We start from the raw sequence: 71,340 nt of genomic DNA on the forward strand, positions 1-71,340 counted from the left end.
AAGCAATGGATAATGGCACCAAGAACCCATAGAGCTGAACTAATGGCCAAAATATTTGTGTAAGTTCATTCCTATGCTGGTGGATTCTCCCATCGCTTTGCACATTCATTTTCAAATTTGGCAATATTTTGTAGGCCTATATGTTGTATTTGTATGTTTGTATGTTTTGTTGGATGTTGTATATGGCTGCATTTGTTACAGCAAATGTTATTTAATTGTTTTATAATAGGTGATGTGTCCTAACTCTGAGAGACTGTTTGTAGCCTTCTCTTCATGATTTTAGTGCCACCTAGAGCTATAGTGTTGAATCACCTGAATAATAAACACTAATGTTGGACTATTCAGGGATGGGCAAACTGACAAAATACAACATAAAATACAATTACAAAATACCATAAAGATCAATGTATGAAAATAAACAACAAAAAACAGAACAGCAACAACATTCTCAGGAACGGGGAGTCTTATTGCTTTATAAACTGGTTACCAATGTAATTAAAGCAGTAAAAATAAATGTTTTGTCATACCCGTGGTATATGGTGTGATATACCACAGCTGTCAGCCAATCAGCATCCATAGTTTATAATGTTGTTTATCTACCTTAGTTGAAGTAAGTCACTCTGGGTAAGAGTGTCTGCTAAATGACCAAAATGTTACTGTATATGTGAAAATTAACATACCAAAATGAACTGCAAAGCATACTGGGTATTATTATTGGCCTTGCTTCAGGGCAGAGCTCATTAGAATAATACTCCGATTGCAATTGCAATTGTTCATTTTTGCATATAGATCAAGGGAGGCTGGTGGGAAGAGATATAGGAGACATGCTCATTGTAATGGCTGGAATGGAATAAATGGAATAGAGTCAAACATGTGGTTTCCATATGTTTGATACGTTTAATGTATTTAATTCCAGCCATTACAATGAGCCCGTCCTTCTATGGCTCCCCCACCAGCCTCCTCTGATATACATGTATATTACGTTCATTTAGCAGACAGTCTTATCACACCATAGTGCCATCAGACTTCTGATACCAATGCAGGGTGACAAAATGGTGAAAATGTCAAAAAAAGACAAATGACAGCTCTCGAAAGTATCTTGTTACAAAATACATTGGAGTTCAGCCCATTGTAATATAAATGACAAACTACTCAGAAGTAATTGAAATACCTATTTCAAATACATGTAACAGACATACTGCCCATCGCTGACTATGTGACCAGTACTCCTCATAACAGTATCCAATGATTAAATAACTTTGTGCAGACATTTTGCTCACCTTTTCTCGTGGTGGCAGTAAGTTAGCACACATAGCAAGTTACAGTATACATGGGAAATATCACTTTATAGTCCATTTTTACGTGCTCTATAACTTAATCTTCGACGGTGTACAGTAATTAGAAAAAAAAGTAGCTAATTTGACCATCGATTGAAGATTAACGCTTAGAATTTTGTACAGGCGTTAACGAGGCAACTATGTTGGGTCCTCACAACGTCAACGTTTACGTGAGTAAAGCACAGCGAGGAAGTGAAAGTGTGAGTATGCACATAATAAACCTATTTCCCTTCCACATTAGTCCTGAATTTCTATATTTGTTTGTCTGAAAGTGAATGCGAACACATTTAGCACGTTTTCAGTTTGCTAGCTTGTCAGGAAGCTAAGCAAACGGTTCCATAAATAGACTTAGCTTGGGATTGCTAGACTTTTAGCTAACGGCTAATTTAGCCAAGTCAACTTCACCTGAAAGGAATAGGACTTATCATGTTGCAATAAAGGGTTCTGGCCTAGTCTTATGTTACTGACATCTAAACTGCTCTGGCCTAACTAACCTAATGTGACTGAAATCTGTTTTGTTGTGCAGGTGAAGATGGGCCGCTCCTCCAAAGACAAACGGGATATCTACTACCGTCTTGCCAAGGAGGAGGGCTGGAGGGCCAGGAGCGCCTTCAAACTACTGCAACTGGATGAGGAGTTTGGCCTGTTCAAAGGCAAGAAGGCCCCTTGGGTTAACATTTCTGGCCATGGTTGTTTTACCCTAGGTCAACATCAGACATCAATGGCTTATGTTATTGGGTATGGCCATTGTAAAATATAACATTATGCCAAAGGAAAAAGGGAGATGAATTTGATCATCCATTTCTGATGTCACTTGAATATGACATTGACATCCATTTCTCCCTCCCCAGGTGTAAAAAGGGCAGTCGACCTCTGTGCTGCCCCAGGCAGCTGGAGCCAGGTCCTGAGCCGTAAACTCAGGTTGGTTTCAATCTCTTTACTTTCCTTGGCTCCCTAGTGGCGCAGTGGTCTAAGGCACTGCATCTCAGTGCAAGAGGTCCCTGGTTCAAATCTGTCTGTGATTGGGAGTCGCATAGGACGGCGCACAATTGGCCCAGTGTCGTCTGGGTTTGGCCAGGGTAGGCCGTCATTGTGAATAAGAATTTGTTCTTAGCTGACTTGCCTAGTTAATTAAAGGTTAAATAAATTCTACTTGAAGCATAGTTGGCGTCTATTAGTATGGGGTGTTAAGAAATAGTGTGCATAACACTAATATTGTACATTTATCTGACGGTTTGACAGAGGAAAGGAGGAGAAGAGTGAGGAGGTAAAGATAGTGGCGGTGGACCTACAGGCCATGGCTCCTCTCCCTGGGGTGACACAGATCCAGGGGGACATCACCAAGGTAACTGTAGCATGGAGTTATAGAGAAACTATAATACCAACACACTATTCTGGAACACTGAATTCGTTGCAGTATTGGCCTGATTCCTTTCAGAGAATGAAGTACAAGTCATCAAGGGCAGAGTAAATAAATGTTTGGTTTGGAATGCAGACATTGTATAACAGATTTGGATCAGATTCTCAAACTCTATTTCAACAAAGCTGGCGGGTCAAATATATTTATTGCTTTTAGATCTCCACTGCCCTGGAGATAATCAGGCATTTTGAAGGACAGCCTGCAGACCTGGTAGTGTGTGATGGAGCCCCAGACGGTGAGTGTGAGAGTGTTTTCTTCCCTCTGGTTTCAGTTTGGTTTGTGTCCTCTTGCATTTAGTTGCATACTCTTCTCTTAGTTGGCACTGTGGGATTTGTTGTGTTTTCTTCATTGCACTATATGCGTATGGCTTTTCCTTATTGGTCATTTTCTGGCTTGTCTACATAGTGACAGGACTCCATGATGTGGATGAGTACATCCAAGCTCAGCTCCTATTGGCTGTGAGTATCACACTGCAATACTGTGTAATATTGAGTTGAATCCCAAATGGCTGATCAGTTATCTTTGTTTATCCTTTATAATCAATTTCTAAATATCCCGTCTCAGGCCCTAAACATTACAACACACGTCCTGAAACCTGGAGGAACGTTTGTTGCAAAGGTGGGCTGTATGTTGGATGAGGACTTGTTTGTATTTGTATTTATTAGGGATCCCCATTAGTTACTGCCAAGGCAGCAGTTACTCTTCCTGGGGTCCAAACAGATTCAGGCACTTACATCAGACATAAAACAAACGATAAAACAGTACATCATATAACATTATTACACCACTACATATTAGAGGTCGACCGATTAATCGCCATCGTTGATTAATTAGGGCCGATTTCAAGTTTTCATAACAATCGGTAATCAGCATTTTTGAATGCCGGTTATGGCCGATTACATTGCATTCCACGAGGAGACTGCGTGGCAGGCTGACCACCTGTTACTCGAGTGCAGCAAGGAGCCAAGGTAAGTTGCTAACTAGCATTAAACGTATCTTATAAAAAACAATCAATCTTCACATCACTAGTTAACTACACATGGTTGATTATATTACTAGGTTAACTAGCTTGTCCTGCGTTGCATATAATCAATGCGGTGCCTGTTCATTTATTATCGAATCACAGCCTACTTCGCCAAACGGGTGATGATTTAACAAAGCGCAGTCGAGAAAAAAAGCACAATCGTTGCACGAATGTACCCAACCATAAACATCAATGCCTTTCTTAAAATCAATACACAGAAGTATATATTTTTAAACCTGCATATTTAGTTTAAAAAAAAAATGTTAGTAGGCAATATTAACTAGGGAAATTGTGTCACTTCTCTTGCATTCATTGCACGCAGAGTCAGGGTATATGCAACAGTTTGGGCCGCCTGGCTCGTTGCGACCTAATTTGCCAGAATTGTACATAATTATGACATTGAAGGTTGTGCAATGTAACAGCAATATTTAGACTTGGGGTTGCCACCCGTTAGATAAAATATGTAACGGTTCCGTATTTCACTGAAAGTATAAATGTTTTGTTTTCGAAATTATAGTTTCTGATTTGACCATATTAATGACCAAAAGCCTGTATTTCTGTGTTTGTTATATTATAATTAAGTCTCTGATTTGATATTTGATAGAGCAGTCTGACTGAGCGGTGGTAGGCAGCAGCAGGTTCGTAAGCATTCATTCAAACTTTACTGCATTTGCCAGCAGCTCTTAGCAATGCTTGAATCACAGCGCTGTTTATGACTTCAAGCCTATCATCTCCTGAGATTAGGCTGGCAATTCTAAAGTGCCTATTAGAACATCCAATAGTCAAAGGTATATGAAATACAAATGGTATAGAGAGAAATAGTCGACACGTCATAATTCCTATAATAACTACAACCTAAAACTTCTTAACTGGGAATATTGAAGAACTGGGAATATTGAACCACCAGCTTTCATATGTTCTGAGCAAGGAACTTAAACGTTAGCTTTTTTACACGGAACATATTGCACTTTTACTTTCTTCTCAAACTCTTTTTGCATTATTTAAACCAAATTGAGCATGTTTCATTATTTATTTGAGACTAAATATTTTATGTTTTATATTAAGTTAAAATAAGTGTTAATTGTTCATTCAGTATTGTTGCAATTGTCATTATTACAAATATATTAATACAGTGGGGCAAAGAAGTATTTAGTCAGCCACCAATTGTTCAAGTTCTCCCACTTAAAAAGATGAGAGGCCTGTAATTTTCATCATAGGTACACTTCAACTATGACAGACAAAATTAGAAAATAAATGTGATTCACAATGTGATTTTCTGGATTTTTTTTCTCATTTTGTCTGCCATAGTTGAAGTGTACCTATGATGAAAATTACAGGCCTCATCTTTTTAAGTGGGAGAACTTGCACAATTGGTGGCTGACTAAATACTTTTTTGCCCCACTGTATATATAAAAATCGGTTGATTAATCGGTAACGGCTTTTTTTGGTCCTCCAATAATCAGTATCGGCGTTGAAAAATCATAATCGGTCGACCTCTACTACATATCTACAATACAAAATGAATAATACCAACACTATTACAATGTATGTGTGTGTTGATGTAACAAGTTCTGCACTTTGTTTGTTTTTTTAAAATTGTGTAGAGAAATGAGCTAAGAAGCCTATGTCATGTAGAAGTTATCTTATGCTGTGGTTACTGTGTAGATATTCCGGGGGAAGGACGTGACCCTCCTGTACTCCCAGCTTAAGATATTCTTCAGTAGTGTGACCTGTGCTAAGCCCCGGAGCAGCAGGAACTCCAGCATAGGTGAGCTGGAGACCACAGCTGACACTGGTCACACACCGGATCATAGATGGTTTCCATTCAAATGCCTGGTTTTGTCAGAAGGTTTGAAGGATTAAGTAGGCGTTGTGCTGCTTGAGTCTAATATTTGTTTGTTTCATTCTCTCATTTCTACAGAGGCATTTGTGATGTGTCAGAATTACTCTCCTCCAGTAGGATATGTGCCCAACATGTCCAATCCTCTACTGGATCACTCATATGGTAACAACACAGTGATGTTTCCCATCTTCCTCATGTTTCAACTCCATATACACTGGTACTCAAGTTGGTTTCTGTCTGTTTCAGATGTAGATTTTAACCAGCTGGAGGGACCAAATAGAATCATAGTTCCTTTCTTGGCCTGTGGAGACCTGAGTGCCTTTGACTCGGACCGGACCTACCCTCTCCAGGTATTGATATTCAGATACATGTCTCTGTTGATACATGTATTGTAGACCAATGCTTTTCTTTACTAGTCTCAAAGCTGTTACTCCATAGATGTTTCATATTAGGTCTGATCCCAATTAGTCGACTGATCAATTGTTTGGTCGTTAGGCTGTTGGTCGACAGAGATTGTTTTAGTCGAGCAGTAACAAATATATACACACACTACCGTTCAAATGTTTGGGGTCACCTAGATTTAATTTTTTTTGTCCTTTAAAATAACATCACATTTATGTTATTTTTATTTTAACCCGCAAAACACCAGTCTCAACGTCAACAGTGAAGAGGCAACTCTGGGATGCTGGCCTTCTAGGCAGAGTTGCAAAGAAAAAGCCATATCTCAGACTGGCCAGTAATAAGAAAAGATTAGGATGGGCAAAAGAACACACACTGGACAGAGGAACTCTGCCTAGAAGGCCAGCATCCCGGAGTCGCCTCTTCTCTGTTCCCTCTAATGTACTTGTCCTCTTGCTCAGTTGTGCACCGGGGCCTCCCACTCCTCTTTCTTTTCTGGTTAGAGCCAGTGTGCTCTGTTCTGTGAAGGGAATAGTACACAGCGTTGTACGAGATCTTCAGGTTCTTGGCAATTTCTCCCATGGAATAGCCTTCATTACTCAGAACAAGAATAGACTGACAAGTTTCAGAAGAAAGTAATTTTTTTCTGGCCATTTTTTTCTGGCCATTTTTTTCTGGCCTTCATTGTTTCATAACTTCATTGTGTGAATTGTTTGCATTTGATTGTTAGTGTATATCAATTCCTCATTACATGTATCACCAGAAGTACATTTTCTGTTAATTCCTATAATTTCTAATCTACAATGTTTGGTTACGTTAATTTCTTTTAAGATGGACGAGCACGCATAGAAGTAGGCCTATAGCCTACCTGTGTCCAATTGGTGATCGGATAGTATTTCTGCTTATTGCACCACCCCTAATGTCCTGCGAAGTTTCTCAAAGTAATGTTTTATTCACCTGAAACAGCAAGTAAACAAACTCTGTTTTTACATCCATTGAGAATTACAATAGTTCCTCGATCTATTTGAAAAAATCTTTCTCGCTCTCTCCCTTTCGATAACCACTCAGCGTGGAATTGAATAATGTCATGCTCTGATCCAGTGGAAACGTCATAAAATAGGCTTATCATTGTTGGACTTGGACTGAAATAGGTTCCGGTACTCATTTTGGGTGCTGGTACAGTTTATATTTAGGTGCAAGAGCGCCACAATACTTTTGAGCTAATATTATTTTAAGAGGAACAGGAGCTCAAGCAGTATACAATTTGAGGTGCTGTACTCAGCTCTGGTGAGTTCCTGCCCAAGTCAAGCACTGCTTCTAATCCCTTGTGCAAATCGCCTACAGCTGTGTCTGTCCAGAGCTCACTGACGCGGGAAACTGAGGGCCCAGAATATTTTCGGGCCGGACCCAAGTAAATAGTTGATACAATGTTTCAAGTTCGTTGCAGACAGGCCATGTGTAGCCAATGTGATTTATAGGATATTAATTTTTTTCTGGATATTTTCTATCTACAGGCTGCTATGTTTTTATTTGTTGGCTTTATGTAGGCTATTTTTAGAAAGTTTGCAAAGGAAGTACATTTTATAGGGTATTTCACAAAAATGTGCATATGAAAACCATAACTCGCACGCGCAGATCGGTAGAAATTGTAAGATAAATTAGCATTCCACATGAGAAAGGTTGCAGACTCCCCATGTAGCCTATTACCGGCAACTTCAGGAGAGTTATAGCAGAATCTGCGAAAGCCAGCAGGAGTGGGAGGAGAATAGATGGGTCAGGTTAAGGTTTTTATCTTCTGGTTATCTAAATCTCTGGCGCCCTCTTGAGGCATCAAACTAATCTTAAAGCATCAGACAAGCTCAATGTAGCTAGTTGATTTTATTACAACACGTAGGGTGTGTCTATGAAATAATACAGGTTTAAAAATGTTTAGCGATCGATTGGTCGAAAGAACAGGTGACTTTCAGTCAACCAACATTTGTGTTTGTCGGAGACAGACTTACTTCATATTAAACTTTTGTGCTGTGCACATTAAACTTAATATTATTTTTCTTCGTAGTTGGATGCCAGTAAGGAATACAAGTACACGCCCCCCACCCAGCCCCCCATTCGCCCACCCTACCAGCAGGCCTGTCAACTACGCAAGAACAACCTATTGGCCAAAGAGGACTCCCCCTCTCTTCCATTGGATGAAGCCCTTTCAAATATGGACATTTCAACCAGTCAGGAAGAGTCATAGTGTGTTCAGTTTATTAAACGTTTTGCTGCGTTGTGTGGCGGTTTGTACTGAATGACACATTTACCCACAACGGAGCACACAGTGCTTCAACGGTCTTTGTGTTATGTTTGCTCCCATTTGGTGGGAGGGTTGTGGCCTGATTTAATATGGTTATGACCATTTGTAATCTCAACTTGTGTAGCACACCATACACAATCACCCTCTGGGCCACCATATTCACAACATTCTACATCTGGACGTTCAGAACAGCACCATGTCCATGGAACACTGAGTCCTGCTGAATGTGGCAATAGTTGTCTTCCATAACAGAGAGAACTGGCATTTCATAGAGCAGAAACAGAGAAAGAAACAGAGGATATTTGGTTCAGAAAAGCCTTGAATGCGTAAAGACTGTGTATAGATAATTTTTGCCACGTTTTACCAATCAATTTCAATTGTCATGTTGTACCTTTATCGTGTTTTTATTTTGTATTTTCTGTTTTTACTTCTAAAATAAATAACATTTGCTCCAGCACTCCCATGTTTTTCTGTTCTGTGATCTGCTTTCCAATGACGTGTCACATATCCTGGTTCAAAAAGCACTTTTTGCTCCCTAGTCTTTGGCTGGACATTGAGATATGAATGAAGAAATAGGGACAACACATGGGTTCATGGTATTGCAGAGTAGCAAAGTAAATCTCATTAATCTGTGATTGGTAGTCCTACTGTACCAGTAATGTTTCCTCTAAACTGCGCCCCTCCTCCAGAAATGCCATGCAGCGCAGAGACGCAAGAGATTGAACTTCACTGAGTTCGCCGCATTAGTTTGCAATGTAGGCCTGCATTGAACACCACATACAGTGCCTTGCGAAAGTATTCGGCCCCCTTGAACTTTGCGACCTTTTGCCACATTTCAGGCTTCAAACATAAAGATATAAAACTGTATTTTTTTGTGAAGAATCAACAACAAGTGGGACACAATCATGAAGTGGAACGACATTTATTGGATATTTCAAACTTTTTTAACAAATCAAAAACGGAAAAATTGGGCGTGCAAAATTATTCAGCCCCTTTACTTTCAGTGCAACAAACTCCCTCCAGAAGTTCGGTGAGGATCTCTGAATGATCCAATGTTGACCTAAATGACTAATGATGATAAATACAATCCACCTGTGTGTAATCAAGTCTCCGTATAAATGCACCTGCACTGTGATAGTCTCAGAGGTCCGTTAAAAGCGCAGAGAGCATCATGAAGAACAAGGAACACACCAGGCAGGGCCGAGATACTGTTGTGAAGAAGTTTAAAGCCGGATTTGGATACAAAAAGATTTCCCAAGCTTTAAACATCCCAAGGAGCACTGTGCAAGCGATAATATTGAAATGGAAGGAGTATCAGACCACTGCAAATCTACCAAGACCTGGCCGTCCCTCTAAACTTTCAGCTCATACAAGGAGAAGACTGATCAGAGATGCAGCCAAGAGGCCCATGATCACTCTGGATGAACTGCAGAGATCTACATCTGAGGTGGGAGACTCTGTCAATAGGACAACAATCAGTCGTATATTGCACAAATCTGGCCTTTATGGAAGAGTGGCAAGAAGAAAGCCATTTCTTAAAGATATCCATAAAAAGTGTCGTTTAAAGTTTGCCACAAGCCACCTGGGAGACACACCAAACGTGGAAGAAGGTGCTCTGGTCAGATGAAACCAAAATTGAACTTTTTGGCAACAATGCAAAACCTTATGTTTGGTGTAAAAGCAACACAGCTGAACACACCATCCCCACTGTCAAACATGGTGGTGGCAGCATCATGGTTTGGGCCTGCTTTTCTTCAGCAGGGACAGGGAAGATGGTTAAAATTGATGGGAAGATGGATGGAGCCAAATACAGGACCATTCTGGAAGAAAACCTGATGGAGTCTGCAAAAGACCTGAGACTGGGACGGAGATTTGTCTTCCAACAAGACAATGATCCAAAACATAAAGCAAAATCTACAATGGAATGGTTCAAAAATAAACATATCCAGGTGTTAGAATGGCCAAGTCAAAGTCCAGACCTGAATCCAATCGAGAATCTGTGGAAAGAACTGAAAACTGCTGTTCACAAATGCTCTCCATCCAACCTCACTGAGCTCGAGCTGTTTTGCAAGGAGGAATGGGAAAATAATTCAGTCTCTCGATGTGCAAAACTGATAGAGACATACCCCAAGCGACTTACAGCTGTAATCGCAGCAAAAGGTGGCGCTACAAAGTATTAACTTAAGGGGGCTGAATAATTTTGCACGCCCAATTTTTCCGTTTTTGATTTGTTAAAAAAGTTTGAAATATCCAATAAATGTCGTTCCACTTCATGATTGTGTCCCACTTGTTGTTGATTCTTCACAAAAAAATACAGTTTTATATCTTTATGTTTGAAGCCTGAAATGTGGCAAAAGGTTGCAAAGTTCAAGGGGGCCGAATACTTTCGCAAGGCACTGTATATTCTACTGTAGTCTATATCATAGACATCACAAGCTATTTCCATGTGAAAATGTTATGGGATTTGCTCCATTGGTTTTGTTGGTAGGCCTACATTATGCTCAAATAGCCACAATAGCCTATTGGTTCCTGTCTAAAACTGTAACGGCACTGCCTCGGTGTTCAATGTAAATGTGCTGGAAGTTGCACAAAATTCTCACTGTGTTCAAGTTTCTGCTCACAAAACAAACATTTGCTCAGTGCCTGAAAAAATTCAAGGGAACATTGCCTAACAGTGGACCTGTTAGATGGGGCAAAACACGTGGTTTGGAGAGACAAACAAGTAAGAGGATGGTAAAATCTGTAACCATTTAGTTGGCAATTACTATTCTTTCTGCGTTTGCAATACATTAACATTATTTAGCAGACACTTATCCAGAGTGGCATAGAGTAGTGAGTGCATACGTTTCATATTTTCTTTGTCCATACTGGTCCCCGTGGGAATTCAAATCTTCACCCCTGGTGTTGCAAGCGCCATGCTTTACCAACTGAGCCACACAGGACACTTGTAGCTGAGCATCAACCAGCTTGTATTTCCTGTTGCTATTCAGGGCGGCAGGGTAGCCTAGTGGTTAGAGCGTTGGACTAGTAACTGGAAGGTTGCAAGTTCAAACCCCCCGAGCACACTGTTCCTAGGCCGTCATTGTAAATAGGAATTTGTTCTTGAATGACTTGCCTGGTTAAAAAAAGATTTAAAAAAAAAGGTCAGCACATAAGGGACCACACTAGGGTTACTGATCATTCACACAGATGCCTAATTCCAGAGACGAGAACACAAGTCAAGACCAACTACAACCGAAGGGCTCTGCTCAAAAAAATAAAGGGAACAACACAATGTAACTCCAAGTCAATCACACTTCTGTGAAATCAAACTGTCCACAGAGGAAGCAACACTGATTGACAATAAATGTCACATGCTGTTGTGCAGGTGAGGACAACAGACCACTTCTCATGTTTCCTGGCTGATGTTTTGGTCACTTTTGAATGCTGGCGGTGCTTTCACTCTAGTGGTAGCATGTGGTAGCATGAGACGGAGTCTACAACCCCTCAAGCCTATAGAGACATATCCCAAGAGACTTGTAGGTGTAGTTGGCACCAGTGGGGGACCTTTCCTCTTTTGTCCTCTATTGTTTTTCAACAGGAACAGTTAAAAAATAGTTGGAGTGTGTCTTTAAACTGTCCAATGAGTTAAAGGGATATTAGCCAATGGCAATTGTTGTATCTTCACAGAAACTGTTAACAGCTCTCTGGTTTGTCATAATTGGCTATATTGGCTATATTTCCGTATTTTCTAAAGCGTAATTTGTAACTTGGCCAGTTTCCATATCTGCCTCGCTAGGTTGTTCTGCCTCCTAAACATAGGCTGCCAATTTCCATATTTAATTAAAAAAATGTACATTTTATATAACTAGGCAAGTCAGTTAAGAACAAATTGTTATTTACAATGACGGCCTACCCTGACCAAACCCAGGCGACGCTGGGCCAATTGTACGCCGCCCTATGGGACTCCCAATCTCGGCCAGATGTGACACAGCCTGGATTTGAACCAGGGACTGTAATGATGCCTCTTGCACTGACATGCAGTGCCTTAGACCGCTGCGTCACTCAGGAGCCCTTTTGTAAATGATCGGCGCCTCTAGATTGTTCTGCCTCCTAAACATAGGCTGTCAGTTTTTTTCACTTCATTATCTAAGTGTGTTCACTCCTTCATGAACAAGTTGAAAGGATGTCTCCATCTTATTTAATCTTCATTTGTGAGTATTCAATTATCTCTTATATTTATATTATGAATGAATTGTAACAAAGTAATTCATTTAGATGATGTAGGTTTAATATGTAGGACTTCACATAAAAGCATTTTTTTAATGTTTTGCCATGTTTAAAGGTATGGCTGCTGTTGCAGTTAAAGAAAGTTGTGCAGGTATGTAATGTATTACCACATAAGAATATTTCCTGAATCATTCTGTTTCTAACAATTAAAATGTGTCTTCTCATAGTTTCTCTCTTTAACTCTAAACAGATTCTGTCCCTACTCCCACCATTGTGTTAGACCCTGGGTACATCAATGTTGCTATGCCTGTCGTAGTACGCTGTGAGTCAACAAGAGGCACAAAGTGCCACTTCTACAAAGACCACGACCCCAACCCAATAAGAGAAGTGAATTCCGGTGTTTGCCAATTCATATTGTTCTGGAATGAGTTCAAAAAGTGGAACAAGACTGAAGTAGATCTCAGCTGTGCTATTCTACAGAAGAGAGAAGGGAAAACGATATCTTCAGAACGAAGTGACACTCGAAGACTTCATGTGAGTGGTGAGTGACAATTTTACCCTAGGGCCTAAATTAGGGCCTAGGGAACATGTTCAGTTATTGTTAAAATAATCCCAAAATTGAATGATGCTCGAAGACTTCATGTAAGTGGTAAGTAACCATTTTATTACCAGGCAGTATCACATTTGCTTGATTGACGACATCATTTTTTCAGATTCCATTGGAATACCCAGGATTTTTGTGGAAAATACAGGAACTTATTTAAGTCTTCGGTGTGAGGCCAAGCATGCTGGTACCTCATGCTACTATTACTTGAACAACAGTGAGTCCCCCTTTAAAAGTCAGCCCTACAAAGACAATGTCTGTGTTGGGAAAGTATCGGAAAAGGATCTGCTGAGGAAGAGGAGCAGTGCTGGAGAGATCTTCATCACCTGTGCTGTGGAGCTGGTGGTAGAGGGTGGAGATAATGTGACATCACAGCATAGTGAACCGTTCAAGATTGCCATAGATGGTGAGACCATCAATTAAATTATTGTGCAATCTAACATGACAATCATCTGTCTGTATTACAATACTGATGCATATGTCATGTTCTTCCTCCAATTGTAGACTCTCCTGGGCCCACCACTTCCTTATCAACATTCAGTACCAACAAAACCAGTGTAACTAATGGAGAAGGTGAGTAACCTTAAAATGTTTTTAAACTTACTGTTGATAGACCCACCCACCTAAGAGCATTTCAAGATAACATTGACTGATTCTGTTGCTAATGATCTGTACTGTTTAATCTAATTCAACAAACAATTTCAACTTGACCTGAAAGTCATCTCCCCCTTTAGAGTCCCCCTCGGAGTTCCCCCTCTACATCAGTCTGAGTGTTGGGGCCTTTAGCCTTATTCTGCTGGTTGTATCTGTCCTGTGTTTTCTCCGGTACAAGCGAGGTACATGCATTCAAATACTGATACTTCAAGGCTTAATTTGTTCCAATGTCCATTCTGAGTTATTTGTGTATTATACATGTGAAATCGGGGCTGGTTTAATCTATTATCATTTCATATTTATTTCTGAAGGTGATCAACAAGACTGGTCTGCCAATAGGTAAGTGAGTGATCTATTTGTATTATAATTACATTATATTTGTCTTCATACACATCATTATACAGTGTCATATCTAAATGTACTGGGTAAATTGTCTCAACAGAACCCAATGGAACCAGAACAAAGAAGTTATCTGTAAGTATGAAAGGAAACCTACCACAACATATTCATTTCTCAGAAAAGTGGTTATATTCAGTGCTCTACATTTTACCTTTCTCTTATTTGAAACAGATGCAAATGCTTAATTATTTCAACAAGGCGGTCTGAATGTGGGGGATGTGACCATGCTGCGTTGTACTAGTTCAAGTGTACTTCCACCTGTTGATGAACTTCCTCCACATCCTTTCTCTGCTTCCTGATTTACATATCTGCCACTCTCTGCTCTTCATGTAGTCTGACACCCTCTGTTCCTCTCAGATGAATGGTGTAATATCTTACTGGGCAAGAAATAGATGTGCATAGGTTTTAAGACATGATCTATTTGAAGTTTCACATTGTTTGTATATAAGGGTAAATACCCGTGTTCTTTTATTGCCTTGTCTTTTTTTGACGCTTTTGTTATTTTATTACTCTTTTTTATCAACTTTGTATATTGATAGTTTTGCTACTCTACATTTATTCTGCACTTCTGAGGAAGAGCTGAAAGTAAGCATTTCACTGTGCCATTCCACCTTCTGTACTCTGTGCATGTGACAAATAAACATTGATTTAATGTGTAGATTGTGTAGGTTAGTTTTAACATACTGGCATACAATTTTCCTATTCTGTACAGCTTTTAATATGTAACTCTGTTTTGAATAAATTAAATACATGTATTGTATTACAGCATTCCCATTTTATGCTGCTATTTGTGGTTCTGTTTTCCTGGATGGTTGGTACCATTTTTGCCCAGTAGATGGGGCTGAAAGATTGTGTGAGTTATAGAAACAACAGAGGTTCGGAATGGAGAAGGGGGATCGTAGAGATGGGGGTAAACTCTAACCACTAGTTTGTGGTGACACAGTGTGATGTTAAACACAGTAACTAAACTGGCTGATGTCTCTTGATGCCTGATTGTTTGTGCTTCTGTTTGTCAAGTAGAAGTGACCACATGGGGGGTGTACTGATCGTTCACTCTCACTTGTGTATTTCCAGAGATGAGACGCAAACAAAGCATTATAAACTATTTTTGATTTAACCACAATTAAGCTCAAAAGTCTTTCAACACATCTCATATGAAACGACTTCTCATATGAAACGACTTCTCAGAAAACATTGTGTGCATGATAATTTCTTAGAGGTGTACAGTGCCTTCAGAAAGTATTCATACCCTTTGACTTATTCCACATTTTGTTGTGTTACAGCCTGAAATCCACATTGATTAATAACATTTCCCTCACCCATCTACACACAAAACCCCATAATGACAAAGTGAAAACATGTTTTTAGAAATGTTAGCAAATTTATTGAAAATGAAATACAGAAATATCTCATTTACATAAGTATTCACCACCCTGTCAATACTTTGTAGAAGCACCTTTGGCAGCTTTTAGTCATCTTGGGTATGTCTGTATCATCTTTGTACATCTGGATTTGGGGATTTTCTCCCATTATTCCTTGCAGATTTGGTGAGTGGCTGTATCAATATTGTATCCTTCCGTGCAGCAGGATACATTCTGAGTAAGGATGTCAGATTAGTCCCGTGTACCGGGTAGTGCTGTGGCTGACCCCCTTAAATAGCTGCCGTCACACTACCTCCACCTCGTGTCTTTTTCGAGGCACAAGGATTGGAGTGATCCAATAGCTCACATAACCGTGGTTACATACGTAACCTTCGTTATGTAGCATTATATTGGATCCCTCCAATATGGTTTCACAATTCCCGATTAATCGGTGAAGTAGTCATGGCCAAGCAAAGAGCAAAGTCCCATAGGACTGAGCTCAGGGCAGTCATGATTGCTGTGTCCCTCCGTCCCCATCCAGGGAACTGGAGACAACACCCAACATGGCCGTCCTGGCCTCATTGGCAGCGGCAATATTGACTCGATAGTACCTAGCAAAGGTGCTAGACGAGGCACAAATGTCATCAAGAGGAACTCCTTGGAGCAGGGCCCACGATGTAGCTACTCCTCTAGTAGAATGTGCCACTACAGCAGATGGCAGAGGCTGTCCGGCCAGCTGAGATGCTGTAGGTATAGTGTCCACAATCCAATTTGAGAATCTCTGTTTCGATAGGCTCTTCCCCAGAACTCTCTAACCATAGCAAATGCACAGCTGATCAGACTCTCTTATTGTCTTTGTCTGTGTAACTCAAGTGTCCAATGCCCTCACCGGGCACAGCACATACTGTAGCTCACTTGCAGCCGTGGAGGGGCGTATGCGGACAAATGTAAGGGCCGGTTCACATGCCTGTCAGACAGGACTTTCGGCAAGAAAGAGGGGTTAGGCCAGTGGATAACACTCACCGAAAGAGCATGACATTCACTGACCCTCTTAGTGGAGGTAATAGGCAACAGGAATTCCACCTTTATGGATAGGTGCTTCAAAAACATTAACCCCAGGGGCTCAAAGGGTGGCTTACTAACTGCTAACAGCACCATGTCAAGGTCCCAGCTTAGCACCGAACGGGCCTTCGCTGGACGCAGATGTTGAACTCCTTTCATTAACTTGGAGAGCAATGGGTGGCCACCTATGGGTCCCTCTAGGCCATCATCATGGCATGCAGAGATTGCGGCTAAATACACTCAAAGTGGACTCCGCTCAGCCCGCATCAAGCAGTGATTGTAAAACATTTTTTAACTGTTTGTCCATCACACGACTAGGTGGCAACATTATGACCCTCAAACCAAGTACATAAAATGTCACACAGCATCTGATATGACGTGTTGGTGGAGGAAGCCCTGATGTTCAGCAGCATGTTCACCACATTGTCCTGAATGCCTAGACTGGCCCATTTACACTTCTCAGAGGCCAAGCTCAAAGCTGGAGGGGGTGCAGGTCTGGATGCCACAGTGTCCTCTGAGCCTGAGAGAGAGCAGGTCGGGCCTCTGCGGTAGCTGCCATGGGGTCCCCGACAGGAGGGACAACAGGAGGTTGAACCATGGTCGTCTCGGCCAGTTTGGGGCTATGAGGAGCAGCAGGTGGCCCATCAAGCTGACCTTATCTAGCATAGATGTGATCAGGGGAAATGGTGGGAACACAAAGTGTCATAGCTGGCCAATCGTGAGCGAGGGCATCCAGACTCAGAGGGCCTGGAAGGTCCGACACCGAGAACCAGCTGGGGCAACGAATGTTCTTCTGAGATGCAAACAGGTCCACCTGTGCTCTCTTAATCAAATCAAATTTGATTGGTCACATACAGATGTGTAGCAGATGATATTGCGGGTGTAGCGAAATGCTTGTGTTTCTAGCTCTAACAGGGCATTAATATCTGCAAGTAATATTTAACAATTTCACAACAATACACACAAATTTAAAGTAAAGGAATAGAGTTAAGAATATATCAATATTTGGAAGTGCAATGCTGGACCAGTGCAAAATATGTAAACATTGTTAAAATAACTAGTGTTCCAATTATTAAAGTGGCCAGTCATTTCAAGTCTATGTATATAGGGCAGCAGGCTCTAAGGTGTTAGTGATGGCTATTTAACAGTCTGATGGCCTTGAGATGGAAGGCTCTCGGTCCCAGCTTTGATGCACCTGTTCTGACCTCGCCTTCTGGATGATAGCGGGGTGAACAGGCCGTGGCTCGGGTGGTTGGTGTCCTTGATTATCTTTTTGGCCGTCCTGTGACATCGGGTGGTGTAGGTGTCCTGGAGGGCAGGTAGTTTGTCCCCGGTGATGCGTTGTGCAGACCTCACTACCCTCTGGAGAGCCTTACGGTTGTGGGCGGAGCAGTTGCCGTACCAGGCGGTGATACAGCCCGACAGGATGCTCTCGATTGTGCATCTGTAGAAGTTTGTGAGTGCTTTTTGGTGACAAGCCAAATTTCTTCAGCCTCCTGAGGTTGAAGAGGCGCTGCTGCGCCTTCTTCACAATGCTGTCTGTGTGGGTTTGTCCGTGATGTGTACGCCGAGGAACTTAAATCTTACTACCCTCTCCACTACTGTCCCGTCGATGTGAATAAGGGGGTGCTCCCTCTGCTGTTTCCTGAAGTCCACAATCATCTCCTTTGTTTTTTTGACGTTGAGTGTGAAGTTATTTTCCTCACACCACACGCCGAGTGCCCTCACCTCCTCCCTGTAGGCCATCTCGTCGTTGTTGGTAATCAAGCCTACCACTGTAGTGTCGTCCGCAAACTTGATGATTGAGTTGGAGGCGTGCATGGCTACGCAGTCGTGGGTGAACAGGGAGTACAGGAGAGGGCTGAGAAGGCACCCTTATGGAGCCCCAGTGTTGAGGATCAGTGGGGTGGAGATGTTGTTACCTACCCTCACCACCTGGGGGTGGCCCGTCAGGAAGTCCAGTACCCAGTTGCACAGGGCAGGGTCGAGACCCAGGGTCTCGAGCTTGATGACGAGTTTGGAGGGTACTATGGTGTTAAATACTGAGCTGTAGGTGATGAACAGCATTCTCACATAGGTATTCTTCTTGTCCAGATGGGTTAGGGCAGTGTGCAGTGTGGTTGCGATTGCGTTGTCTGTGGACCTATTGGGGCAGTAAGCAAATTGGAGTGGGTCTAGGGTGTCAGGTAGGGTGGAGGTGATATGGTCCTTGACTAGTCTCTCAAAGCACTTCATGATGACGGAAGTGAGTGCTACGAGGCGGTAGTCGTTTAGCTCAGTTACATTAGCTTTCTTGGGAACAGGAACAATGGTGGCTCTCTTGAAGCATGTGGGAACAGCAGACTGGGATAAGGATTGAGGGGCTAAGGAGAGTTGTGTTACTAACAACCAGAGGATTGCAATGAAACCAACCATGACTGGATAATTGTACGTGTAGTGTGTGTGATTACATCGAATGTTTTGTCGAAAGTTGAATGAGACGGAATTCACGACACGAGCGGTTTACAAAATGTTTCGTGTTAGGCTATAAAAATTGATTTTATCAAACAAAACGACCATTCATTGTGTAGCTGGGACCCATGGGATTGCAAACAGAGGAAGATCTTCAAAGGTAAGTGATTTATTTAATCGCTATTTGTGATTTTGTGACGACTGTGCTGGTTGAAAAAGTATTTTGGTGTGGGGCGCTGTCCTCAGATAATTGCATGGTATGCTTTCGCCGTAAAGCCTTTTTGAAATCTGGCAATGCAGTTAGATTAACAAGAATTTAAGCTTTTAACCGATATAAGACATACGTATGTTCATAAATGTTTATTATTACGATTTTTGTATTTTGAATTTTGCGCTTTGCAATTTCACCGGATGTTATCGTAAGTGTCCCACTAGCGGTTCATGCGCCCAAAAAGGTTAAATATTTGTTGAGGCTGCGCAGGTCCAGGATCGGCAAGAAACTGCTGTCCTTTTTTGTAACAATTAAATACTGTCCTTGGAGTAGAACCCACTTAGCCATTCTAGTGGCTCTACTTTTCTGATTGTATCCTTCTTCAGAAGTGAGGCTATCTCCATCCACAGTGCCTCCTTTCTCACCCCGTCAGTCACCGAGGTGACCCAGATACCTCTGTAGGGTGGCGGTTTGCCTCAGAACTGAAGTTTGTACCCCCCAGGACTGTGTCCAGTACCCAGGGGGACTCCACTCACTTCTGCCAGTTTGCCCTTTGGGCCTGGGAGAAATGTCAAGGCCGACCGCCAGCACATCAGGTGGACTGCTGGGGCCCAACCTTCTTAGCTGCGTGTTGCTGCCTGTAAGGCTGGTCACGCACCTGTCCCCGCTGTTGGTGTGTAAAACGCTTCCCCTGCTGTTTCGGTGGGGGAGGAGGGGGCAAGACATTGCTGGAGAGCTTTTGAAACATTCGACCCTGTCTTCCAGCGATCATGCAAATTCAGTTGAGTGTGGTGTACCACAGGGCAGCCGGCTAGCGCCATTATTGATTTCTATTTTTACTAATGGCCTTCCACTGACCTTGAATAAAACCAGTGTGTCTGTGTATGCTGACGACTCAACGGTACACAGTACACATTGGCTGCAACAGTAAAATAAATAACTGACACCCTTAACATGGAGCTCCAGTCAGTTTTAGAATGGGTAACTAGCAATAGGCTACTGCTAAATATCTCAAAATCAAAAAGCATCATTTTTGGGACAAATCACTAAACCTAATTTAGATCTATTATTGAATAATCTGGTGATTATTAGATAGAAAGTTGTCATGGTAGATAGAAGCTGTCCTAGATAGAAAGCTGTCATGGTCAAAACATATACTGTAGACACAATGGTTGCTAAAATGGGAAGAGGTCTGTTCATTATAGGGCGTTGCTCTGCCTTTTTGACATCTCAGTCAACCAGACAGGTCCTACAGGCTATAGTTTTGTTGCAGCTGGACTACTGTCCAGCTGTGTGGTCATGTGTGGTAAAGAGGGACATAGGTAAATTTCAGTTGGTCCAGAACAAAGTCCAGAACAAACACGTATCGCACTTAGATTCACAGTGCATTCGGAAAGTATTCACACCCCTTGACCTTTTCAACATTTTGTTACATTGAAGCCTTATTCTAAAATGAATTAAATAGTTTTTCCCTCATCAATCTACACACAATATCCCATAATAACAAAGCAAAAACAGATTTTTTTTAAATGTTTGCAAATTTATTAAAAACATAAATATTACATAAGCATTCAGACTCTTCACTCAGTACTTTGTTGAAGCACCTTTGGCAGCGATTACAGCCTGGAGTCTTCTTGTGTATGACGCTACAAGCCTGGTACACCCGTATTTGGGGAGTTTCTCCCATTCTTCTCTGCACAGCTGTCAGGTTGGATGGGGAGTGTTACTGCACAGCTATTTTCAGGTCTCTCCAGAGATATCCGATCGGGTTCAAGTGTGGGCACTGGCTGGACCACATTCAGAGTCTTGTCCCGAAGCCACTCCTGAGTTGTCTTGGCTGTGTGCTTAGAGTCGATGTCCTGTTGGAAGGGGAACCTTCACCCCAGTCTGAGGTCCTGAGCGCTCAGGAGCAGGTCTCTCTGTACTTTGCTCCGTTCATCTTTGCCTCGATCCTGATTAGTCTCCCAGTCCCTGCCGCTGAATAACATACCCACAGCATGATGCTGCCACCACCATGCTACACTGCAGGGAGGGTATTGGCCAGCTGATGAGCGGTGCTTGGATTCCTCCAGACGTGACGCTTGGCATTCAGGCCAAAGAGTTCAATCTTGATTTCATCAGACCAGATCATTTTGTTTCTCATGGTCTGAGAGTCCTTTAGGTGCCTTTTGGCAAACTCCAAGCGGTGGTTTCTGTCTAGCCACTCTACCATAAGGGTCTGATTGGTGGAGTTCTGCAGACAGGGTTGTCCTTCTGGAAGGCACTCCCATCTCCACAGAGGAAGTTTGGAGCTCTGTTAGAGTGACCATCGGGTTCTTGGTCACCTCCCTGATTAACGCCCTTCTCTCACGATTGCTCAGTTTGGCCAGGCGGTCAGCTTTAGGAAGAGTCTTAGTGCATCCAATCTTCTTTTATTTAAGAATGATTGAGTCCACTGTGTTCTTGGGGACCTTCAATGCTGTAGTAATTTTTTGGTACCCTTCTCCAGATATGTGCCTCGACACAATCCTGTGTCAGATTCCTTCGACCTCATGGCTTGGTTTTTGACCTGACATGCACTGTAAACTATGGAACATTATATATGCCTTGCGAAATCATGTCCAATCAATTGAATTTACCACAGGTGGACTCCAATCAAGTTGTAGAAACATCTCAAAGATGATCAATGGAAACATGATGCAACTGTGCTCGATTTCGGGACTAATAGCATAGGGTCTGAATACTTATGTAAATAAGTTATTCCAGTGTTTTATTTTTTATATATGTGCAAACATTTTCTAAAAACCTGTTTTCACTTTGTCATTATGGGGTATGGTGTGTAGATAGATTCATGAGGGACATTTAAAAAAATACATTTTAGAATAAGGCTGTAACGTAAGAAAATGTGGGAAAAAGAATGCACTGTACACAGAGGGCAAATGTCAATCTCCCTTGGCTCAAAGTTGAGGAGAGATTGACTGCATCACAATTGGTCTTTGTTCAAGGTATTGATGTGTTGAAGGTACTGAACTGTCTGTTCAAGCAGTTGGCACACAGTTCGGACACTCATCGGTACAACACATGTCTCTTCACAGTCCACAGGTCCTGAACAAAGGCTGGGAAATGCACAGTATTAAATAGAGCCATGACTACATGGAACTCTCTGCCACCCCAGGTAACTCAAGCTAGCAATAAAACCAGATTTAAAAAACATATAAAAGAACAGCTTACTGCACAAAGAGGACTGTGAAGAGACACAGCCATTTTATGTATCTTGTAATGTAATTTGCACGGTGCTATGTATTAGACCTAAATATAATGTGTATGTACTGATATGTAGGCTATGTGTAACGTTGTAAATGTATGTAGTTCAGTCCTTGACTAATAATGTTCTGTACTATGTATTCTGTCATGTTTCATGTGGACCTCAGGAAGAGTAGCTGCTGCTTTTGCAGTGGCTAATGAGGATCCTAATAAATACCAAATATCAAATACCTCTGAGTGATGGCGTTAGGACGCACAGTTGCCAAGATCTCCTGCAAAATCTCTCTGTCTTTGCGCAGTTTTGTTGTCTGCTGTATGATGTTGTCAACCCCTGGCCCAAAGGTGGAACCTGGCGTGAGTTGGGAACTCCAAGAATGTTTTCTTAAATGGCGGTGGCAGTTTAGACTGCGCCCAAAACAGCCTAAGGGCTGCCAAGGAGGCCAAAGAGTACATTTTTGGTCTCATTAGACCACATAATCTTTTGCGGTATGATCTAGGAGTCTTTCACATGTCTTTTGGCAAACTAAAGGCATGTGGTCATGTGCCTTTTTCTCAGGAGTGGCTTCTGTCTGGCCACTCTCCCATAAAGGCCAGATTGGTGCTGTAGAGAATGTCCTTTTGGCAGGTTCTCCTATCTCAACCAAGGAACTATGTAGTTCTGTCAAAATGTGGAATAAGTCCAGGGGTATGAATACTTTTTGAAGGCACTGGAAAGCACATACCCAGATGCCCACTTCTTAAAATAGCCAACATTTTCAATTACCATTTCGTTTTACAGACAACCAGAAACTGCATAGCCAATAGGTCTGCCCCTCCACCATATGTTTTATTAGCTGTTGATTTATAATTTTGTCCAATGAGAAGGGTTATTTTAAAATCTACGAGTCCATGTCATGATTTTGAGATCCTGATTTTCAAATAATGGCTACTCAAAGTTGCTTCTAATTATTTCTGTTCTGAAACTGGAAATCTGTTCAGGGTCCCTGAAATGTGAAACATGTATGTTAGTTTGAACATCTGGACTTGGTAACTTATCATTTGTTCAACTATTTAAATGAATCCACAATGGTAAAGGTGTCGTAGAGATATCCCTGGTCCTCCACCATGGATTATTCAATTCTCTCTGTTGGAGATGCATTAGCCATCTGAATAATGTGTCTAAACGATAGTTTGGATGCAATAAATAACTTTTCACTAGTTAAAATGCATTCTTTACTCTTCACTTTACTCTTCATCTATAGTTTCAGTAAGCAGTATTGAGGGTTCATTACATGGGCAGCAATTTAGTGGACAATGAAAAAAGTAATACATTTCAATGAGGAGCTGGGATGATAAACCTAAAATTATCGACTCCGACCAAACTGACACTTATCGTGGACATTTAGCTGACATTGTTCATTACGATAAATAATCTATAGGGCCCTACTAGAGAAATCTGACATTTAAAATTAAATACATTCAAAGTTGTAGTCGTTTTCAGGACAATATAAAACAATGACTGTGGTGCACATTATGTTCTAAACTTATCGTTCAATTGACCATTATTGTGATAATTCAGTACATTTATGCTGATAAGGATTGTTGTCCACATCGCCCAGCTCTAATTCAACGTGACTTCAGACCTGCCCAGAGTCTCCATATCCTTTTTGGGCTGTTCTTTGTCGTAAGCACAGATCAACTCTTACCTCAGAAACGTATTCGTTGATTGCGGAAAGAGGAAAATATGTCTCCTTCTTATTTTTAAATGATTAGTGAGTATTCAATTGTCCCTTATTTCAATCCATGTGTATTTAGAGTGTGTAGTGTGTATCTTATGTTAACTGAAATGCCTTGTTTAAAATGTCTTCCTGTTATCCTTGTTAAAGTTGTGGCCGGTGTTGCAGTTAGAAAATGTTATGCAGGTATGCATTACATCATGTCATTAGTTGTGGAATGATATTAGAGATAGGCTATTGTCTTTCATATACGATTTGTCACTACAGCAGTTTGGTGATACCGTTTCTACAACTCGTTCTCTAAATGTACATTATTTAGCCACAACAGTTTCAGAAACATACATAGATTTCAGTCTACGATTGACAGCTTGAACAATTTGAATTCTCACTATTTATATATTTAAATCCAAACAGATTCTGTCCCCACTTCAAGCACATCAATGCAGCTAAATCTGTCAAAGTACGCTGTGAATCAACAGAAGGTACAGAGTATTATTTTTACAGAGACCAGGATCCAACCCCAATAAGAAAAGTGGACTACAACAGTGTTTGCCAAGTCACATTGTTCTGGGATGAGTTCAAAACCTGGAACAAGAGTGAAGTAGATCTCAGCTGTGCTATTCTACAGAAGAGAGAAGGAAAAACGATATCTTCAGAACGAAGTGACACTCGAAGACTTCATGTGAGTGGTGAGTGACAATTTTACCCTAGGGCCTAAATTATGGCCTAGGGAACATGTTCAGTTATTGTTACCCAGAACACACTGGGTTCACTCATATTGTATCTATTATCTTACATATTTCAAACAGATCCAATTGGGAAACCCAGAGAGGGAATTACCTCAATCTCAGGTGTGAGGCTCAACATGGCACCTCATGTTACTTTTATCTGAACAATGGTGACGTACACTTCAAAAAGCAACCATACAAAGACAACGTTTGTGTTGGGAGAGTGGCCCAATCGGAGCTACTGACGCCGAGGAAGAAGAGCAGCCCTGGAGAGATTTTCATCACGTGCTGTGGAGATGGTGATAAAGGGGAATTCTGTGACATCACAGCACAGTGAACCCCTCAGTATCACCGTAGATGGTGAGGACCCCATCCACTTCAGTGAAATCTATTTATTGCTGCAGCTGCAGTGCATGGCTAATGAATAATTGTTCCTATTTGAATCATATTTTCAGCTGTAAATCCTACAGGAGCGACGGGTTCCATAGCAGACCTCAGTTCCATCCCACCTGGAGAGGAGAAGGCAGTCAGTGAAGTCATCAGCCTAACTACCCAAGAAGAAGGTATGTACATTTAGGTGGTTTAGACATAGATGCTCACAATTGCAGGACATTATGAACATTGATGTGAAATGAACATGATACGTGATGTCCTTTTCCCTTCCAGACCCTTCCTCAATGATCCCCCTCTACATCGGTCTCCGTGCTGGTATCTGTGTTCTCATCCTTCTGGTGGAATCTCTCCTGTGTTTTCTCTGGTGTAGACACGGCAAGTGCCTTTTGCTTCAAAAATACTCCAATTTGTATGTTGTTCCAAAGGCTGTTGTCAGCTATACAATCAGGGCCTGTTAGTTACGCTCTCATTATACTTTTGTTTCTGAAGGTGATGAACGAGGAAATAACAGTAGGAGGTGAGAGTGATCTATTTATTTAACTGAACATTTTCATATCATCTGTTTGGATGTACTGGAAACTGCTCTTGACTGGCAAAACCCAAATGAGCTGCAAACAGTGTGTGTAGAGTATAACTGTACTCTTTACTATCCACTATGGTTATAGTGTAACTGTTCACCGCTTATGGTGCATTGTGGTATGTTTTCGCTCTCTTACAGGAAGAGAACTCAAGTCTGCACTATGCTATAAGGATGTGACCTTGCTGGGGAGTTCAAGTTGGATATGGCTGGAGAGTATGATGTGTCAATGTTTTTATAAACCAGAAGTCAATAGGAGGAGAAGTTATTCAATTTGAACAAGTTGCAATTTCCATGCACCTTGTGAATGTATGTTTATACTATGCACAGTGTTTAATGTGTAATGTGTTTGTATATGTAAAATATAGCACTTTTATTAGCATTACATTTTTTTCTGCTCTAGTATGTTGTGTTTTCCAGTGGAAATAAAGCTTGTACAGTATATTGTAAATAATTGTTGGAAACGTTGTGTTTCTCTCTGGAAGAGAAATTGTGTTGTTTAGATTACACAGCCGTTGTGTTTCAACGGTCTGTCTCATGATGGTCATTGATCTACCTGAGCTTTAGCTGGGTGTTTTGTGTCTGTTTGTCATGTAGACGTGGCCACAGTGGGGGTACTGCTCATTGTAAGGTTCTGCTTTACTTTTTTTAGTCAACCTTGTGTTCTTTTTCTTTGTGTTCTGGAACGTAGCCCTGTTTCTTTGTGTTCTGGAACGTAGCCCTGTTTCTTTGTGTTCTGGAACGTAGCCCTGTTTCTTTGTGTTCTGGAACATAGCCCTGACTTTCATTTTCTTCATTGATTTCACCTGTGTTTGTTTCTCACTTTGTCTCATCAGCTCCCTATTTAGTTCAGTTCTTTCTGTTTCTATGGTTGTGAGGTATTGTTTGTTTTTGACTGCCTACCTGTGTTTGACCATTGCCTGTGACCACGATTCCTGCCTTCTGCTAAGGCTTAATAAACATCTCCCGCGCTCTGCGCGTGAATCTACACCTTTTTCCTCCCTGAGTATTCATTACACTCATACAGATACAGCTCTATTTCTAGAGATGAGGAGATGGCAGAGTAGAAATGGATGACCCACATCTACACTAACATCACCCCTGAGAAAACAACACCACGAAGGGCTCTCAATACATCTATTCATATGAAGCTCATGTCTATATCTATCAATATACAATGACTTGTCAGAGAACATGCATAGGTGCAGAGGTGTGGAAAGACACAGTAGTGGAATCGTGGTCATGATCTAAGCTGAGATGTGCTACAATAAGCCATTGGGCTGTAACTTGTCCCCTAACACTCTGTCCCTAGCCCTCAAAACCATCATTTAACATAAATAACATAATGGTAAGTGCTGTATATATTGCAAAATTCAAACATTTCCAAACACTAAAATGAGGCTGGTGCAACCTGCAAGGAGTTGCTGTCAATGTTAATCAATACATAACTGTTATTTGGGGAACAGAAAACTTTTAAACTTTCCACCTGGGTTTTTTTAATTTAACAATTCATTGGTGGTCATGAAATGAAAAACAACTTTTTTGATTCCTGTTTTTCATTTGTCTACAAATCTGCAATACTTGGATTTGACTCCAAAAAAACTAAGTTTTCCAGAAATACACAACAGTAATGTGTTCTATGCATGCAATCCAAGCCATTACCGGACACAAACTGGTTACACTGACTGAAAATATATATTATATAAACTAAGCAGATAGGGATCAAGATATCTGTCATTTCCTCATTTGGAGAAACTTTAGTCACCTGCGTAACATGGCTGGAGAGAAGTTGGGTGCTGAAACAGAAAGTATCTAAAACGTCCGACTACAAATAAAACACAATTAATTAGTTACTGAACTCATTTTGATCATGTCTCTGTTATGTGGCCCAGTTGGTAAACTCAAATATATTTGGATTCCTGTTTTCCATTTCTTCAATGCTTGGATTTGCTTCCAAAAAACTAAGTTAGCCAAAACTCCACAAAAGTAATGTGATCTGTGGATGCAATCGAAGCCATAACTTAGTTGGCACAGACTGGTGTCTCTGACTGGAAATATGTATTATGTTAACTAAACAGACATGGATCAAGGTATCTGCCATTTCCTCATTTGGAGAAGCATTAGTCACCAAAGCTATAAAAGTCGTGGTGTGAAAAAGCTTGAACAAGAAAATATCCATCAAATTGTCCAATTTCAAATAACCAATAGATCAGTAACTGAACTCAATTGATCATGTCAATTTGTGTTGTTAACGGATTACCAGGACGTGTACTCAGAGCATGTGCAGAACAACTGGCAAGTGTCTTCACTGACATTTTCAACCTCTCCCTGACCGAGTCTGTAATACCTACATGTTTCAAGCAGCATAGTCCCTGTGACCAAGGAAGCGAAGGTAGCCTGCTTAAATGATTACCGCCCTGTAGCACTCACGTCAGTAGCCATGAAGTGCTTTGAAAGGCTCACATGGCTCACATCAACAGCATCCTCCAGGATACGCTAGACCCACTCCAATTCGCATACCATCCCAACAGATCCACAGATGACACAATCTCAATCGCACGCCACACTGCCCTTTCCCACCTGGACAAAAGGAACACCTATGTGAGAATGCTGTTTATTGACTACAGCTCAGCATTCAACACCATAGTGGCCACAAAGCTCATCACTAAGCTAAGGACCCTGGGACTAAACAACTCCATCTGCAACTGGATACTGGACTTCCTGACGGGCTACCCTAGGTGGTGAGGATAGACAATAACACATCCGCCACACTAACCCTCAACACAGGGACCCTCAGGGGTGCATGCTTAGTCCCCTCCTGTACTCCCTGTTCATCCACGACTGCGTGGCCAAGCACGACTCCATCATTAAGTTTTCTGATGACACAACGGTGGTAGGCCTGATCACCGACCACAATGAGACAGCCTATTGGGAGGAGGTCAGTGTGGTGCCAGGACAACATCCTCTCCCTCAATGTGAGCAAGACAAAAGAGCTGATCGTGGACTAAAGAAAAAGGATCGCTTAACAGGCCCTCATTAACATCAACAGGGCTGTAGTGGAGCAGGTAAAGAGTTTCAAGTTCCTTGGTGTCCACATCACCAACAAACTTTCATGGTCCAAACACAACTAGACAGTCGTGAAGAGGGCATGACATCGCCTTTTCCTCCTCAGGAGACTGAAAAGATTTGGCATGGGTCCCCAGATCCTAAAAATGTTCTACAGCTGTTTCTATATTATCTGATTGAATGTACTGGTGAATTGTCATGTCTTGACCAAAACCCATCTAAGCTGCAATATGTGTGTGTAGAACAATGCTCTTTACTCCCCACTGCTTGTTAATGTATTTTATATTATGCAAAGTGTTTCATGTGTAATGAGTTTATATGTCTAAAATACAGCAATTGAATTAGCATTTAATTTGTCTCTGCTCATGGATGTTGTGTTATCCAGTGGAAATAGAGCTTGTACAGTATATTGTAAATCTTGTTGGAAATGTTTATTTTCGTTGGAAGTTGAGGAGCCACTCTGAGAGGAGACAGCATTGTGTTCAGATTACACAGCAGTTGAGTTTCAACGAGCTTCAACGGTCCGATGACTCATGATGTTCACTGTTGTACCTGAGATTTAGCAGAGTGTGTCGAGTCTGTTTGTCACGTAGATGTGACCACAGTGAGGGTACTGATCATACAGGTACACTTCTATTTCCAGAGATGAGAATCACCAACTTCCCCCCTGCAAACAACCCAGCATACGGCTTGCTATTCACATCTTCATACTGTATGAAGCTCATGTCTATATCCATCAACAGAAATGACTTGTCAGAGAACATGAAGAGGTGTGGAAAGACACAGTAATGGATTTGTTTTCATGATCTAAGCTGAGATGTGCTACAATAAGCCTGTGTGCTGGAACTGGTCCCCTAACACTCTGTTCCTAGCCCTCAAACCCAGATGGATGAGAACAAGATCTATCATACTACAATTTAAATAAATAACATGGCAATTGTATAATTTCTGTATATATTGCAAGATTCACATAAAAAAAATGTCCAACATTTTAAAAGAAACTGGTGCGTCCTACAAGGAGTTGATGTCAATGTTATCCAGTACTATCACAGAAATCTTCATTATTTGAGAAACAATGCATTACCTTTCCTCCTGTGATTTACCAAAAAACGTGAAACAATTTATTGGTGATGAAATAAAAAACAACTAAAATATATTTTGATTCCTGTTTTGCATTTCTTCAATGCTTGGATTTGCATCTAAAAAACGAAGTTTGCCAAAAATCCATAAAAGTAATGTGATCTATGGATGCAATCCAAGCCATAACTTAGTTGGCACAGACTGATTACTCTGACTGGAAATATGTATTATGTTAAGTAAACAGACATGGATCAAGGTATCTGCCATTTCCTCATTTGGAGAAGCATTAGTCACCTCCATTACAAAGCTATAAAAGTCATGGGTTGAATTAATCTCAAACATGAAAATATCCATCAAATTATCCAAATTCAAATAAACACAATACATCAGTAACTGAACTCATATGATCATGTCAACGAGTGTGTTGTGTTGGATTCTGAGAATATGAAAATATACTTATTCATGTCACTGATGGAGTGCTGAGGTTTAGAGGGTCTACACCAGAAGTTAATAGTTATAGGAGGAAGGTATATAGTGTGTGCAATTAAGCTTGGAATGTGTTGAGTGCAGGGAAGCGAAATACATGTGGCAGGTATTGATGAAGGGAGAGAGCCGTGGATAACTGATGCAGGGGGGTTGAGGTCAAGTCAGGTCACCAACCTCTTGAAACTAGGGGGCACTATTTTTATTTTTGGAAAAATAACGTTCCCAAAGTAAACCGCCTATTTCTCAGGACCAGATGCTAGAATCTGCATATAATTGACAGCTTAGGATAGAAAACACTCTAAAGTTTCCAAAACTGTCAAAAGTATTGTCTGTGAGTATAACAGAACTGATATTGCAGGCGAAACCCTGAGGAAAATCCAATCAGGAAGTGCCTCTTATTTTGAAACCGTTGTGTTCCTATGCAACCCTATTGGCCATTGAAAGGGATATCAACGAGATTCCTTTTTCTACGTATTCCCTTAGGTGTCTACAGCATTTTGACGTAGTTTCACGCCTTTATGTTGAAGAATGAGCGTAAAAGACTACATTGCGTAAGTGGCCAGCTGAGGGCTCTCAGAGTGATTCTTGGGTAAAAGTCAGAGGTACTCATTAGTCCTCTCGCTCCTACTGAAAAGCCAATTGTCCTGGTTGATATATTATCTAATAGATATTTGAAAAACACCTTGAGGATTGATTATAAAAATTCTTTGCCATGTTTCTGTCGATATTATGGATATAATTTGGATTTTTTTTCGCCGTTGTCGTGACCGCTATTTCCGTTGGATTTCTCAACATAATGTGACCAACAAACAACTTTATTTGATCAATTAATCACAAGAGTTCTCATATTTGAAATAGCTGTGCTGTAGTTACCTATATTTTCAGTAAGTTTAATGTAGGGTGGACCACATGGACAGCCCCTTAGTGGTCAATGAAAATAAGGTCATTTTCTTCAGCCTCACTAGTGATCTGTCACAACATCACTCGTGAGTCTCCATATCCTCCTCTGTAGGTTTTTCTGTGTCCTACCAAACACACATCAGTTTTCTGACATGACAGTCTATGTGTGGAGTTCACTTCACTGACGGAAGAAAGTGGAAAATATGTATTTTTCTTTTATTCTTCTCATTTGTGAGTATTCAATTATTTTGGTCTTTGGATCAATATCTCTTTACATGGATTTTAAGTTTTGGTAGTATGTTACTTAATGTATGAGCCTTTATTATAACTTATAGTAAGGCTTGTAATATGTCTCACTAAGTTGTTTTTATCTTGTTCGAAGATGTTGCCGGTGTTGCGGTAAAAGAAAGTTGTGCAGGTACATATTACCAAATGTCACTTCATTAATTGTCCAGCTCAACAGCTATTTATTTATTTTAGGCATAAAGTATTTTTTTGATGACAGATTTGTACACTACTTTTCACAACTAATGTAGAGTAACACAATGCTTAAAGTGCCATATCTTTATTGTGAAATATATTTAGTTGTAAATAGAGAGACAAGGAAGTGATACTCCACATACAATTACATTCTGAATCAAGATTCTTATCACTCATAATTTCATAGATTCTCTCTATTTCTCTAAACAGATTTGGTTCCCACTCCCACTATTGTATTTTCCCCTGGGTACATCAATATAGCTACACCTGCTACAGTACGATGTGAGTCACCAAAAGGCACAGAGTGCAAATTCTACAAAGATCATGACCCCAACCCTATAAGGAAACTGGATTACAAGCAGGGTGCTTGCCAGTTCAAGTTGCTCTGGAATGAGTTCAAAAGGTGGAACAAGACTGAAGTAGATCTCAGCTGTGTAATTCTACAGAACAGAGAAGGTGAAACGATCAAAACCTCAAAACCTAGTGATGCTCGAAGACTTAATGTGGGTGGTAAGTGGCAGTTTTACAGTACTCCAAAGCACATGTTCACCAGAGTACACTTCCCACTTGTTAATTGACTTCATAAATTACTTTCACAATTTACAAACAGATCCAATTGGAAAGCCCATTGTTCAGGTGTTGAAGATTGGGAATTACCTCAATCTTCGATGTGAGGCCAAGGCTGGCACCTCATGCTACTTTTATCTGAACAATGGTGACTCACACTTTAAAAAACGACCCTACAAAGACAATGTCTGTGTGGGGAGAGTGGCAGAAGAGGAACTGCAGAGGAAGAGGAGCAGTGCTGGAGAGATCTTCATCACCTGTGCTGTGGAGCTGGTGGTAGAGGGTGAAGATACTGTGACATCACAGCATAGTGAACCCCTCGGTATCACCATAGATGGTGAGGAAGACTAGAGCCCATCATTTTCTGTGATTTCAAATGTGTCAATATGCTGTCGGTCTATTGTTGTATTGCAAGACTAATATATAATATTATTGTACACATATCAATGTTTTATTTACTTCAGTTATAAATCCTCCAGGAGCTACTAGTTCCCCATCAACGTTCAGTTTACCTGTTCAGAATGAGAAAAGCAACGATACCACAGCCCAAGGAAGAGGTAAGTAACATTGGTTTGGTTTTAAATGAGCTGTTAGTGGTCCTAAGAACTTCAAAATGCAAGTTTAGTGAATGACTCTGCTTCTAAGTGTACAGCTATTGATACGTTTCTAACATCTCTAAACTGTTAAGTATCTCAATAGTCACTATTAGTAAGGAATATTTGCACTAACATTCTAGTCATTATAAGGTCAGGATATACTGTACAGATGACTCACTGTCAGTTTCATTAGGAGCCTCATTCACTAACCGTTTCTTCAGGTCCAGGGTTCCTCGTCGTCATCAGTCTGGGTGCTGGTTCCCTTTTCCTGATTCTGCTAGCTGGGTCTGTGCTGTGTGTTCTCCAACGCAAGTGTGGTGCGTGCTTTCAGATTGGTCTACTCATAACACATTCTTATTTTGCTCCAAATGCTACTTTGAGTTTATGTTCAACATTGCTAAATTATCTCTATGTATCTTTTGAAGGGGTTCAAGGCAGGCCTGTAAATACTGGGTAAGACTGGTGTATTCATTTTAGATGTACATTATTTTTCTTTATTCATGCACGGCTATATCTTTCTGACTCTACTGCATTGTCTCAACAGAAGCCCACCTGAACAGCAAGACCAAACCCCACCTTGTGTCTGTGAGTATGAGAGTTAACTAAACCACCACTGCCTTTATCTCCTTTTGTTCAGTGTTTTATTTTCCCTCATTCTCTCATATTAAACAGATTCTGTCATCACAAAGCCTTCTAGGGATGAGGTGAGTTGGTTTGAACCAGTGCAGTGTGAAGTAGCCTAATATGCACTTTACTACCAAAATATCAAGCAATATTGCAAATAGCACCAAAGACAACCCTGCTGTGCACACAGCTCAAAGTGACTTGAGCTCTCTCTTACAGGAAGAGGACACTAGTCTGCAATACGCTACAGTGACATATACCGGTGACCAAGCTAGTCGTCAATATGCAACAGTGACATCTACCGGTAACCAAGTTGGACCTGGGCGCACCAAGATCAAGTTTGAAATAGCTGGAGAGTACGCCCTCTTAGCAGAATCATAGAAGAAGAAACATTTACTGGATAACATGTTTTGCCATAGTTCACAGTTACAATCCTATATTTTGTTTTCATATTGGATCATAATTTACTCATAGTACAAAAACAAATCCTGCCACAACATCAAAGACTAAAGATATCTACTCAACTATTTGCATTTTAGGTTAAATGAAATAAATGAAAAGTACACTGTCTGAAACATAAAATAAATATTTTCCTTCATTGAGTTACCGAATCTAGTCAGCAGTCACCAATCAGTAGTCACCAATCTATTTCACTCCTTGACAAGAGTCAATATAGACTCAAAGCCACAAGAGGGTAGAACACATGTCAAACTTTGCTTGTTACATCTCTACATCTCTCTCTCTACATCGCTCTCTTTAACCATGTCTGGTGTATATTAGTTTTCAGTGGTGGAAAAAGTACTCAACAAACATACTTAAGTAAAAGTAAAGATACCTTCATAGAAAATGACTCAAGTAATAGTAAAAGTCACCCAGTAAAATTCTACTTGTGTAAAAGTCTATAAGTATTTGATTTAAAATATACTTCAGTATCAAAAGTGAATGTATAACTCATTTCAAATTCCTTATCTTAAGCAAACCAGAATGCACCATTTTCTTTTTATTCTTCTTTTTTGCAGAAGGCCAGGGGCACACTCCATCACTCAGCCATCAGTTACAAACAAATCATGTCAGTTTAGTGAGTCTGCCAGATCAGAGGCAGTAGGGATGACAAGGGATGTTCGGCTGATAAGTGTGTGAATTTGACTATTTTTCTGTCCTGCTAAGCATTCAAAATGTAATGAGTACTTTCGGGTGTCAAGGAAAATGTATGGAGTAAAAATTACAATGTTTTCTTAAGGAATGTAGTGAACTAAAAGTAAAAGAAGACACAAATATGAATATAGTATAGATACCCCAAAAACTACTTAAGTATTACTTTAAAGTATTGTTACTTAAGTACTTTACACCACTGTTACTTTAAAAAATATGTTTTGTTAATATCACAGTTTACTTACAGTATGTGACTTTACTTCCACCTGTTGATACACTACCTCCATATTTCCTCTCTCTGCTTCCTGATTTTCTGCTACCCTGTAAACCCCACCTCTTCCTGTAGTATGTCAACATCTGTTCCTCTCAGACCAATTGTAAACCCACATAATAATAGCAATAATTCAATAATATTTTAAATACACTTTTTGCAATTACAAGCAGTTCCTGCCAGTTAGGCCTGTATAAGCCCAACCTAATCTGGAATACCCAGAACAAAATATTGCATGAACATAACTCTCATAACCTCTGTGCTCCCGACAGACGTAACATGTTCGTTACAGATCTTAGGACAGATATGCCCACCCAGATCAGTCTTATCTACCCCTGCAATTGGAGCACATTACAAACCTATGACAGCTATAGGTATGATAGTGTATATGAAAATGATGCATCATCACAGAAGGGTCATAGGTGGGAGCTATTGTTTCACCATAAAAGGAGAGAGGGGAGACACAAAATACAGTGTGTCACTCTCACACTCACTACTGTGGCATTGCCTGAGTCATTATCTACAACCAACAGCTCCTGTGTATATTTCTAAAAACATTTTCCAGAGCATGTGAAGATAGTCGCCCCCGAAAGCATTTCTCATTTCCATATATCCTGTTTCACTTCTCTCTCTGTATTATACATAATAACAGGTGGCAGGTTTAAAGAACTCTTAATTATGATCCAATGAATGTGCTGCTGGTGCCTTATGTGTGAGTTATGTACTATTAATAATAGCATTATTGTACTGTCTAATAAAATGTTGAATAATTGACTTTCATAACAATATCCCTAGTTGTACTTTTGGTTGGAATAACAATGAACGACATTTCTTGTAGTCTCTCTTGAACTACAGTTAACAGATGCAGGTACGTTTCTCCCCTTCTATTGCTTGTTTTGACATTCAACATTAGGGATGTACTTTTGTGATTTGCATGGTAATCAAAGGCTGGGAAATAAATGTTGCGCTCTAAAGAAGGGAATAATCTTGCATGTTGAATTTGTTTTAGAATGGACACAAATCGTTGTTTTTTCACTACGATGTTTTCAAACCTATCTTTCCTCAACTACCTCTCTCTTTCCTCAACTACCTCTCTCTTCCCTCAATTACCTCTCTCTTTCCTCAACTACCTCTCTTTCCTCAACTACCTCTCTCTTTCCTCAACTACCTCTCTCTTTCCTCAACTACCTCTCTCTTTCCTCAACTACCTCTCACTACCTCTCTCTTTCCTCATCTACCTCTCTCTTTCCTCAACTACCTCTCTCTTTCCTCAACTACCTCTCTCTTTCCTCAACTACCTCTCTCTTTCCTCAACTACCTCTCTCTTTCCTCAACTACCTCTCACTACCTCTCTCTTTCCTCATCTACCTCTCTCTTCCCTCAATTACCTCTCTCTTTCCTCAACTACCTCTCATTCCTCAACTACCTCTCTCTTTCCTCAACTACCTCTCTCTTTCCTCAACTACCTCTCTCTTTCCTCAACTACCTCTCACTACCTCTCTCTTTCCTCATCTACCTCTCTCTTTCCTCAACTACCTCGCTCTTTCCTCAACTACCTCTCTCTTTCCTCAACTACCTCGCTCTTTCCTCAAATACCTCTCTCTTTCCTCAACTACCTCTCTCTTTCCTCAACTACCTCTCTCTTTCCTCATCCTTCAAGGGGACAAGGAGAAACAGACAAACACTTGGATTACCCAGAAGAAGCACCAGATCTCAGTAAGCCTGAAGTTTGTGACCCTGACCGAAGTGGTTGAGCTGAGCAGTGAGTCCTCTGCCCTTGTAGAGGGTCAGCAGTGTTTGTTCTATGTGGATTCTAAACTCAAGGAGCTTGGTCGATCAAATGCCAGCCACAACCAATGCTCCCTCCGAGTAAAGGGGTCAGAGCTGCCTGGGTGGAAGCCCAGAGGGCTGTGGTCAAAAGTCACCGTCCAGTGTCGTTATGAAGAGGAGAAGAAGAAAAGGCAATAATACCATGACATAATTATGTTTTTATGTAGCTGCCTCACACTTTTCCTCCACTTTGCCACCATAGTGCTTTTTTGGTTTTCTGTGCATAAACAGTACAGTGGGCTGGCACACCACATATAAGCATGTTATAAATGTTATAAATTAATAACAGTTGGAATTGTGGTTTATTGAAAGGATTTGATGTTTTGATGTTTTCTTTTAAATAGTGATTTGTCCTCATCCCTTTGTTACAATAACAGGAAGGTGAAGATGATTTGTGCTATGCCACCGTGTCCCATGCTGGTGCTCCTCCATCCTACTCAGTCAAGTTTGAACAAGGCCATGACTATGCCACAGTGGTCATATACTGACCAGCATTGCTGAACTGAATGGACATGAAAGGACTTCCACATGGATAGATTGCTTGACTTTAACACCTACATTTCAATTTTCTTTCCAAGAAATCAATTGCATAAATCTATTTGCAATGTAGTTTTGATTATCCAATTTGTCACATTAAGAGAACAATAAAGTTTTTGTATTCCACCATCGGCTTAATTTCTGTTTGTCTCGTGTGCACCTGTCAGTCCCAGTCGCGGGAAACAGTAACATAGCGCATGCTACTTTTCGCTGACCAGGCACTCATCTTTGCTTACCTGCTGAAAGCTTCTAAATGTAAGCCATTTACTTAAAGTAATAATTATTTCTTAGGCTACTCTTTCGTTTCTCAATTCAATTGAAATCACATGTTAAGTCAGATGCTTTTATAAATTACACGAGGGTTAAGTCTACTCCGAATGTGCACGGTCTGTGGGTTAATGTCTACTCCGAATGTGCACGGTCTGTGGGTTAATGTCTACTCCGAATGTGCACGGTCTGTGGGTTAATGTCTACTCCGAATGTGCACGGTCTGTGGGTTAAAGTCTACTCCGAATGTGCACGGTCTGTGGGTTAATGTCTACTCCGAATGTGCACGGTCTGTGGGTTAATGTCTACTCCGAATGTGCACGGTCTGTGGGTTAATGTCTACTCCGAATGTGCACGGTCTGTGGGTTAATGTCTACTCCGAATGTGCACGGTCTGTGGGTTAATGCCTACTCCGAATGTGCACGGTCTGTGGGTTAATGTCTACTCCGAATGTGCACGGTCTGTGGGTTAATGTCTACTCCGAATGTGCACGGTCTGTGGGTCAATGTCTACTCCGAATATGCACGGTCTGTGGGTTAATGTCTACTCCGAATGTGCACGGTCTGTGGGTTAATGTCTACTCCGAATGTGCACGGTCTGTGGGTTAATGTCTACTCCGAATGTGCACGGTCTGTGGGTTAATGTCTACTCCGAATGTGCACGGTCTGTGGGTTAATGTCTACTCCGAATGTGCACGGTCTGTGGGTTAATGTCTACTCCGAATGTGCACGGTCTGTGGGTTAATGTCTACTCCGAATGTGCACGGTCTGTGGGTCAATGTCTACTCCGAATGTGCACGGTCTGTGGGTCAATGTCTACTCCGAATATGCACGGTCTGTGGGTTAATGTCTACTCCGAATGTGCACGGTCTGTGGGTTAATGTCTACTCCGAATGTGCACGGTCTGTGGGTTAATGTCTACTCCGAATGTGCACGGTCTGTGGGTTAATGTCTACTCCGAATGTGCACGGTCTGTGGGTTAATGCCTACTCCGAATGTGCACGGTCTGTGGGTTAATGTCTACTCCGAATGTGCACGGTCTGTGGGTTAATGTCTACTCCGAATGTGCACGGTCTGTGGGTTAATGTCTACTCCGAATGTGCACGGTCTGTGGGTTAATGCCTACTCCGAATGTGCACGGTCTGTGGGTTAATGTCTACTCCGAATGTGCACGGTCTGTGGGTTAATGTCTACTCCGAATGTGCACGGTCTGTGGGTTAATGTCTACTCCGAATGTGCACGGTCTGTGGGTTAATGTCTACTCCGAATGTGCACGGTCTGTGGGTTAATGTCTACTCCGAATGTGCACAGTCTGTGGGTTAATGTCTACTCCGAATGTGCACGGTCTGTGGGTTAATGTCTACTCCGAATGTGCACGGTCTGTGGGATAACATTATTTGGACATTTCTGTTATTGGAATAGGCTATCATCAAAATAAATAATTTGTACAATACCATTGGAAATTAATGTTGAAAGTTACATTCATGTTTCTAAAATATAAATTGAAAATGTATTGTCGCTGCTTCCTGTTGACAAGTCATTTTGATACATAGCCCAACGTCAAAACACAGTCTGGAGATTAGATTAGACATTAGAGATTAGAGAGTTTAATTGTCACATAATGCACATGGTTGCAGATGTAATTACAGGGCACGAGCTCCAACAACGCAGGACAAAGTGAAATAAAATAATACAAATAGATATAAATACAATGATAAATGTCCATTGAGGGTGGGGGCAGGGTTAACGTCCATTAGAGGGGATGATAAATGTCCATTGAGGGTGGGGGCAGGGTTAACGTCCATTAGAGGGGATGGGAAATGTCCATTGAGGGTGGGGGCAGGGTTAACGTCCATTAGAGGGGATGATAAATGTCCATTGAGGGTGGGGGCAGGGTTAACGTCCATTAGAGGGGATGATAAATGTCCATTGAGGGTGGGGGCAGGGTTAACGTCCATTAGAGGGGATGATAAATGTCCATTGAGGGTGGGGGCAGGGTTAACGTCCATTAGAGGGGATGATAAATGTCCATTGAGGGTGGGGGCAGGGTTAACGTCCATTAGAGGGGATGATAAATGTCCATTGAGGGTGGGGGCAGGGTTAACGTCCATTAGAGGGGATGATAAATGTCCATTGAGGGTGGGGGCAGGGTTAACGTCCATTAGAGGGGATGATAAATGTCCATTGAGGGTGGGGGCAGGGTTAACGTCCATTAGAGGGGATGATAAATGTCCATTGAGGGTGGGGGCAGGGTTAACGTCCATTAGAGGGGATGGAAAATGTCCAAAGGAGGAGCAGCAGGGTGAGTAGTCGACTAGGCGTGACTATTCAGCATAATACATGTCTATTGGGGTGAGGGCAGGGTAGAAATGTCCTTTGAGGTGGGGGGTAGAAGCCTGATGGTCTGGGGGTAGAAGCTATTGGCCAGTCTTACAGTTTTTCCATGGTGCTCCTATTCTGCCTGCGTCTGAGTGATAGAAACGGGAAGAACAGGCCATGGCTCGGGTGGCTGGGGTCCCTGAGGAACGTCTTGTTCTTCCTGCGACACCTGGTGTCCAAATCAATGAGCAATATGCAGAAACAGTTTGTTACATATTGAAAACCTAAACTTAAAATCTACTATCTACACAAGTGCAACAACAGTAATCATATTATTATTATTTTTTTTAAATGAGCACCTTATAAACTGCAACACGCATCAAAACCCTGGTGTTTGGACAAGTGGCAATAAATCACTGATATCGATTAGGTGGGGGGGGGGGGGGGGGGGGGATCAGGTGGTAGCGTTGTTGAAACTAACACAACTGAAAGAACACGGAAACTGGAGATATTTTTTACATCACTGGTTAGAGAACAACCTGCAGAAGACAGCTACATTTTGGAGAGAGGCAATTTGATTTGGGGGTCGCCAAAACAGAAAGAGAAACGCAACACTTATTTTCCATTTACTCATATTGATATCACATTCAAATCAATTGCGCGAGGGGGAGATAAGGTTGCAAGTCCTGTTAAAACTAACAGCTACATGGAATCTGGTAATAATGTGTAGACTACAGCTAGCTACATTTTGAAGTGTTGCATTGTGGGTCGCCAACACGGTAAGTAGACATGCCTAGCAACACTTTTTTTTAACACTTCCATCAATATTATTTTTCTAACTTTATATACCTAGGCAAGTCAGTTAAGAACAAATTCTTATTTTCAATGACAGCCTAGGAACAGTGGTGTTAACTGCCTTGTTCAGGGGCATTACAACAGACTTTGTCAGCTCGGGGATTTGAACTTGCAACCTTTACGGTTGCTAGTGCCAACACTCTAACCACTAGGCTACCCTGCCACCCCATTTGTACCCTATATCATGATATCATGCTGAAATCAATAGAACAGGTCCAAATGTTTGGGCTGTTGCGTTGGTGGTTAGATGAGAACGTATAGAAAGAAGGCTTTCAGTATTGGCCTGTCTATATTTGGAATGTCGGATGTTGATTTTCGGTGATCTGACAACAATAGTCTGCACTATTGAGGTATGAGTACAGGTTCAGTAGTCTTATTGTTGTAAATTAAAATGCCTTATGTCCTTATTAAAACATATTTTTATATGATATCATTCACCAACATTTCAGTAGGTGGCAGTATTATACATATTTTAGTATTCCAGACTATTTGCAAGTATAAAATATATTCTCATAGTGTATTGACATTTTTGACACATGGGGAAAAACTTAATTGGAACCTGCCCCATCAGTTAGAGTGGAATACTGCCTAGCCTACATTGATGTGCCTAGTATGCCATTTCCCATTTGACATTTGTGTTGAACACAGAATAATCCCCCATTCTATTCCTGGGGCTATTGAACCATATTTTGGAGTGTTTATTGCCTCCAGTTGATTGGGGACCATTACCATCAGTCAAAATAAAGTCCAAAGCTGTCAATCACACCAAAGGCATTTCCCTCCCTGCTTGGTGTCAGTAGTGGTAGGTGGAGTTTGTACCCTATTGAATAACGCATGAAGAAGTGATGAATGGAAAGATCCCAAATCAATGCAGGTTTTATTGACATACTGTACACACACACACGCACACGCACACACACACACACACACACACACACACACACACACACACACTCAATAAATAAATTGCTTGATCACCAGGGAGACATCCCCTATTCATCTATGAGTCCTTAATGGGAAATACTTTTAATTACTTTTTTAAATAAAAATGCTTGGCTGAGGAATGCACAGTTTCATATATTTGAATATGTGTTCCCTATGCTCAGTATTGATTTAATGCTTCATTTTGCGGGTAGGCTAACTGGAATGAGCAAAGCGATTCAGTTGCATTCTCAAGCCAGGCAGTTGAATGCAGGTGTGCTGATATATTGGCTCATGGCAACCGTAAATAAATATGACTAATGTGTTTCCGGTCAAGTGGCTGCTGTCTTAAGACTATGAAGAGTGAGTGAGACCCCCACCATGATGTCAGTGTAATTCCTTTGGTTCTATGTCTCCGGCGTTGAGAAGGATCCCACATATAGCGCTGAGATTACATTTAGTGTGACTGGAAAATAAATAAATTGAGCGACTAGAATTTTTACTTTTTACTTCATGTTTGCCCTTGCTCTCTTTTCCCTCGATCAATGCTTGTGTGAGGTCCTTATTAGCTCTGGAATGATTCATTATTTGTTCTACAGTGAAAAGGAGAGGGAGAAGACAGGGCGGCAACGTGCATGCAATTTTTATGAAACACACATGTTTTTGGTGTTTATTCCTTGTCTGTTGCTGACTGTAAAACACAACAGAACCTGATCAGCTAGGGTGAACACAGACCCATCTTACTTACTACTCCATGTCAATAAATCACACAGAGAAATACATACCAACACTTGTCTATGCATCTTTGAAAACCCAAAGATGTATAGAACAGCATTTAGAACAGAGCAAGAAAAGGCTGTATATTTAAGCAATAATGCCCAAGGGGGTGTGGTATATAGGCAATATGCCATTGCTAGGGCTGTTCTTAAGCACGACGCATCTCGGAGTGCCTGGACACAGCCCTTAGCGGTGGTATACTGGCCATATACCACAAACCCCGAGGTGCCTTATTGCTATTATAAACTAGTAATCAACGTAATTAGAGCAGTAAAAATAAATTATTTGTCATACCCGTGGTATATGACCTGATATACCACGGCAGTCAGCCAATCAGCATTCAGGGCTCGAACCACCCAGTTTATATATTTGATTGAAGAATAACAACATTTCTGCTATACTGCAGGATTGCTGTCCTTTTCCTTTGAGGGAATCGTGGAACCGTGGAAGAGGCAAGAAGAGACAAAAATTATTTGAAGGAATCTGCAGTTCGTGTGCCCTTACAATTCTATTTTACACACACAGTTCTCAGCAGCTTGGTCAGTGAAGTAGAGGACAGTAGAGGAGGAGGATAGAGAGAAGCAGATGAGGACATACCAGAGGGAGAAAGAGAGAGGGAGCTCTGCAGCAGGATCCCCACCGTGCTGAGCACAGGACTGCGTGACTGGTCTGTGCTGGGTGAGGGGGAGGGGAGGCATATCAGTGCAACACAGCCTTACTGGATGAGTAGCAGCAGTAACACTAGCAGCATCTCATTTGTGGCTGCTGGGGGCTCGGTCTCACACACACAGGCGCTCCCAGCGCCACCGTCACACACACGCAGTGGCAGCCACAGCCGTCGTTAGAGCCTGGGCTGGGGCAGGGACGGGGACCGCTACTGTGACGACTGGAGCTACGGCGATAGCAGCTGCTGCACCATGGCACAAGCCGCCAAGCAGCTACGCAAGAACAAGGACCTAGCGGAGCTCGCCGCTCAGGAGCTGAAGGATAAGGAGGAGGAGAAGAACAAGAAAAGGAATCGATCGAGGGACCGAAGACGCAAGGTATGGTTGACTGAGGATGGTGTCAATTTCTCTCTGCCTCTCTCTCTTTCGTTAATTTCCTCCTTTTCTCAACCTGTCTCCCTCCCTCCATTGTACAGCACGGGTTACACTTAACACTTAACAATTTAATTACACACACAGTCACGCGCACACACCCGCCATGTGTTAACCAGTCATGCACAGATGCTCATGCACAGGTTGTGTTTGTTCAGTTAGACATGCCCTGCCCGCTTGTCCCCAGGAGGGTGTTATGCTCTTTACTCTGGTCTTTTCCCCATATGTCATTCCTCTTGGAGGGTGGAGTCGTAGAGGGTCGGGGGCGGTGTGGGGAGACAGGCAGGGATCCTCTCTGTCTCCCTCCACTCTTCCCCTCTCCTAATCTCCTAGCTGAGTCGTCATGTCCTGCTGGCTGGGTTTAATGTGCCTTTCAGGTTCTATTATTTTCCCCTCCTGTGGACCTGCTGTAGTATGTGCCACATATCTCTGATAGGCTGGCTTTTGTAGTCACTTTCCTAGATGAGTATGTGAAAGAGACTGTTCATCCATCCTCGGCTGAGAGGGAAAGAGTGATCTCTTCCCTCCTTCCCCTATAAGTTTATTATTCTTCCTTTAAAGAACAGCCTGTTTTAATGTAAACCTCCCAGCTCTACCTGTGAGATTAAGGGTTAAAAGGATTTTCTCCAATAGGGTGCACTGCAGCTGCCTCTATCTCTTGATTCAGTGTTCTGTGCTGTGGGCTACAGTGATATCTCCACCTGCTCCTTAAATTATCATGGCTCATTTGCTCATTACCTGGGTAATGATGGTGACATGACACCTCATTGTTGATGTCTTGTGTGTGTATTCTCATCACTATAAGACAACGTGAGGTCGGTGTGTAGAGTGGTGGGATCTTGGAGAAGTCTGAGGATGGTGGGAGAAAGGGAGAGAACAGAGTGATATAGATTAAATAGTAGAGAGAGAGAGAGAGAGAATAAGGAGAGCAGAGGCAGAGGAGGGAGCCCGTAGCTCCACGTGACGGTTGTTCATACCATGGCAAACAGTCTCAGCAATGTTAGGGGCGTCTTACAGGGAGGATATCCTGTTCAGAACATCTGTCACAGGCCAGCTTTTATCTCTGACCTCCACATCAACACCATCCAAATGAGAGACGGCAAAAGAGAGGGAGGAGAGAAGGAGAGGGAACCTCTGCAATACCAATTAATAACAATTGTTGGCTGCAATCATTTCAATACAACACACACATTTGAAAACATTGCTTGCTGTATGCCAAGGTTGGCATTGGAATAAGGGTGAGACAGCGGCATAATGAATTAATGATAACCCCTCCATAAAGTGATGATATACCCTGTCAGTATGTGTAAAAAGAAAGTTGTCTACACTACAATATCTTCATGCATACAGTACATTCAGAAAGTATTCAGACCCCCAAAATGTGTTACGTTACAGCCTTATTCTAAAATGGATTATTTTTAAACGCCCCATCAGTTTACACACAATAACCCATAATGACAAAGCAAAAACACGTTTCATTTTAATGTGCAAATTTATACAAATAAATCAATGAAATTACAAATTTACATAAGTATTTCTAAGTATTTAGACCCATAAGTATTTAGACCCTTTACTCAGTACTTTGTTGAAGCACCTATAGCAGCGATTACAGCCTCAAGTTGTCTTGGGTATGACGCTACAAGCTTGGCACACATGTATTTGGGGAGTTTCTCTCATTCTTCTCTGCAGATCTTCTCAAGCTCTGTCAGGATGGATGGGGAGCGTCGCTGAACAGCTATTTTCAGGTCTCCAGAGATGTTCGATCTGGTTCTAGTCCGGGCTCTGGCTGAGCCACTCAGGGACATTCAGAGACTTGTCCCGAAGCCACTTCGGCGTTGTCTTGGCTGTGTGCTTAAGGTCGTTGTACTGTTGAAAGGTAAACCTTCACCCCAGTCTGAGGTCCTGAGTGCTCTGGAGCAAATTTTCATCAAGGATCTCTCTGTACTTTGCTCTGTTCACCTTTCCCTCGATCCTAACTAGTCTCCCAGTCTCAGCCCCTGAAAAAACATCCCTGCAGCATGATTCTGCCACCACATTCCTTCATCGTAGGGATGGTGTCAGGTTTCCTCCAGATGTGACGCTTGGCACTCAGGTCAAATAGTTCAATCTTGGTTTCTTCAGACCAGAGAATCTTGTTTCTCATGGTCTGAGAGTCCTTTAGGTGGCTTTTGGAAAACTCCAAGCGGGCTGTTCCTTTTACTGAGGATTAGCTTCCATCTGACCACTCTACCATAAATACCTGATTGGTGGAGTGCTGCAGAGATGGTTGTCCTAATGGAAGGTTCTCCCATCTCCACAGAGGAACTCTAGACCTCTGTCAGAGTGACCATCGGGTTCTTGGTCACCTCCATAACCGTGGTCCTTCTCCCCCAATTCCTCAGTTTGGCCAGACGGCCAGCTCTAGGAAGAGTCTTGGTGGTTCCAAATGTCTTCCATTTAAGAATGATGGAGGCCACGGTGTTCTTGGGGACCTTCAATGCTGCAGCAATGTTTGGTACGCTTACCTAGATCTGTGCTTCAACACAATCCTGTCTCGTAGCTCTACGGGACAGACAGTTCCGTTGACCTCATGGCTTGGTTTTTGCTCTGACATGCACTGTCAACTGTGGGACCTTATACAGACAGTTGTGTGCCTTTCCAAATAATGTCAAATCAATTGAATTTACAACAGGTGGATTCCAAACAAGTTGTAGAAACATCTCAAGGATGATCAATGGAAACAGGATACACCTGAGCTCAACTTCGAGTCTCATAGCAAAAGGTCTGAATACTTGTGTAAATAATGTATTTCTGTTTTTTAAACATTTCTAAAAACCTGTTTATGCCTTGTCATTATGGGGTATTGGGTGTAGATTGATGAGGGGAAAAAATACTTAATACATTTTAAAATAAGGCTGTAACGTAACAAAATGTGGAAAAAGTCAAGGGGTCGGAATAGTTTCCGAATGCAGCTTCTCAATCATCACAATTTACAAATCAGTTGGGGTTTTAGGTTGGCTGAGAAAAGTGGAGAAAGTATTATCAAATATAGGGATGCTGTAGAATGTGTTGTGTATTTTCATTGCAATGCATTGGGCTGTAATACATTTTCCTATTTCTACAGGGTGTAGACTTAATACAATACTAGACTCAAGACCTGCTAATGCGTTGTGTGTGTGAGCGTGTGTCCGTTTGTATGTGCAATCGCGCCTGTGTGTGTGTGACATGATATGGCTTCGGGGTACCTCATTCCTCTTTTATATAACCTCCTGGATGCAGTCCTCTAATGATAAAACCATTACAGTGTGACCTCAGAGGCATTCACTCTTTCTAGAATTGCTTTGGCCTTGAGGATGATCTCTTCCTTCATAGGTACTAAAAATGACAAAATAAATGTTTCAATGACCAGGGATGTGCACTGTCTTAGACCTTCTGTAAGTGGAATTCCAAGCTGTTAACATTTTGCATTAACATTTTTAGAAACATTGCTGAAACTGCTACGTACTGCTTGCATAATGACTGTGCTATATCTGTGTGTGCCAATTGACCCTTCGCTAAGCCCTGCCTCAACCAATCACAGCGCTCCGATGGATTGCAACTGTCGTCAAGTCTGACACCTCGGACAGGCTTGCTCACCTTTCAAACCCTTAGAAGCCAAGAAGGGCTATGGCAAAAACAGAGAGTTTTCAAAAATAAATAGTTTAAATTAGGGATGCACGTTATATCGGTAAGCATATCGGAATCGGACGATATTAGCTAAAAATACCAACATCAGCATCGGCCCGATGTCTAGTTTAACGCCGATGTGCAAAACCGATGTCGAAGCTGACATGCATACCTATATAACGTAGGTAGAGGACGTGCATACCTATATAACATAGGTAGATGACGTGCATACCTATATAACGTAGGTAGATGACGTGCATACCTATATAACGTAGGTAGATGACGTGCATACCTATATAACGTAGGTAGATGACGTGCATACCTATATAAACGTAGGTAGATGACGTGCATACCTATATAACGTAGGTAGATGACGTGCATACCTATATAACGTAGGTAGATGACGTGCATACCTATATAACGTAGGTAGATGACGTGCATACCTATATAACGTAGGTAGATGACGTGCATACCTATATAACGTAGGTAGATGACGTGCATACCTATATAACATAGGTAGATGACGTGCATACCTATATAACGTAGGTAGATGACGTGCATACCTATATAACGTAGGTAGATGACGTGCATACCTATATAACGTAGGTAGATGACGTGCATACCTATATAAACGTAGGTAGATGACGTGCATACCTATATAGTGTAGGTAGATGGCGTGCATACCTATATAACGTAGGTCGATGACGTGCATACCTATATAACGTAGGTAGATGACTTAATGACGCCATGGAAAATACAGCGCTACGCAGAACAAAATAAGAAAAATACTAAGCGCCAACGTCCAACAACTAAACAAGTTCAAGTTGAGGACTCATTTGAAAGAGTAAGAACATTTCAGCGAGACAACTCAAAGGCGGAATCCATTAATGCCAAGATAATGGCATTCATTGCCCTTGACAATCAACCATTCTCTGTCGTGGATGATGTTCGCTTTCGCCGACTGGTCGAGCACCTCGAGCTCCGGTACACACTACCAAGTAGGCTCTATTTCTTAGATGTTGCCCTACCGGAGTTACACAGTTTTGTTGAAACGCACATCCATGTGCTACGTACTATAGGCATCACTGCCATTAGCTTCACGACTGACATTTGGACCAGCAATGTCAGCCCCATGAGCATGCTGAGTCTGACAGCACAGTGGGTCGACGAGAATTTCGTACTGAGGAAAGCTGTATTGCTCAAGAATGTGCTGGTTCTCATACCGCTGCTGCCATTTCAATGGAATTTGAGAACCTGTTTGAAACTTGGAAACATGAACACACTAGCTAGCTCCATTCGAACAACTGACTCGAGAAATAAGCTCATCAACTGAGTCTGCAGCAGACATGATACCCTCTGTCATGGCATTGAAACGCCTGCTCAACAAAACTGCCGAAACAGACCGTGGGGTTAAAACTTAAAGTACTCTACTAGAGGCTGTGAACAAGCGATTTGGTGGCATTCTATCTGACCCGCATTACTGTGTCGCCACCATGCTCAATGCTATGTACAAGGACCGCTACTTCAATCCAGACAAGAAAAAGGATTTACGTTAAATGTTACAGACACAGCTGGACAAGATGTAAACGGACACAGTGACAGTGCGCACCGAGGAAGAGAGGCCACGGACAGACAGAGCTGAAACTTCACTGCTTGACATGTATGATGAAATCCTGGTTGAGATTGAACAAATGAACAACGAAACATCACAGCAAGTACGTGAAATAAATATGTTTTGATTATGTTTTACTGGTAATGGGGACATACGTAAATGCCAACAAAACAACTTTTTGGTCAGTGTGTGTGTGTGTTTCAACTATTTAACTGTACTAGAATGCTTTAAAGGTCACACGTCTCTTTATATCGGTTATCGGTCTAATTTCTTTTGGCAAAGAATATATTGGATATCGGTATCGGCCAAAAATACCATATCGGTGTATCCCTAGTTTAAATGACTAAATAATTCAACAGTGCGCTAGGGGTACTTGCAACTATGAAACATGAAACAGAGCCTGTTGAAGTGTTTTTTGAATTAGGAAATTATACTGTTTTCATTGTTTGCTAGCTAGCTGGTTATTTAGCTCTCATTGAAAACGAGCTAGCTAGCCATAGCTAACGCTAGCTAGCCATAGTGAATATAACTTGTATTCTCTAGGTGTATTCTCCAGGTGTATGTTAGCTAGCTAAATTGGCTTTATTAGGAATATAATTGTCATCTGTGTTCGACATCAGCAAACGATTTGAGAGCACTTGTTCGCTCCAAAAGTGGTCCAGGTTCCCAGGAAGCAATTGTAATGACAGTTCACCACAACATACCCTAAACAACAATTAAAAGGGAACAGTTTGGAGATTATAGAGAAATGATTAGACTAAAGGTGAGGAGACAACAGTTTACCTGACAAGACTGAATCCAAACACTACACTGTTGATTTCATGTGCATTTTACATTTACTGTGCTTTTCGCTGCATTTGTTTTGGGGTAGGTGTAACATAAGAAAAATAATTAAAAGGATTTAAGAGGTCTAACTGTTTTTTCCACGTGGCCACACACCTCCACAGTTTCTGATTAATTTAAATGCACTTTTGACTCAAAGAAGAGTCTTCAAATATAAGGTGTTTTTTTATCTCTCCTAGCTGTGCCATTGAGGAACTAGAGCAAGCACACTTGTATTTGTTGGAACACAGCCCTGCATCCCCGCCTTTACACAATTACTGCTGTTGTTTATGCAATCCAAAAACGTTCCATTATAAATCACAATCTGGGTCAGGTGGGCATAATTTGAAAGCTTGTTCTATTGCCAACATGACTAGCTAAATTATAAAATAGGATCTTTCATTAGGTAATTCAGAGTAGCAGATCGCTATTTTGGTGCGTTATTGGTGCGTTATTTTGGTGCGTATATAATGTCATGAGTGCATTCAAATGTATGGTCTGCGGCAAATTTTCTTCACAATACAATAAATGTGGGCACATTCTGTTCAGGACAACCCAGGTTATAATGCCATGTCTTATTGTAACTGTACATCAAACATAGTGATCTTACACTGAGTGTACAAAACATTAGCAACACCTTCCTAATATTGAGTTGCACCCCCCTTTGCCCTCAGAACAGCCCAATTTATGTCTCAATTGCTTTAAAATCCTTCTTTAACCTGTCTCCTCCTATTCAGCTACACTTATTTGAAGTGGATAAATCCTCTTAAATGTAAAGTTCCCATATTTAGGGACCCTATCCGGGTTAGGGGAGGGTTTGGCCGGCAGAGATGTTCTTGTCCCATCGCGCACTAGCGACTCCTGTGGCGGGTTGGGCGCAGTGCACGCTGACACGGTCACCAGGTGTACAATGTTTCCTCCGACACATTGGTGCTACTGGGTTAAGCGGGCATTGTGTCAAGAAGCAGTGCGGCTTGGCTGGGTTGTGTTTCGGAGGACGCACTGGCTCTCGACCTTCGCCTCTTCTGAGTCCGTACGGGAGTTGCAGCCATGGGACAAGACTGTAACAACCAATTGGATACCACAAAATTTAATAAAACATTTAAATAAAATAAATAATAATAAAATAGCAATTTAATAAAACATTTAAATAAAATAAATAATAATAAAATAGCAATTGTGCAAAAAAATGGTGAGAAATACATTTTATCTGAGTATGGAACATTTCTGGGATCTTGTCGCGTGCCGTTCTCAGAATGGATCTCAGTCGAAACCCATCCATATCTGTGAGGCGGAGACCCTGAGCTCTGCCATCATGTATAGCATCTTACTGTGCAGCCATTGCGTTCTAATTTAGGCACTTCTCAGTGTCCAAATCTGCCGTTTTCAACCCGTATATGGGTATGAGTGTAAAGGTCTACCCTAGCCCAGTCGGCCGGAACTGCACAGACCATGGTGTTTATTGTGTGTAAGAATTCTGCCCTATATTCAGTCTTCCTGCTAAGCTGATATATGAAAAGAACAGCAATGTATGGGCGTGAGCATGTTTACGTGTGTGTGGGGCGCAAACAGAAGTGTCCCAGATTCCGAGGGACCTGTGTGAGTGTGTGTGTGTGTGTTTGTGTGTGTGTGTGTGTGTGTGTGTGTGTGTGTGTGTGTGTGTGTGTGTGTGCGTGTGTGTGTGTGTATACATCTCAGAGGAGTAGGCAGGATGAAGCAAGGTCGGGCTGATGTGTAAGCACCCCTCATCCCAGCCACTGCCATGCTGGAAGAACATTCTGAAACAGGAACATACAGTCTGCTGTCTTTATGACAGGTACCTGCAGTGTAAAACAGGTGCCAAGTAGAGGCAGCAGTCACAGAAAGACAGATAGGGATGAAATTGCAGTTTATAGGATTGTATGAAATATTACAGTAAGAGGTTAGAGGTGGAGGTTATCCTCAGTGTAGGGTTTAGCCAGGTTTCAGCAGGGCTATTACCTCATCACAAGATGGCCATCCCATCTGCCATGCTTGCCTTTATTACCCAAAATCACCTGACTTTAATGACTAGAAATATCGATCCGCTAGACGCCCATCTCGTTTAGTGCCAGCCATGTTATGTTGCTGTATTAAAAGGCACCTGGGCTTTAACATGGTCTAACATGTCACTGAACATAGGCTATGGTTGTCAATGTGGATTAAGGACCTTGTTCATCTCATCTATCAAACTTACCTGCAACCCTCATGATAGTGGAAGATGATGTTTACTGGGATCTGGTGACACATTTATCAAACACAACAGATCAATGAGACTTGTTCTGCTGACGGGGGGATAATTGCCAACTGCAGTCAAAATAATTTTGCTCTAATTGCCGTTGTGAAAAGTGACATTATAAGTGCTCAGAATAAGTAAAGCATAGCTGATTTAAAGAACAATGCCAGATTGCACTGTTTTGTCAATGTGAATGGGGCCGTGTGTTGGTGTGTACTGTATGTCCGTACTGCGTGAGTGTGTGCATACACACATGCATGTTGTGTGTCCTTGCACACAAACAGTAGCCTGCCCAGCATCACTGCTGTCAGACCTTGGATGTGGTTCCCCATGGCAACTGAAGGTGTGAAGGACAGATAGGAGCAGAGGTTGGATCTGCCAGGTTTTGATGTGCAGTTTGTTGTAGAAACCATCACGTGTGTATAAATGAATACAATGGAATATAAACTACTAGTCCGGTAGCAGATCAATTAGCAATTTAGCCAAATCCCCTGTTGTGTTTGTTGTCATGCCAAACATTATGTACGACTTGACAGGTGTTTTGGCCACTGTAAAGTCAAGTACCAGTATTAGATATTTTCCCAGCACATCCGGTAGTTTTGGGAGGAGATCCATTATTAGAAGCTCTTAGAGAGGCCTCTGGCAAGGACTGTCACCACCATGTTAAGATCTTAACCGACTGGATAAGTAATAAAGTAATGGAGAGGGGGCCCTATATGATTAGTACTTTTGAGACATTAGCTGGAAAACTTAAGCTATAGCCTACTTCTGATTAGGGCACCGTGACTCAGTATGAAAAGTAGGTTGACTTGACTGTGCTATATCTGTTCTGTAGTGTCTCATACTGTATGTGGCGTAGTTAATAATACCAAATCTACTGATTAATGCAAGTTTCTGTGGAGAGGGAAGAATGGAGAGGGGAAAAGGGGAGTGGTGTGGACGGCAGATGAGAGGTGAGAAGGGTGGATGCCCAGCCCAGGGACCTCTTCCACATGTTTTATCTGCAGCTGGACTCACAGCTGTCTCAACCCCAGGGTTCTCACTGCATAGCGTGAGTGTCCTTTTCTGTGTGTGTGCGTGTGTGTGTGTGTGTGTGTGTGTGCACATCTCATCACATGTCTACAGGGTGTGTGTCTACTTTGCTTGCTGACTGTGACATGCCATGGTGTTTCTGCATGTATTGTGTGGAACGGTTCCTTGATGTGTCTTGGACCAATCCTGCTTTGGTTCGAGGTTTTGTCTCTGGCTTGTCTCAGTGCTGGGTAATGTGATGCAGTGAAGTCACGAAAAGAGATCCACTGACAGCTCCTAAAGACAAAAGCGCTCTGTTTTGGCTCATCAAAAATCAATAGCTTCATTAGAAGCATGTAACCTCTGAATCTTTGTCTGAGCTAATTTTATACCTCAGCTCAAACCCTGTCCTGCTGCCAACAGACACCCTGCCAACCGAAGGCAGAGCATTTGGGGGGTTAGGCCGGGGAAGGGGTATGGCGTCCTGCACAGCATCTGTTTGTTCCTGAGTTATCCTCTCCCCAATCACTTCCACCTCACTGTAGTATTTTAGGGACTATGGGCAAGCCTGTTTTTGGTGGAGAGTTGACCCCTCTCTGGCCATCTCTCTCCAGCCCACTGGTCTGAAAGGGACTGAATGGAATGAGAGCTCTGGGACGGAAGATATCCACCTGGAGGCGGGATGGAGAGGAGAACACCAGTGACTATTTAAGGCTGTTGGGACCTGATACCTAGCTCTTGTGTGTTTTCCCTGTTTGAAATGAGGGAGCCAGTCTGCCAATGCCATTCAGATAGATATATTGGCTCGCCAATCAAACAGCTCATCTATCAGCCTGCCCGTTAATCAGTACATCGCCTCTCTAGAGGAACTAGCCAATCAGAGCCCTTCTAGTGCAGGGGATGGGTAATGGCAGTAAATCACATCTGCAAAGTTAATTTTGACCTTGGGTCAAGAGGCAGGCATCTGAAGTGACAGATTTTTGCCATGGTGATTACAGTGTGACATATTGACGCAGCACACCAACCATACAGAGATTGAGTCCTGAGAGTAAGCCCAAAAACACACATCAGCTGCAACTGGATTCCATAGTCTTTTAATTGACCTTAATTATAACTAACATGCTGCTACTACAAGAGAAATCGGCTCCTCACAGATTGGGGCTGTTTTCATCTGATCTCGATTACCATTCCCCCAGATTGGCTGCAGGGGCTGGCCATTAGACCTCTGCTACACAGCCCTCTCATTATCAGACCGAGACAGCGAACCAGGTTATGTAATGGAATCAGAGCTCCTCAAGGTCTGTGTGGATCATATGGCCTTGGCAACACCCTACATCCCATCAGTGACACTCCATGTACCACTCATACTGGACTCTATGTACAGTATGTGCTGCTGGGGACAAGTGGAGGCCACTGAGACAGTTGAGAACAATTGTCCTTGGGATGAAAACAAAGGGAAATTCAATTGGTATCCCTAGAAAGGGCAGATACCTTGTGGAAGATTGTTGAGAGGAGATGGATGATCTAGGAAGGGCAGAGGAAATGTTGTTGAGAGGAAAAACATACTGTAGCAAAGGTATATGGGAGATTTTGTGTTGATACAAGGTTGATACACTAGCAACGTTAAAATGGAGATAATAGTTGAGGGATAGTTGGCTAGGCTGGGGCAGAGAGCTGTGTACAGTTATGCCCTTGTAGTGGTAGTAGGTGGTATGTGTGCAGTGCACTTTAAGTAATCATGTCTGTGTCGCTGTGCTCCTCTGTAGTGTTGATGCTGTGTTATTGATTGATGTGTTTGATCAGGGAGGGGTAGATCCATCAGCTGGCTCCCTGACAGAACAAGGCCCAGGGAGTTTTACACACCCGCACACACACAAACAGCTCTGTGTGTCCTCGTCTCCCATCTGTCACTCGCTCCTTTCATTCCCTCTCCTCCTAATTTTTCCAACCCTCTAGTGTCCCTCTTTTCCCTTACCCTCCTCTGCCAACCAGCTCCGCATCCCTCACTCCTTCACCCTCAACCTCTTCCCCTCTCCAGCCCCTTTGCCTCATTCCCCCCTCCCCTATCCCTCTCTCCTCCCCCTGACCCTAGCCCTGCTCTCTGGCTAGCCTCTAATGGTGTAGCATGGAGCACATTACTGAGGAAGAGAGAGAGAGAGCGAGGAGAGGGGGAGTGGAAGAAAGGAGCAGCTTACACCCATTCCCTCTAGGGGGGGAGAAGAGCACAAGGAAAAGGAGAGAGAAGGTAGATAAAGGGATGCAGAGAGATGGGTTGCAGGAAGGAGATAGAGGGGAGTGGTATAGAGGTAGAGAGAGATGGGTGAGAAAGAGAAGCAAAGAGCAGAGGAAAATTAAGAGAGAGACTATTATATCTGGGAGGTGGCACAGTTGGTTGCTCTCTTTTGATTACTCTCTGTTTATTTGCTACAGGTGCAATAGCACACACAGACTGGAAGCACTTACAAGCACAAGGAGAGAAAGAGGGGAAGGGAGAGCTAAAGGAGTGACACTATGGACAGACTGATAGGCGGTTTGTCGCCCCAGCCGTATACCTCTGGCAATCCTCCCTGTTTAGATACCTGTGGTGAATGCTGATGAACACTCTCCCGTGCCAGCCAACGGGAAGTGAGATGATGAAAATAGAATAACTGCCACGCTTGGTGGAACCATTATGTAAATGAAGTTGGGAATCCTCTGGCAGGAAGCTAGGTCTACTCCATTTGCTTGGTTTGGCATTCAACAAATATTTCTGAATGATTCCCAATGCAAGTTTAGGAAGGCAGTCTGATCATGGACGTTGGATATTGGATATTGGATATTAATACCAATTTACATATTATGTTAATTTGTTTGCCAGGGGTCACTGTGTGTGCGTGTGTGTGTGTGTGGTGTCTGTGTTTGTTTGTAGGCTACTGGAATTGTGTGTGAGTCTGACTGAGGTTGAGGCCATGTGTTGTTATCAACTGGTTAAGATGTGCACGTGCTCTGCACCGTATCAAGTTCCTCTGTGGTGTCCACATTCTGCCTAATTAACTGACATGGGGATGTTCCCCAGTGGAAAGGCTAAGTTCGCTGCCTCTTCCCTGCTTCTGCTGATGGAGTTAATAATGATCCATTGAACCAAGCTTAATGTCTACCCCATTTCCTGCTCATTCTGCATATTCAGGACCAGCGTCTTTTGAATGATGTACATTTGATTTGAACCAAAGGGACTCGAAGCCAGTGAGCCAAGCAACCTTCCCATGCACTGTGAGTGTATCCCCATTGCTCAGTATCTCCCATGCATATCTGTAATCTGAGAGAGATACAGCGTCTGGAGAAGGAGAGAGAAAGTGGGAGAGGCAGAGCGAAGGAGACCGATGGGTTTTTTTCTGGTAAGGTTGATGAGGAATAAGATGGATCCTTTCATGACTCACGTCTACAGAAGCGTCTGGATCTCTGAGGAGAATGAAAATGAAGGAGTCAGACGGCTAGAGGGGGTTGAATTGAGGGGTGGTGAAATACAAATCTAAACTTGGTAGTGTGAGGTGTAGGAGAGGTTGGGTCAGGAAATAGACAGTGTGAAGGAGTGGGGAAGGTACCTGGGTGTTTATTTGATTGAACCTTTATTTTGACAGGGAGTCGTGCTGAGAGCAAGGTATATTTTACAGATGAGCCCTATAATTTAAACAAATATACACATCAATACAATATGAAAAGCAAAACAGATACGACAAACAATCATAGAAAACAAACACATTCTTGTCATGGCATATTTCTGCTTTACCAAATGAGGAGAGTTACAAACTACACACCAGTCAGAGTTACACTTAAAATATACATATTTTTTATTAAGAGCTTTGCAATAGTCCTTTTTGACTTTCAATGATGCGCTATCTCCAATGAACCACTGAAAAGTGAATAGAGAAAAGTACAAAGACCTTTTATAGCCAAGATACACCCCTCTCAACTTACATGGCGAACCACAGATCTTAGGAACAGTTCACAATGGTTAAGATTTGTATGAAAGATATCTATAAAACATAGCAGACAGTTACTGCTGTGTCAACAGTTCTCATTGTAAAGACCAGCGTCTGGCCCCCTCCTACTCCAAACTGGAACCCGTCTCACCCTGGTACGGTATAGCACAAAAACATTACCTTTACTATCTGGAATGTTCTTTAGGCTTTATTACCCAAAGACATGGTCAATCTCCTCTGTCAGTGCTATCTCATAGAGGCCCATCCTCAGTGGAACACACACACAATAGTTAACAGAATAAAACAACCATTCTAATGCAATACAAATATGATAATATAATTTTACAAGCACTATAACATAATCTTGACATTTTCCACGACAATCAGCCGTCTGAATCCTAGAGGCACCAAATCATACAGTTTAAGAGAGTTTGGGAGATTATTCTACAAGTAAGGTGCAAAAAAACACAAGCAGATTTACCTAACTAAGTGGAGATTGAAGGGATCTCCAGAGGTAGCCGTTGAAAACGGAGGAGTTGTATGTCACAAGTTGTGAGCATTGATGTGCCCTCCTTCTCACCAAAGTCAACGAGACGTCTCTTTTCTGTGACTATGGGATTTTAAGCTTCTCAGCTCCTCACCATCTCCCTTCCCCTCTCTCTCTCTCTCTCTCTCTGCATGCTGGGAGTGTTAGGTGCATGCTGGGAATTGTGTGAGTGAGTGCGAGTGTTGTGTAGAGTTAGATATCTTGGTTTTCTTTTACGTTTCCTTTTCTTGTTGCTATCTGTTTTTTCTTCCTATGGATGATTAAGGTCATCATTATTTTTATTTAGTTGTTGTGGTAGAATTAAGTATATTGTTTTTCGTGTCGAAATTTCCCTGGTTTTGGCGGGGATGGCGACCCACATGGGGACGCCATGGCCACCCACACGCAACCCATCTAAAGCCGTGCTGTCACTTCTGAACGGCTTTAGGTGTGTTACTGAAGCTACTGTCACTGTGGAGGAGTTTCTGGTCGCCGTAGGAGAGAAGGTAGGATATGAGAATGTTGCTTATACATCACGGATGAATAAAGTAGTTGTGTTTTTTCTTAAAGAAGGTCTGATACAAGAGCTTCAGAGGACCCTGGTCAATTTCTTCTGGTCTGGACAACACTGGATTAAAGCTGCAGCCCTGTACCTGCCACTGCACGAGGGTGGGCAAGGCCTGGTGGACATTTCCTCTAGAATCATGGCTTTCCGGCTTCAAGCAGCCCAGAGACTGTTGTACAGTCTAGCTGGGTCGACACAGCCTACACATTGATGAGGAGAGGAGAGGTTGTTTGGGCTTACACAAGCACCTTTTCCTCTTAAAGCTGGAGGGGGTGATCTTCTCAACTGTTGATATTTGGGCTAAAGTACAGATTATTCGGGGACAGCAGCCTATAAAAAACTGGTTAACAATATTGATTTGTTTATGAGTATATGGGGTACTCAGAGTCTGTTGTGTTTAGTTACTGTGGAGGAGGATTTGGTGTTGTGTTTTTAATTGATGTGTAACTATGGTTTTGTATGAGTTTTTATTGTGTTGTGGGTTCCCAGACCCAATAAAGATGATTTAAATCTCTCTCTCTCGCTCACTTTCTCATTGTCTCTGTTCTGTGTGTATTTAACCATTGTTCATGTGTGTGGCAGACTCTGTCATGGAGCGTGACTAACAGTGGGCCCACACTCCGTGTCCCAGTCAGTCCCCCTTTCCCAGCTGCCCCAGCCCTAGCCCTCTCTCAGCTCTTATCTCCCTCAATTGGCTGTTTACTGATGAGACCTGTGTTAGCCACCCTGTTCCAGGCCACAGAGGACCAACAGTCACCACACAGAGTCACCACACAGCCCACACAGCTCATAGGGCAGCATCACAGACCAGCTAAGTGCCTCCAGATCTCTCTATGTAAACATCACGGTCGCTTAACCCCAGAAGGACCTTAGGTCTCTTTACAGTTCATTCATTATGACGAACAACTGGCAGATCCCCGCTTTTGAACAAAATGTTATTCACACATTGGACACACATTCTTTATTTTCGAAGATGGACACATACTGTAATAGGAGTCAGACTCAGCTGGTTTGGGACAGTGACAGGGTGACAGAGTGGCAGTGTAATGCTGGCTCGACACAGCAGCCCTTGAGTAGGGGTAGCAAAGTGAAAGGAACAAACACAGAGAAGGACAAACACCACCATCCTACACACCTAACCTCTGACTGACTGTCCTAAAGCCCACCGGCCAGCAGTGTGTGAGAATGAACGAAAATCATAATTTCTACACTTTTTAAGTAAAACGCCTGGAAATCCTATAAATTAGTTGAAATCTGTGCTGTATATCAGGATCAATAGCTGGTTAATGTGGATATATTAAATAATTTTTGGTGGGCTCAATGAGAACGCTATATTTTAGGGGCATAATATGTCAACACGTCTGTCTGGGCTATGTTCTTAGGACTCCTTGTGTAGCATGTGTCATGGAGGGTGGAGGTGCTGAGTTCTCAACATGCCACCATCATATGATATATGTCACAATAATGTTGCCACACCACTGTTCGTTTGTTAAATGGGCTGTATGATTTTGTCATGCACACATATTACCAATGTCTTGGCTGTAATTCTGTGTTAGCTACGCTACAGACAACAGCGAGAGAGTGGATCCCTATAAAACATTTTGGCCTAATTATGGTAATCTCGCGGTGTCTATGTGTGTGTCACTGTGATTGTCTCAGTAGCTGGTTAGGCCTGGGGGTGTTTGGCTGCTTTAAACACTAGTTTAATGAGTTTAGATCAGAACCTTATTTAGTATTCCACTCTGCCTCTCTGACTCACTGCTGCTAGATCACGTTTCTAGAAAATAGCCCCAGCCCTAGGCATCAGTTTAGAAAACAACGCAGAATGTGTTAACCCCTTGGACCTTAAGGCTTATCGTTGACCCTGGCACCAACAATCTATCTGATGAATGGGACCTGAGGATAATGCTGATTCAGAACGGCTATCGACGGTCACATGGAGTGGTCATAATCATATTAAAAGTCTGCTGGAGTCCCATAGAGCAAGAGGGATTTGGGCTGTAGATATGACATAATTCTATGAGGAAAGTGAAGTGACGTATAGTTTACTTACTGGTTTGTATGCTATTGCAGTCTCCTTTGGGAGGGGTTGCAGACTATGCGTGTGGGGGTGGCTTGATGTACTGATCTTGTCCTCTGCCCCACCTTGCAACCTCCTCGTGTCCCCCCTCCACTCACCTCACCTCCCCTCTCTCTCCCCCTCTCTCCCATCTCTCAGCATGGCCCTGAGTCGTAAGACAACACCCACTGAGTGATTAGTGATGACCTGCTGTCACAAACACAGACAGACGTAGTGGGGTCAGCTACACACGCACACAAGTACATGCACACAAACCACAGGCCTATTCCCGTTTTGAAATATTGTCCTTTTTTAAATGTTTTATTTGTATTTTTACAATAAACATAAAGATACATACAATAGACAAAAACAATAGACAACTTAGCATTTACGTACATACATTTCCACAAACATGAATAATATCCCACTTGCTCAGGCCCACGTTACCACCATCTCCACACCCAATGTTGTTTTCAATGCTTGTAAGACTCTGCCTCATATATGACTTTAAATTGTGTTATGTTGTTTCTGTCTGTAGCCAGATTTTTTATCAATATTTAAATCATTAAGCATTTTGATTCTTCCATTCTCTTTACATTGGGGTATCTTTTGACTTCCAGTATGTAAGTAATAGCTTCTTCAATATCATTTACAAAAATAATATTGTCCAACCCATTGGGTATCTCACTTCCACATGCCATGTCTTGAAATATGCAGATAGACAGATTAAAAATACATTTACTTTGTAAAACTTCTGACAGCCATCTTTTTAACTCTGCCTATAACCTTTGGATTTTATAGCACTCCCAGAAGGCGTGAATTATTGAGTCCTTGTTAGATTTACACTTAAGACATGACTCTGCCGTTGTGCTGTAGAATTTGTACATTTTGTGTCATGTATAATGCATTGTATACATTACTTTATACTGGATTATGTGTACATTTTTGTTTACTGTGATTTAGTTCAATATGTTCCAACATTCCATCTTGAGCCAATATCTGTTTTATTTCATTCTTCGTTCCAATAGTGTATATATTTTTTAAGAGATTGTTAGCTGGATAGCCTCTCTGCAAGGTTTTGTATATCTTACTAATCATATGAGTATCTGTTTCTGACTAAAATAGGATTCCCTCAACATTGCTGTCATGTCCAAAACCTTTCAGGTGGAAATTTGGTGATATACAACTTTTAAGTTGCATATATTTGAAAATGTCTACATTGAGCAGTCCAAATGTCTTTTTAATTGTCATGGAAAAAAATGTATTTCCTATTACCACGTCATTTACAGTTTCTATGCCTTTAGTTTTCCATGTGAGCCAAAGGTAACGGTGATTTATGAAAAACTATCCAAGGATTGTCCCATAGGGGTGTGTTTTTAGGGAGGGATATTGGTTCTTGTATAATCCATTTCATTTTCATGTTGTTCTAGTGTTCTTAACTATAAAGTTGTTAATTATCTCCATCCTTTGAAAAGAGACACGTGAAAATATTCTGGGGATGAGCATACACATCTTCAATATGTACCTGTTTGAGTTTTCAATATTAGTCAGATATATCAGGAGATAGCCAAATAAGTTTAGTTTATGTTCATGTTTATCAATACTGATACCCAAGCCTGTTCCCAGGAGTGCTCCTGTCTCTAGCTGTCATACGTGATCAAAGATTTCAGAGCCTTGGTCTCAGTGAGTGAAGATTCACTTTGCAGGGTGTCACGACTTCCACCGAAGTCGGCTCCTCTCCTTGTTCGGGCGGTGTTCGGCGATCGACGTCACCGGCTTTCTAGCCATCGCCGCTCCATTTTTCATATTTCCATTTGTTTTGTCTTGTTTCCATACACACCTGGTTTTCATTATCTAATCCCACTGCATGTATTCAGTCCTCTGTTCCCCTCCATGTCTTTGTGTGTAATTGTTTATTGTTATGTGAGATGTTCACACTCTATACTTTTGTTCATGTTCCGTGTTTTCTTTGATGTCATTTTGTGCCTATTTCTTGACCGGAATAAAAGTGCGCCTGTTAAATCTACTCTGCTCTCCTGCACCTGACTTCGCCTCCCGTACACAGCCGTAACACATGGTACTCATTACACGTATCTCTCTTCTTCTACCTCTTTCCCTCTCTCCCTCTCTTCTCATTCCACCCCTGGCGCTTACTCCTCTCTCACTATCACTCTATACCCAACAGGTTGGAAAATTCCTTGCCCTGCACTCCTTTTCCTCGCCTCTGTCTCTTCCACACTCCCTCGCTCCTCACGTCCTGCCCCTATTTGTGCTCCATCCATCACTCCTCACTGTGATCCCTCCTTCCACCTCGTTTGGGAATGCACTAACAAGGCAATTCCTCATCCTGGGACATGCTGCAAGGGCGGGCTGCTGGGAGATGGGGGTGTGGGAGGGGGCTAGTCAGACTGTGTGTGTGTGGAGGAAGGGACGATGGGTAGTGTGTACTTCGTTTGTGAACTATTCATGCTTGTGTGCGTAATATGGTGTATTCAGAAAGTTTTCAGACCCCTTCCCTTTTTTCACATTTTGTTACGTTACAGCCTTATTCTAAAATGGATTAAATACAAATAATGATCATCAATCTACACACAATACCCCATAAGGACAATTTTGCATAATCATTTTTAAGTTTGCAAATTTTTACATAAGTATTCAGACCCTTTGATCATCCTTGAGATGTTCCTATAACTTCATTGGAGTCCACCTGTGGTAAATTTAATTGATTGTCTATATAAGGTCCCACAGTTGACAGTGCATGTCAGAGCAAAAACCAAGCCATGAGGTCGAAGGAATTGTCCGTAGAGCTCCGAGACAGGATTATGTCGGGGCACAGATCTGAGGAAGGGTACCAAAACATTTATGCAGCATTGAAGGTTCCCAAGAACATAGCGGCCTCCATCATTCTTAAATGGAAAAAGTTCAGAACCACCAACACCTAGAGCTGGCCGCCCGGCCAAACTGAGCAATCGGCGAGAAGGGCCTTGGTCAGGGAGGTGAACAAGAACCCGATGGTCCCTCTGACTGGGGATGGGAGAACCTTACAGAAGGACAACCATCTCTGTAGCACTCCACCAATCAGGCCTTTATGGTAGATTGGCCAGACGGAAGCCACTCCTCCATAAAAGACACATGACCGCCCGCTTGGAGTTTGCCAAAAGACACCTGTCGTGGAAAACCAAACTGAGAGAGACTTCATTTCTTCAGACAATTATCTTTATTTAATATCAATTAATTATTGCAATAATGAGACTAGTTAGCCCAACACTCTTGACTGTTGGGCAGAGCAGCCTAACATTTACAGAAATGCAGAATTCTTTATATAGCTGACACTAAGAATGCTTAGTCATGGCTGGTTCCTCCCCTCCCATGCAGGCCAAGGAGCATCATAAGCCGCTCTGGGTTCATCCTGTGGTCATCTAAACCCGGTACCATTTTAACCTGACCCCGGCATAGTTTTCCAGATGCTAGGTTGATTAGGACAATAAGGGATTGTTCTAAACTGTTCCAGGCTATCTCTATCTTGGTCACATACACCACATCTTGTCTAAGGAATGCCAGCATTAGTTTTTTGTCATTGTCATCTCAAGCTATCACTAGCAAAACCCATTTCCTTGACCATAAGCTGAGACTAACTGCAGGAAGAGACCATGGAGACCACAAAGAAACAGCATTAGCAGAACATAAATATCTTACTATTAGTTAAATATTTGTTGTTAACCATTAATATCAAATAAATCCGGTAAATACTTAATTTTTCTATTACACACCTTAAGTTCTCTCAGACCATGAGAATCAAGATTCTCTGGTCTGTTGAAACCAAGATTGAACTCTTTAGCCTGAACGCCAAGCATCACGTCTGGAGGAAACCTGGCACTATTCCTACGGTGAAGCATGGTGGTGGCAGCATCATGCTGTGAGGATGCTTTTCAGCGACAGTGACTGGGAGACTAGTCAGATCTAGCGAAAGATGAACAGAGCAAACTACAGAGAGATCCTTGATGAAAACTTGCTCCAGAGCTCTCAGGACCTCAAACTGGGGCAAAGGTTCACTTTCCAACAAGGCAACGACCCTAAGCACACAGCCAAAACAATGCAGGAGTGGCTTCGGGACAAGTCTCTGAATGTCCTTGAGTGTCCCAGCCAGAGCCCGGACTTGAACCCGATCTAACATCTCTGGAGAGACCTGAAAATAGCTGTGCTACAATGCTCCCCATCCAACCTGACAGAGCTGAGAGGATCTGCAGAGAAGAATGGGAGAAACTCCCCAAATATAGGTGTGCCAAGCTTGTAGCATCATATCCAAGAAGACTTGAGGCTGCAGATCCACAATCTATTTTAGAATAAGGGGTCTGAATACTTTCAGAATGCACTGCATGTGTAGCATGGTGTGTGTATTGTAGCCTATGTGTTATGTGGGTGGTGGGATGGCGTGTGCATGTGTGAGATTAGAAGTGAAGAACACATGTCCTGGGAGTGGCTGTTGGCAGCAGGGCTAGGTTGATGTAGTGTAGTGTGTGCTAACTGTATGATACTTTACGTGTGCCTGCTCGAATAGAAGGGTTTGTTGTGTCCGTCTTTGAATAATGTGTGTGGATGCATGTGTGTGTGCTTGTGTGGGTATTTTGTGGGTATGTATGTGTCTGTGTCAGCTTTAGAGCACTCTACGGTGACAGAGATGTGACAGGGATAATTTGGAAGTCAGTCAATCAATGTCAATACAGACCAGGACAGGAGCGCGTGCCCCTCTTCTGCCTCTTTCTACAAGAAGCCACAGTGACATGTTACATCCCACAATGACCTTACCAAAGTCATCCAATGCTAGAGTTGGGATGATAGATGAATAAATAGAATATCGTTGTCACGTTCTGACCTTTATTTCCTTTGTTTTGTCATTATTTTGTATGGTCAGGGCGTGAGTTGGGTGGGCAGTCTATGTTTGTTTTTCTATGATTTTAGTATTTCTATGTTTCAGCCTAGTATGGTTCTCAATCAGAGGCAGGTGTCATTAGTTGTCTCTGATTGAGAATCATACTTAGGTAGCCTGGGTGTCACTGTGTGTTTGTGGGTGATTGTTCCTGTCTCTGTGTTTTGCACCAGATAGGGCTGTTTTGGGTTTTTCCACGTTTCTTGTTTTTGTTAGTTTGTTAGTTTGTTAATGTGAAGTGATTTATTAAAACATGAGTCAAAATAACCACGCTGCGCTTTGGTCCGCCTCTCCGTCAATGGAAGAAATCCCTTACAATGGTGAATTTTTGACATTGACGATATATTGTGAAGTGCAAGAAGATATTTTGTGGTGTTCAAGACTATGCTCTATTTGAACATTACAAACCAAAACTGTGCAGTTGTATCAGTTAAGCTGTATCTATATGTCAAATGAAGTCTAAATGAATTAACTAAGATACATTTTTCGGCACACAAAGATAATTTCATGAGAATGTGACTCTAATTTTGTAAATAAGCAAAAAAAAACATTTTGTCATTAATGGCGCAAAACAATTATATCAGATATCACAATATTTGGTGTAGAAAATGTGTCCCCAAATATCACCCTGAAGTATTTTTCTGCCAAGTTGACTTCCTGTTCTGAGTTTTCATTATAGAGGACCAGGATGACTCTTCAACTTCATGTCTTACAACTGACCTTTTTAATGCTATACAGTAATAGAGATTGACTATCTTTCTCCGCTGGCCTCTTAACACTATGGCAACTTTACCGCTATGACCATGTTGAAGGTCACTGCCATGTTGTAGCTTGATAACAATCATGTTGTAGGTCACTGCCATGTTGTAGCTTGATAACAACCATGTTGTAGCTTGATAACAACCATGTTGTAGGTCACTGCCATGTTGTAGGTCACTGCCATGTTGTAGGTCACTGCCATGTTGTAGCTTGATAACAACCATGTTGTAGGTCACTGCCATGTTGTAGCTTGATAACAACCATGTTGTAGCTTGATAACAACCATGTTGTAGGTCACTGCCATGTTGTAGCTTGATAACAACCATGTTGTAGGTCACTGCCATGTTGTAGCTTGATAACAACCATGTTGTAGCTTGATAACAACCATGTTGTAGGTCACTGCCATGTTGTAGCTTGAGAACAAGCATGTTGTAGGTCACTGCCATGTTGTAGCTTGATTATAACAACCATGTTGTAGCTTGAGAACAACCATGTTGTAGGCCACTGCCATGTTGTAGGTCACTGCCATGTTGTAGCTTGATTATAACAACCATGTTGTAGCTTGATAACAACCATGTTGTAGGTCACTGCCATGTTGTAGGTCACTGCCATGTTGTAGCTTGATTATAATAACCATGTTGTAGCTTGAGAACAACCATGTTGTAGGTCACTGCCATGTTGTAGCTTGATAACAACCATGTTGTAGGTCACTGCCATGTTGTAGCTTGATAACAACCATGTTGTAGCTTGATAACAACCATGTTGTAGCTTGATAACAACCATGTTGTAGCTTGATAACAACCATGTTGTAGCTTGATAGCAACCATGTTGAAGGTCACTGCCATGTTGTAGCTTGATAACAACCATGTTGTAGCTTGATAACAACCATGTTGTAGCTTGATAACAACCATGTTGTAGCTTGATAACAACCATGTTGTAGCTTGATAACAACCATGTTGTAGCTTGATAACAACCATGTTGTAGGTCACTGCCATGTTGTAGCTTGATAACAACCATGTTGTAGGTCACTGCCATGTTGTAGCTTGATAACAACCATGTTGTAGGTCACTGCCATGTTGTAGCTTGATAACAACCATGTTGTAGCTTGATAACAACCACGTTGTAGCTTGAGAACAAGCATGTTGTAGGTCACTGCCATGTTGTAGCTTGATAACAACCATGTTGTAGCTTGATAACAACCATGTTGTAGCTTGATAACAACCATGTTGTAGGTCACTGCCATGTTGTAGCTTGATAACAACCATGTTGTAGCTTGATAACAACCATGTTGTAGGTCACTGCCATGTTGTAGCTTGAGAACAAGCATGTTGTAGGTCACTGCCATGTTGTAGGTCACTGCCATGTTGTAGCTTGATTATAACAACCATGTTGTAGCTTGAGAACAACCATGTTGTAGGTCACTGCCATGTTGTAGGTTACTGCCATGTTGTAGCTTGATTATAACAACCATGTTGTAGCTTGATAACAACCATGTTGTAGGTCACTGCCATGTTGTAGGTCACTGCCATGTTGTAGCTTGATAACAACCATGTTGTAGCTTGATAACAACCACGTTGTAGCTTGAGAACAAGCATGTTGTAGGTCACTGCCATGTTGTAGCTTGATAACAACCATGTTGTAGCTTGATAACAACCACGTTGTAACTTGAGAACAAGCATGTTGTAGGTCACTGCCATGTTGTAGCTTGATAACAACCATGTTGTAGGTCACTGCCATGTTGTAGCTTGATAACAACCATGTTGTAGCTTGATAACAACCACGTTGTAGCTTGAGAACAAGCATGTTGTAGGTCACTGCCATGTTGTAGCTTGATAACAACAATGTTGTAGGTCACTGCCATGTTGTAGCTTGATAAGAACCATGTTGTAGCTTGATAACAACCATGTTGTAGCTTGATAACAACTATGGTGTAGGTCACTGCCATGTTGTAGCTTGATAACAACCATGTTGTAGGTCACTGCCATGGTGTAGCTTGATAAGAACCATGTTGTAGGTCACTGCCATGTTGTAGCTTGATAATAACCATGTTGTAGGTCACTGCCATGGTGTAGCTTGATAAGAACCATGCTGTAGGTCACTGCCATGTTGTAGCTTGATAAGATCCATGTTGTAGGTCACTGCCATGTTGTAGCTTGATAACAACCATGTTGTAGGTCACTGCTATGTTGTAGCTTGATAATAACCATGTTGTAGCTTGATAACAACCATGTTGTAGGTCACTGCCATGGTGTAGCTTGATAAGAACCATGTTGTAGGTCACTGCCATGTTGTAGCTTGATAAGAACCATGTTGTAGGTCACTGCCATGTTGTAGCTTGATAACAACCACGTTGTAGGTCACTGCCATGTTGTATCTTGATAACAACCATGTTGTAGCTTGAGAACAACCATGTTTTAGGTCACTGCCATGTTGTAGCTTGAGAACAACCATGTTGTAGCTTGATAACAACCATGTTGTAGCTTGAGAACAACCATGTTTTAGGTCACTGCCATGTTGTAGCTTGATAACAACCATGTTGTAGTAGTTAATCAACTAGTAAGCACTGCGGCTGTTAAAGGAGGCTGCTCTGGATGGGAGCATGTGCTGCTACACTACTGAAAGTGTAAATTAAGTACACATTTTGACATACAATTGTGATATTTAAATCAAAATCAAATCAAATTGTATTTGTCGCATGCACCGACTACAACAGTTCAATGCTTACTTACAACCCCTTAACTAACAATGCATTTTTAAGAAAAATAAGTGTTAAAGAATTTACATAAAACATTCAAATAAAATAATTAAAGACCAACAATAAAATAACAGTAACGAGTTATATACCGGGGGTACCGGTACAGAGTCAATGTGCAGGGGCACAGGTTAGTCGAGGTAATTGAGGTGATATGTACATGTAGGTAGAGGTATTTTGACTATGCATAGTTAATAAACAGAGAGTTTTGGACCTAGACTTGGCGCTCCGGTACCGCTTGCTGTGCGGTAGCAGAGAGAACAGTCTATGACTAGGGTAGCTGGAGTCTTTGGTAGTTTTTAGGGCCTTCCTCTGACATGGCCTGGTATAGAGGTTCTGGATGGCAGGAAGCTTGATGTACTGTGCCGTACTCACTACCCTCTGTAGTGCCTTGAGGATCTGAGGACCATAGTGTTCATTGTTTTCCTTTAGGTACCTTTTGACAAACTTCAAGGGGGCTGTCATGTGCCTTTTACTGAGGAGTGGCTTCCGTCTGGCCACTCTATCATAAAGGCCTGATTGGTAGAGTGCTGCAGAGATGGCTGTCCTTCTGGAAGGTTCTCCCATCTCCACAGAGGAAGTCTGGAGCTCTGTCAGAGTGACCATCGGGTTCTTGTCACCTCCCTAACCAAGGTCCTTCTCCCCAGATTGCTCAGTTTGGCCAGGTGGCAAAAGTCTTGGTGGTTTCAAAGAGTCTTGGTGGTTCCAAACTTCTTCCATTTAAGAATTATGGAGGCCACTGTGTTCTTGGGGACCTTCAATGCTGCAGAAATGTTTTGGTACCCTTCCCCATATCTGTGCCTCGACACAATCTTGTCTCGGAGATCTACGGACAATTCCTTCAAACTCATGGCATGGTTTTTGCTATGACATGCACTGTCAACTGTGGATCTTATGTAGACAGGTGTGTGCCTTTCCAAATCATGTCCAATCAATTGAATTTACAACAGGTGGACTCCAATCACATTGTAGAAACATCTCAAGGAAGATCAATTACCAAATTTTCTGAAATTTTCTAAACTGTTTAAATGCACAGTCAATTTAGTGTATGTTAACTTCTGACCCACTGGAATTGTGATACAGTGAATTATAAGCGAAATCATCTGTCTGAAAACAATTGTTGGAAAAATGACTGCACAAAGTAGATGTGCTAATCGACTTGCTAAAACTATAGTTTGTTAACAAGAAATTTGTGGAGTGGTTGAAAAACAAGTTTTTATGACTCCAACCTAAGTGTATGTTAACCTCCGACTTCAACTGTACATACTGTATGTCAGAGCAGCATTGGACAGTGGCATAGTATAGAATACAGTATATACATATGAGATGGGTGATGCAATATGTAAACACAATTTAAAAGTGACGAAGATACCGTAGAATAGTGTGGAGTGCAGTTTATACATATGAGATGACTAACGCTAGATAAGGAAACATTATTCAAGTGGCTACTGATCCATTTCTAAGCCGCCTCAGATGTGTTATCAGTCTGATGGCCTTGAGATAGAAGCTGTTTTTCAGTCTCTCGTTCCCAGCTTTGATGCACCTGTACTGACCTCGTCTTCTGGATGATAGCGGGGTGAACAGGCAGTGGCTCGGGTGGTTGATGTCCTTGATGATCTTTTTGGCCTTCCTATGGCATCGGGGGCTTTGGGTGTCCATTAGGGCGGGAAGTTTGCCCCCGGTATTGCGTTGGGCAGACCGCACCACCCTCTGAAGAGCATTTTGGGGTATTGTGTGTAGATTGATGAGGATTTCTTTTTAAATATATTTTTAGAATAAGGCTGCAATGGAACAAAATGTGGAAAAAGTTGAGGGGTCTGAATACTTTTCCGAATGCACTGTATATATATTCAAAATGCAGACTGCCTCCAGCTCACATTGTGAAGCGTTGGTGACACGCTGATAGCCTGTAGGCCTGCACTTGAATGGGGAATGAAGGCGCGCTTTCATTACCACTTGAGAAATAAAGGTAATGGCTATTTTTTTATCGTGCACTAAACTGTTTTTAACATACAATTTGCATAAATAATTGTTGCTCAATGAATGGGCTTATAAAAAGTATGTTTTAGTCCAGCAGCAATCAGCTGAGGAGCAGCAGGTGAAATCCTGCTCCAGATCGGCTCTGTATGCGTGATGATTAATGAAAATACACACACACACCAATTTAATTCCACTATATTATGAAAATGTACCTATAGACCGATAAGCATGATGGTCAAATGTATTTACATCGACTGGTATTTCTATCAATGAATAGAAAGCATTATTTTGCAATGGGATTTTTTTTCTTGCGGCCAAAATGCGGCTAACAGCCGGCAATTGCCGGCTAATGGAAAACCTTGTCAGAGCTGAATAATTTAGTGTTGTAACAGTGATCAGGTTGAGACAGTACCTGGCTTTGGCCCCGGACTGAGGTCACCTGCACATGAACAGATGATGAATCTACAGTCACATAGAGCAGAGGTTTATGGAGAGATGAGGACCTCACACCTCTCAAAAGAGGAGTGTGACAGAATCGTCTGGGGGGAGACGGCGCAGAACAGCTGCAGACGTGAGTATGTGTGAGTGTGTGTCAGTGTGTATGAAGGGAATAGACTCAGTAGGACAGGAGAGAGAAAGGAGGGCTCATATGTTACCATGACCTCTTCATTATTGATGGCATGTCAGGCAAAGTCCTGTTACCGCCCCCCTCACCAGCT

General features: G+C 42.0%; 4 protein-coding genes and 2 long non-coding RNA genes across 12 annotated transcripts in view; all 6 read left to right on the forward strand.

Moving 5' to 3' along the window:
• The first annotated feature begins 1,289 nt into the window (after nucleotides 1-1,289).
• ftsj1 (FtsJ RNA 2'-O-methyltransferase 1) lies at nucleotides 1,290-8,777 on the forward strand. Of its 2 annotated transcripts, none has more exons than XM_021602325.2 (11): nucleotides 1,290-1,537; nucleotides 1,864-1,990; nucleotides 2,189-2,258; nucleotides 2,580-2,682; nucleotides 2,914-2,992; nucleotides 3,163-3,215; nucleotides 3,322-3,375; nucleotides 5,447-5,549; nucleotides 5,703-5,786; nucleotides 5,871-5,974; nucleotides 8,083-8,777. In XM_021602325.2, exons 1-11 carry the CDS (start codon nucleotides 1,478-1,480, stop codon nucleotides 8,260-8,262), a joined length of 1,017 nt encoding a protein of 338 aa, XP_021458000.2. In that variant the 5' UTR covers nucleotides 1,290-1,477; the 3' UTR covers nucleotides 8,263-8,777. The 2 variants fall into 2 exon arrangements, with proteins under 2 accessions (XP_021458000.2, XP_036833091.1); XM_036977196.1 differs by lacking the exon at nucleotides 1,290-1,537 and adding an exon at nucleotides 1,560-1,778 and having other exon boundaries at nucleotides 8,083-8,775.
• A 3,614-nt stretch (nucleotides 8,778-12,391) lies between these two features.
• LOC110523538 lies at nucleotides 12,392-14,947 on the forward strand. Its single transcript, XM_021602327.2, has 9 exons — nucleotides 12,392-12,512; nucleotides 12,644-12,679; nucleotides 12,779-13,069; nucleotides 13,242-13,538; nucleotides 13,637-13,705; nucleotides 13,867-13,968; nucleotides 14,098-14,125; nucleotides 14,229-14,260; nucleotides 14,357-14,947. The coding sequence occupies exons 1-9, from the start codon at nucleotides 12,485-12,487 to the stop codon at nucleotides 14,368-14,370; spliced, it is 897 nt and encodes a 298-aa protein (XP_021458002.2). The 5' UTR covers nucleotides 12,392-12,484; the 3' UTR covers nucleotides 14,371-14,947.
• A 16,296-nt stretch (nucleotides 14,948-31,243) lies between these two features.
• Nucleotides 31,244-34,853, forward strand: LOC110518653. Of its 2 annotated transcripts, none has more exons than XM_036977197.1 (10): nucleotides 31,244-31,689; nucleotides 31,841-31,876; nucleotides 32,149-32,448; nucleotides 32,549-32,842; nucleotides 32,970-33,062; nucleotides 33,323-33,418; nucleotides 33,527-33,554; nucleotides 33,646-33,686; nucleotides 33,774-33,805; nucleotides 33,945-34,853. In XM_036977197.1, exons 1-10 carry the CDS (start codon nucleotides 31,662-31,664, stop codon nucleotides 34,104-34,106), a joined length of 1,110 nt encoding a protein of 369 aa, XP_036833092.1. In that variant the 5' UTR covers nucleotides 31,244-31,661; the 3' UTR covers nucleotides 34,107-34,853. The 2 variants fall into 2 exon arrangements, with proteins under 2 accessions (XP_036833092.1, XP_036833093.1); XM_036977198.1 differs by having other exon boundaries at nucleotides 31,246-31,689; nucleotides 32,985-33,062.
• A 200-nt stretch (nucleotides 34,854-35,053) lies between these two features.
• LOC118964581 lies at nucleotides 35,054-37,612 on the forward strand. Its single transcript, XR_005051706.1, has 3 exons — nucleotides 35,054-35,860; nucleotides 35,944-36,016; nucleotides 36,809-37,612. It is a non-coding gene; the product is annotated as an uncharacterized LOC118964581 (long non-coding RNA).
• A 5,501-nt stretch (nucleotides 37,613-43,113) lies between these two features.
• ank1b (ankyrin 1, erythrocytic b) overlaps nucleotides 43,114-71,340 on the forward strand; it is a 77,082-nt gene continuing 48,855 nt past the window's right edge. For 3 of the 5 annotated variants that reach the window (XM_036977199.1, XM_036977201.1, XM_036977200.1), the window contains exon 1: nucleotides 43,114-43,696. In XM_036977199.1, coding sequence (XP_036833094.1) covers nucleotides 43,571-43,696 — 126 coding nt within the window. In that variant the 5' untranslated portion in view covers nucleotides 43,114-43,570. The remainder of the gene's footprint in view (nucleotides 43,697-71,340) is intronic. The other 2 variants (XM_036977202.1, XM_036977203.1) reach the window with 1 other exon arrangement.
• Nucleotides 71,000-71,340, forward strand: part of LOC118964582 — a 5,386-nt gene continuing 5,045 nt past the window's right edge. The window contains exon 1 of the long non-coding RNA XR_005051707.1: nucleotides 71,000-71,340. This exon is cut by the window's right edge and continues 973 nt beyond it. This is a non-coding gene — a long non-coding RNA (uncharacterized LOC118964582).

This window comes from Oncorhynchus mykiss, chromosome 5 (assembly GCF_013265735.2).
Source record: "Oncorhynchus mykiss isolate Arlee chromosome 5, USDA_OmykA_1.1, whole genome shotgun sequence".
Classification (NCBI taxonomy): Eukaryota; Metazoa; Chordata; class Actinopteri; order Salmoniformes; family Salmonidae; genus Oncorhynchus; species Oncorhynchus mykiss.

Coding starts and splice junctions, on each gene's coding strand:
- ftsj1 (XM_021602325.2), top strand. CDS start 1,478: ATGTTGGGTCCTCACAACGTCAACGTTTACGTGAGTAAAGCACAGCGA. Junction 1,991..2,188: donor GGAGTTTGGCCTGTTCAAAG/GCAAGAAGGCCC, acceptor CTCCCTCCCCAG/GTGTAAAAAGGGCAGTCGAC. Junction 3,376..5,446: donor GAGGAACGTTTGTTGCAAAG/GTGGGCTGTATG, acceptor GTTACTGTGTAG/ATATTCCGGGGGAAGGACGT.
- LOC110523538 (XM_021602327.2), top strand. CDS start 12,485: ATGTCTCCATCTTATTTAATCTTCATTT. Junction 12,680..12,778: donor AGTTAAAGAAAGTTGTGCAG/GTATGTAATGTA, acceptor AACTCTAAACAG/ATTCTGTCCCTACTCCCACC. Junction 13,706..13,866: donor CAGTGTAACTAATGGAGAAG/GTGAGTAACCTT, acceptor CTCCCCCTTTAG/AGTCCCCCTCGGAGTTCCCC.
- LOC110518653 (XM_036977197.1), top strand. CDS start 31,662: ATGTATTTTTCTTTTATTCTTCTCATTT. Junction 31,690..31,840: donor TTCTTTTATTCTTCTCATTT/GTGAGTATTCAA, acceptor TCTTGTTCGAAG/ATGTTGCCGGTGTTGCGGTA. Junction 31,877..32,148: donor GGTAAAAGAAAGTTGTGCAG/GTACATATTACC, acceptor TTCTCTAAACAG/ATTTGGTTCCCACTCCCACT.